This window comes from Anolis carolinensis, chromosome 1, assembly GCF_035594765.1.
Source record: "Anolis carolinensis isolate JA03-04 chromosome 1, rAnoCar3.1.pri, whole genome shotgun sequence".
Taxonomy (NCBI): Eukaryota; Metazoa; Chordata; class Lepidosauria; order Squamata; family Dactyloidae; genus Anolis; species Anolis carolinensis.
In genome coordinates this window covers 20327953-20400041 of record NC_085841.1, presented here as the reverse complement: position 1 = coordinate 20400041, position 72089 = coordinate 20327953, and the positions used below count along the sequence as shown (strand labels likewise).

At 41.1% G+C, this 72089-nt stretch overlaps 2 protein-coding genes across 6 annotated transcripts in view; one reads left to right on the top strand and one right to left on the bottom strand.

Annotated features, from left to right (window-relative positions):
• Nucleotides 1–22012: 22012 nt before the first annotated feature.
• On the top strand, nucleotides 22013–59848 carry bub1 (BUB1 mitotic checkpoint serine/threonine kinase). 3 transcript variants are annotated; one of them, XM_008122632.3, is made up of 23 exons: nucleotides 22013–22294; nucleotides 26640–26699; nucleotides 26787–26931; nucleotides 28795–28991; nucleotides 30480–30523; nucleotides 31435–31511; nucleotides 33400–33446; nucleotides 33943–34139; nucleotides 36008–36159; nucleotides 37603–38150; nucleotides 40725–40774; nucleotides 42570–42689; nucleotides 44421–44516; nucleotides 44968–45058; nucleotides 46444–46525; nucleotides 47604–47781; nucleotides 50056–50193; nucleotides 53113–53228; nucleotides 53495–53656; nucleotides 55449–55606; nucleotides 55713–55890; nucleotides 57757–57863; nucleotides 59476–59848. In XM_008122632.3, the coding sequence occupies exons 2-23, from the start codon at nucleotides 26641–26643 to the stop codon at nucleotides 59669–59671; spliced, it is 3138 nt and encodes a 1045-aa protein (XP_008120839.2). In that variant the 5' UTR covers nucleotides 22013–22294; nucleotide 26640; the 3' UTR covers nucleotides 59672–59848. The 3 variants fall into 3 exon arrangements, with proteins under 3 accessions (XP_008120839.2, XP_008120838.2, XP_008120840.2); XM_008122631.3 differs by lacking the exon at nucleotides 22013–22294 and adding an exon at nucleotides 23653–23780; XM_008122633.3 differs by lacking the exons at nucleotides 22013–22294; nucleotides 26640–26699; nucleotides 26787–26931 and adding an exon at nucleotides 23655–23780.
• A 2577-nt stretch (nucleotides 59849–62425) lies between these two features.
• The window catches only part of LOC100559498 (two pore calcium channel protein 1), a 37262-nt gene continuing 27598 nt past the window's right edge, over nucleotides 62426–72089 (bottom strand). For all 3 annotated transcript variants that reach the window (XM_062970669.1, XM_062970673.1, XM_062970674.1), the window contains 5 exons: nucleotides 71923–72089; nucleotides 70581–70671; nucleotides 67398–67511; nucleotides 64425–64546; nucleotides 62426–63019 (listed from right to left, as the gene is read on the bottom strand). The exon at nucleotides 71923–72089 is cut by the window's right edge and continues 53 nt beyond it. In XM_062970669.1, the coding sequence (XP_062826739.1) occupies nucleotides 62874–63019; nucleotides 64425–64546; nucleotides 67398–67511; nucleotides 70581–70671; nucleotides 71923–72089 (640 nt within the window). In that variant the 3' untranslated portion in view covers nucleotides 62426–62873. The remainder of the gene's footprint in view (nucleotides 63020–64424; nucleotides 64547–67397; nucleotides 67512–70580; nucleotides 70672–71922) is intronic.

The window sequence follows — 72089 nt, the reverse complement described above, 5'->3', positions numbered from 1 at the left end:
GTGAACTTCTTTGAGTAGGATGGAGAACAAATGCCCCCAGAAAAGAATATAAATCTATGAAATATAGATATAATTTGACCTCAAGTGTTGACATAAAACTCTGAACCAGTCCTTCCTGCAATCAAAAGCACTGTGGTTTTGTGTGACCTAGAACAGTGGTACCCAATCTGGTGATTGCAGGTGTGCTGGTCTATGAACCAAAATGCTTTTCCATTAAATTATGTGAACATGATAATGTTAATAAGGCATCAGTGTTGTACCAGTGAGCCTATGTGGTATAATGGATTGAGCACTGGATTATGGCTCCAGTGTACCAGGGTACAATACCCTGCTGAGCCATGAAAATCCAGAGAAAAGGGGAAAGAAAAATATAAGGAATTGAACCCCTCGAAAGGTTATGTAAGTTGGACAGTGAAGAAAGCTGATAGGAAGAAAATAAACTCATCTGAAATGTGCTGGAGAAATGATCTACTGATACCATGGACTGTTAAAAAGAAAAATTAGTGCATCCTAGAGCAAATCAAGTCCGAACTCTCCCTAGAAGCCAAGATAACTCATCTGAAGTTGTACTTTAGCCATATGGTGAGAAAGCAGGACTTAGTAGAAAAGATAACAATACTTGGTAAGACAGAAGGCAATAGGAGAAGAGGAAGACCACATTCCAGATGGATAGACTCAATCAGGAGGGCCATGGCCCTGAGCCTGCAAGACCCGAGTAGGGCTGTTGATGCTATAGTGCAGTGGTTCTCAACCTGTGGGTCCCCAGATGTTTTGGCCTTCAGCTCCTAGAAATTCTAACAGCTGGTAAACTGGCTGGGATTTCTGGGAGTTGTAGGCCAAAACACCTGGGACCCCACAGGTTGTGAACCACTTTGATAGTGACTTGGAGGTCTCTCGTTCATAGGGTGACCATAAATCAAAGTTAATTTGATGGCAATTAACAACAAATTTGTGCAGAATACAGCTCAAATTTGCGATAAAATTTCAAAAATGATTTGATACATCATAGGGAATAGCTGCTCCATTACCATCACTTCCAATTATCTGATAATAGAGGGCTTCCATATTGCTTCTTAGACAGAATTTCCTGAATACTGGGCAACTGAGACGTTGGAGTCTAGAAACTGCAGCCAGTCCATCACAACTGCAAACGTTTTGAGGAAGGATGGCAAGCATGCCTGGAGTGGGTGGATGAGGTTTTCCTGTTGCTTTGATTGCCTGACTGGCTGAGTTCATTTGCATGTATGTTTCATGCTTCTGTCTGTCAACCTCTACGTCTGTGATAATTGCTGGATGGACTCATGGCTACGTTATCAGAGTAACAAAGTGTTTATTGCTATCTGTTGTTCACGGATGCATGGTGACAAAGCGGTTTTCATCACTGGAAAATCTGATTGTTTAATACAAGTAAACAGATAACGGAATTCTATGCTAAAGGAAGGAAGGTAGGTAGATAGATTAAGGCTCAGAGTGCATCTACATTGTAGAATTAATGCAGTTGGACACCACTTTAACTGCCATGGCTCCATGCTATGGAATCATGGGAACTGTGGAAGATTGAATTTTGCAGATTTTATTATTCAGGGATTTGATTTAAATGATCTTAAGGATCTCTAGGTCTTCCAATGTGACTCTGTTGTCACCTTCTAATTCATATTTGTTCCATCTTTGCAGGGAGCCTGAACCTCTTATTCCATTGAACCTGGAGAGCAGACTGTGTCTCTGCTCCAAAGTGCCCACAGGCCAAACAATTACAGTTTTATGACCAATGGTACATCTACACCAGTGGTTCTCAACCTGTGGATCCCCAGGTGTTTTGGCCTACAACTCCCAAAAATCCCAGCCAGTTTACCAGCTGTTAGGATTTCTGGAAGTTGAAGGCCAAAACATCTGAGGACCCACAGGTTGAGAATCACTGCTCTACACCGTAGAACTGATGCAATTTGACAACACTTTAATAGCTGTGGTTCAATGCTATGGATTCATGGGAGGTGTGTTTCTACAAGGTCTTTAGCCCTCTCTGCCATAGAGTGCTGGTGCTTCACCAACCTAAAAATCTCAAGATTCCTTAGCACTGAGTCATGGCAGTTAAGGAGTGTCAAAATGCATTAGTTCTATAGTGTAGATGCATTCCACGTCGCAGAACACACTTCTCCAATGTATCTGGAGATGATAAGACTTATAGTCCAAGAAATGTGGAAATTCTGGGTCGAGGAGTGTTAAGACTGGACTGGAGTGGATCATGACGATAGATTTCTCTTGAAATCTCAATCAGTCAATGTCTGTGCAATAGTAAACTGAATTTGAATGTGTGTGGTGATAAGCTACAGTCAAAAAAGGAGAAGACCTGGTGTTTGTGTGGGAGATGAAACCTTGTGAGAGAGACAACACCTACACCTCAGGAAACCTTTCTTGGTTGTGTAGGAGGAGTTTCTGAAATGTGTTATCTTGAAAGAGCACTTCTGGGGATGCCTTTTGCGCCTTTTATCATGCAGATAACAGCTCATCATCTTTCAAACAGAAGCAAGGGATGGAAACAGTGACAACAGCTTTATGCCATTTAACAGAAAGACACCTGTATTTCTTTTCCTTTTTTTTGAAAAAAGTATTGCCTCTCCCTTTGCAAACAGCATGATGTTTATCCAGAGTGGATCCAAACACCAGATTTATCAGTTTGCGGAGAACAATGGTGTAAACTTAAAACTGAACACAAATTCCTCTCTAGTCAGCAGCCAATACATCACTTTCCAGTTTGACAAAATATCTTATTGCTGTACAGTATTTACAAGAATTTTCAAAGGACATTAATTTTTTATGTACCCCGAGCACTTCTTCAAACATTTGCTCTCTCTTGTTTACAACCTGATCAGCTCAGAATGGCTCAAAGCTACCCTGGGACATAACAAAAGGCACATTTTCTCGGTCTCTTCCTTCCCACTCCCCGTTTCGGTCTGCCTCATCTGTGTACCTGTGGTGAAAAACACACTTGGGCCACCCATCGTAAGTTACAAAATTCATGTCTTTTCCTGCACAAAGATTAATGTTCGCACAGGAAAAGGCAAGACATAAAGCAAACTTCAGAGGTTGCCTATCTCTTTATTTTCTGCATGATCACTCCCAGACAAAGAGGCACGGCCACCAGGCATTTATTTATTAAGTTTAGACCCTTTCCACTCTGAGGAACTCCCATATGGTTCCCAGGCACTCTTCTGTGTAAGGAAGGTATAGGGCCAAAGCTGTATAGATGTCAGGACCCAGGCTGCAGGGCACCAATAACCTTACACAGAGGCCAGAATCTATCTAATATCTTTATTGAAGGAGTATATAAAGTTAATAAAAACAAGTGTAGAAAATAGTCCAGAGTTAGACCTTTCAGGAAAGGTCAAAATTAGTCCCAAGAAACAATGTCCAATATGAAATATTAAGGTCCAAAGTTGTAATCCAATAACCGAAACACTCACTTTGCCAGGCAAAGTGAGGGGAGATGACAAGGTCCTTTAATCCATAAAACTTGAGCGTGGCTATGGAGTAACTTGAAACAAGGCTTGGTACAAGGTAGCAAGGAACGAGAAGCAAGGACAAGATCCGTGGAATTACTTGGCAAAAATCCGGGAGACAAGGCAAGGCTGAGTCCTGGAAAAACAAGGCTAAGTCCTAAGAAACAAGGCAAGATCCATGGAGGTAAACAAGGCTGAAACGGGAACGAAGGCTTGGAAACAGGAACGAGGCTTGGAAACAGGAACGAGGCTTGGAAACAGGAGTGCGCTGTCCACACACAACTTACTCCCGTTGCTGACGAATTGACTCCGCAAGATCCCTCCGGGAGCAAGGAACCTAAATAGGCCTTGTTTTCCCCACCAGAGAACACTTCTCTGGGGAACCAGAAACGAAAGTCAATCTCTGTGTCCAGATGTATGACTCCCTAAAATTTCTCATGGGAACAGGCTTAATCATCTGAATGCTTTGCTGCTATTCTCAAACTCCTGCGATTAGCCTGTTGCACTCCTTTCTGCTGGAGATAATAATTACGGCGCGAAAAAGGGGGAGAACTCGACTCCGGGCTTGTTTGGGAGATTTCTGGAAGACAAGCCTCCTGCAGGTGCAAAGGCTCAATTTCTGGCTGAAATGGTTCCCTTTCTGGCTGAAATGGTTCCTTTTCTGGCTGAAATGGTGGAAAACCCAAGTTCTCCTCTTCGTCAGTTACAACAGCACTAGGAATGGGACTACATGGCCCATGAGTCATCACACTATCCCCCTCCTCAAGCCCCCCCTCAAACTGGGACTCTCTCCCCGAGGCGCGAGGCCGCGGCTTGGCGGGATAGGTCTGATGGAAGCGGCGGGTTAAATCGGGGGCATGAACCGTGGAAGCGTCTTCCCAAGAGCGCTCTTCGGGGCCAAAACCCACCCAGTCAATGAGATATTGTAGGCGGCGGCGGTGAAAGCGAGAATCCAAAATGTCCTGAACCTCGAACTCTTCTTCTCCGTCCACCAAAACAGGGGCGGGGGCCGGCCGGTCTGCATCAGGGCGCACACCATCCGCCGGAAGAAGCAGGGAGCGATGGAACACTGGATGAATGCGCATAGAGCGCGGAAGTTGGAGTTTGAAAGTCACGGGGTTAAGTTGCGCCACCACTGGATAGGGACCAATGAAACGGGCATCTAGCTTCCGGCAGGGACGGTGGGAGGGCAAAAAGCGAGTGGACAGAAGAACCCGGTCTCCTACCTTGATTTCGGGGCCCGGCTGGCGATGTTTGTCCGCGTGGCGTTTATAATCCTCCTTGGCTTGGTCCAGTTGCTGGAGCAAAAGTTGTTGCACTGCTGTGAGTTCCTGCAGCCAGTCCTCTGCTGCGGGAACTTCTGAGGTTTCAATGACAGGAGGAAAGAAACGTGGATGGAAGCCATAGTTTGCAAAGAACGGGGTTTCCTTAATTGAAGCCTGGACCCCATTATTGTAGGCAAACTCCGACAGTGGTAACAGGGAAGCCCAATTGTCCTGTTGGTAGTTTACATAACAGCGAAGGTACTGTTCCAAAGTGGCATTGGTGCGCTCAGTTTGCCCATCTGTTTGAGGATGATGAGCCGAAGATAAACGAGAGTCTATGCCCAATAGTTTTTGTAGTGCCTTCCAGAAGCGAGAGGTGAATTGGGACCCACGGTCTGTGACCAAACTCTTGGGCAATCCATGTAATCTGAAAGCATGTTGGAGAAATAGATCTGCAGTCTCTTTGGCCGTGGGAAGGCCTTCACAGGGAATAAAATGGGCTAACTTGGTGAAAAGGTCCACCACCACTAGGATCGTGGTGAATCCACAGGAAGGTGGTAGATCAGTTATAAAATCCGCAGAGATTATTTCCCATGGGTGGGATGGAGTAGGGAGGGGATGTAGAAGCCCTGAGGGCTTTTCCCTTCTTGTCTTGGAGCGCTGGCATACTGGGCAGGTGTTGATATATTTTTCCACATCCTTGCGGATCTTGGGCCACCAGAAATCTCTTAGGATCAAATGCATAGTTTTGAATAGCCCGAAATGCCCTGCTGGCTTGCAGTCATGACACAAACGAAGTGCCTTTTCCCTGCCCGGTCCTGGGGGGATGTAAACATGATTTCTATAGCAAAGCAGCCCATCCTTAAGCGAAAAGGGGAAATGTAGTCCTTGGCGAAGTTGGTCCTGCGCCCAGGCATCTGCTTGCTGACTAGCCCTGATTTCTTGAGCACAAAGGGGCCCTGGAGTAGAGGGAGTTGATTTAATGGGAGTGGATTTGGTGTTCCCCACTGTGAGCGTGGCAAAGTTCTCGGGTTGTAGCAGCTGGGACTCAAAGGTCTCCTTGCGTCCTGCAGCGTATTCCGGTTTCCGTGACAGAGCATCTGCTTGCTTGGTCTGGGCTGGGGTTACATAATGAATTTGGAAGTTAAAACGTTCAAAGAATAAAGCCCAGCGTTGTTGTCTCTGATTTAGCTTGCGGGCAGTTCTTAGATGCTCTAGATTCCGATGATCAGTATGGACTTCAATGGGAAATTTGGCCCCTTCTAACCAATGTCTCCAAGTTTCAAAGGCTGCCTTTATGGCCAATAGTTCCTTTTCCCAAATGGTGTAGTTTCTCTCTGGTGCGGTCAATTGACGGGAATAAAAGGCACAAGGATGAAGATGATCTCCCACCGGTTGTAGGAGTACAGCCCCAATTGCCACATCGGAGGCGTCCGCCTGCACGACAAAAAGGGTTTCAGGATCTGGATGCTGAAGGATTGGCTGGGACGTGAATAATTTCTTTAGTTGCTGGAACCCTTTCTCTGCTTGATCTGTCCAGCGGAAGGGCTGTTTCCCACGGATGCAGCTGGTGATTGGGTCAGACCAGCGGGCAAAATCTGGAATGAACTTGCGGTAATAGTTCGCGAACCCCAAGAATCGTTGCACCTCCTTTTTGTTGGTTGGCGCCCGCCATTCCAATACTGCTGAAACCTTTGCCGGGTCCATGGAGAGCCCTAGTGGCGAGACGCGGTACCCCAGGAAATCTACCTCTTGTAGATCAAAAGCACATTTTTCCAGCTTGGCATAAAGTCCATGATCCCGCAATCGTTGTAACACCATTCTGACGTGGTTCTCATGTTCTGATTGATCTAGAAAACACCAAAAAATCGTCCAGGTAGATGATCAAGAACCGATCTAGATAATCCTGAAAGATGTCATTGACAAAATGCTGGAACGTTGCGGGAGCTCCACATAATCCATAATTCATAACTCGGGACTCGAATAATCCGAATTTAGTCTGGAAGGCGGTCTTCCACTCGTCCCCTTCTCTGATGCGAACTAGATTATACGCTCCCCGAAGATCCAGCTTGGTGTAGACCTTGGCTCCTCGAAGTCGGTCTAGTAGGTCCGAGATTAAGGGCAGGGGATAGCTGTTCCGCTTAGTGATATTGTTCAATGCTCTATAGTCCACCACCAAGCGTAATTCCCCTGACTTCTTTTTCACAAACATCACTGGGGAAGCGGCTGGGGATTGAGAGGGTCTGATGAATCCCTTGCGAAGGTTTGACTCTATGAACTCCCTGAGAGCTTCTTGCTCCGGTTCAGTCAGGGAGTAGAGATGTCCTCGCGGAATCGGGGCCCCCTCCACCAAGTCAATGGCACAGTCATAAGGTCTATGTGGGGGTAATCTCTCGGCCTCTTTTTCATTGAATACATCCCAATATTCTGAGTACTTCTTGGGCAAGGTGATAATGGGTTCAGTGTCTGTGGCATGGCAGATCTTGGCTACGAGGCAATGGTTTTGGCAATATTTTGAAGCAAACTGTAGTTCCCTGTTGGACCAGGAGATGCTTGGGTCGTGAAGTGTCAGCCATGGAATACCCAGAATCACAGGGAAATGGGGAACCTCGGTAACAAAGAAGGAAATCTCTTCCATATGTTCCCTTATCCACATTCTGGTGGGTTCCGACCACTGACTTACGGGACCCGTCTTGAGGGGGCGGCCATCGATGGCTTGCACCACACGGGCGTTCTTGAAGTCATGATATTGTAATCCCAGAGAGTCGGCATACTCTCTATCAATGAAATTGTTTGTGGCTCCTGAGTGTATCATGGCATGGACCATGACGGGTCCTTTTTTTACTGACCACAAGGTGACCACTAGAAGAAACAGGACCCCAGTTGGCGGCTCTTGAGTGGGTTTTTTGACCGGGTTGGCGAAGTGGCCCCCGTTTCCGCAGTACCAACAGAGATTTAGGCGTTGGCGGCGGGCCTTCTCGGCGGCGTCTAACCTGGGACGCACATTGCCCAACTGCATCGGCACCTCCTCGCTCCCTCTGGGGTATGGGGCTGGTGGCGGGGGTCTCCATACTGGACGCGGCTGAACGCCGGTGGGAGCGGGAGGTTTCACCCCAGCTCTACTGCTCTGGCCTCGGACCCATTGTTTTCTGTTGGCCAGCATGACTTCAGCCCGTAAACATTGATCAATGAGTGCTTCAAGAGAGTGGGGGGGATCCACTTTGGAAATTTCCTCCAACATCTCGATGTTGAGACCCTCCCGGAATTGTCCTCTGAGGGCTATATCATTCCATCCGGTGCTGTGGGCCAACACTCGGAACTCGGCTATGTACTGGGACAACGGTCTGTCCCCCTGAGAGAGGCGCCGGAGTTTATGGCCGGCTGCCTCCAAATTGTCTTCGATCCCCCAAGTCGCCTTAATGTGATCCAAGAAGTGTTGCGCTGATCTTAGATGCGGGGAAACTTGGTCGAACAGTGCCGTCGCCCAGTTGGCCGCTGGCCCGTCTAAAAGGCTGTAGATCCACGCCACTTTGATGTCTTCTTGGGGAAACTCGGCATTGCGGGCCTCTAGATAAGCCTGGCATTGACGACGGAAAACATGAACCTTAGAAGCTTCTCCAGAAAACTTGGTTGGCAATGCCAGGGCTGGGAGTCGGATTCCGCGTTCCTTCAACCCCTTTATTTCTCCCTCCTGCGCATTGAGTTTATCGCGGATGCGGTCCACTTCCTCCTTGTCGATGGTGTAGCTGAGTGGCTGGCCTCCCGGTCCGGCTCCGGTAGACATTCTGGCCTAGGTTAATTGGTGCTTAGGGTGGCGGAGTCAAACTGTCAGGACCCAGGCTGCAGGGCACCAATAACCTTACACAGAGGCCAGAATCTATCTAATATCTTTATTGAAGGAGTATATAAAGTTAATAAAAACAAGTGTAGAAAATAGTCCAGAGTTAGACCTTTCAGGAAAGGTCAAAATTAGTCCCAAGAAACAATGTCCAATATGAAATATTAAGGTCCAAAGTTGTAATCCAATAACCGAAACACTCACTTTGCCAGGCAAAGTGAGGGGAGATGACAAGGTCCTTTAATCCATAAAACTTGAGCGTGGCTATGGAGTAACTTGAAACAAGGCTTGGTACAAGGTAGCAAGGAACGAGAAGCAAGGACAAGATCCGTGGAATTACTTGGCAAAAATCCGGGAGACAAGGCAAGGCTGAGTCCTGGAAAAACAAGGCTAAGTCCTAAGAAACAAGGCAAGATCCGTGGAGGTAAACAAGGCTGAAACGGGAACGAAGGCTTGGAAACAGGAACGAGGCTTGGAAACAGGAACGAGGCTTGGAAACAGGAGTGCGCTGTCCACACACAACTTACTCCCGTTGCTGACGAATTGACTCCGCAAGATCCCTCCGGGAGCAAGGAACCTAAATAGGCCTTGTTTTCCCCACCAGAGAACACTTCTCTGGGGAACCAGAAACGAAAGTCAATCTCTGTGTCCAGATGTATGACTCCCTAAAATTTCTCATGGGAACAGGCTTAATCATCTGAATGCTTTGCTGCTATTCTCAAACTCCTGCGATTAGCCTGTTGCACTCCTTTCTGCTGGAGATAATAATTACGGCGCGAAAAAGGGGGAGAACTCGACTCCGGGCTTGTTTGGGAGATTTCTGGAAGACAAGCCTCCTGCAGGTGCAAAGGCTCAATTTCTGGCTGAAATGGTTCCCTTTCTGGCTGAAATGGTTCCTTTTCTGGCTGAAATGGTGGAAAACCCAAGTTCTCCTCTTCGTCAGTTACAACAGCACTAGGAATGGGACTACATGGCCCATGAGTCATCACAATAGATTCCATAACGGAATTAGATTAAAAGGACCTGCATCAATAGGAGTACAGTGTTTAGATCAAGGGGAGCAATGCTCCCACTTTATTCTGCTTTGGTCCGACCTCACCTGGAATAATAATGTGTTCAGTTCTGGGTGCCACAATTCAAGAAGGATGTTGGTAAGCTGGAACATGTCCAAAGAAGAGTGACCAAAATGATCAAAGATCTGGAAGTCCTGGTTCTGTCCTGGGTCCGGCTCTGTTCAACATCTTGATTAATGACTTAGATGAAGGGTTAGAAGGCATGATCATCAAGTTTGCAGACAACACCAAATTGGGAGGGATAGTCAATACTCCAAAAGACAGGAGCAGAATTCAAAATGATCTTAACAGATTGGAGAGATGGGCCAAAACTAACAAAATGAAGTTCAACAGGGACAAATGCAAGGTACTTCACTTCAGCAGAAAAAATGAAATGCAAAGATACAGAATCTGGCTTGACAGAAGTACGTGTGAAAAAGATCTTGGAGTCCTTGTGGACAACAAGTTAAACATGAGCCAACAATGTGATGCGGTGGCAAAAAAAAAAAAAGCCAATGGGTTTTTGGCCTGCATAAATAGGAGTACAGTAGAGTCTCACTTATCCAAGCCTCACTTATCTAAGCTTCTGGATTATCCAAGCCATTTTTGTAGCCAATGTTTTCAATATATCATGATATTTTGGTGCTAAATTCGTAAATACAGTAATTACTACATAGCATTAATGTGTAATGAACTACTTTTTTTGTCAATTTTGTTGTATAGCATGATGTTTTGGTGCTTAATTTGTAAAATCATAACCTAATTTGATGTTTAATAGGCTTTTCCTTAATCCCTCCTTATTATCCAAGATATTCGCTTATCCAAGCTTCTGCCAGCCCGTTTAGCTTGGATAAGTGAGACTCTACTGTATCTAGATCCAGGGAAGTCATGCCACCCCTCTATTCTGCCTCGGTCAGACCACACCTGGGCCCTTCCACACAGCCCTATATCCCAGAATATCAAGACAGAAAATCCCACAATATCTGCTATGAACTGGGTTAGCTGAGTCCACACTCAGACAATGTGGGATTTTCTGCCTTGATATTCTGGGATATAGGGCTGTGTGGAAGGGCCCCTGGAATACTGTGTCCAGTTCTGGGCACCGCAATTGAAGGGAGATGTTGACAAGCTGGAAAGTGTCCAGAGAAGGGAGACTAAACTGATCAAGGGCCTGGAGAACAAGCCCTATGAAGAACGGCTTAAAGAACTAGGCATGTTTAGCCTGTAGAAGAGAAGGCTGAGAGGAGACATGATAGCCATGTACAAATATGTGAGGGGAAGTCATAGGGAGGAGGGAGCAAGCTTCTTTTCTGCTGCCCTGGAGACTAGGACGCGGAACAATGGCTTCAAACTACAGGAAAGGAGCTTCCACTTGAACATTAGGAAGAACTTCCTCACTATGAGAGGAACTCTCTGCCTCGGAGTGTGGCAAAGGCGCCTTCTTTGGAGGCTTTTAAGCAGAGGCTGGATGGCCATCTGTCGGGGGTGTTTTGAATGCAATTTTCCTGCTTCTTGGCAGAGGGTTGGAATGGATGGCCCATGAGGTCTCTTCCAGCTCTATGATTTTATGATCCTATGAAGTCAAGACCTATGAAGAGTAGCTTAGGGAGCTGGGGATGTTTAGCTTGGAGAAGATAAGGCTGAGAGGGGACATGAGAGCCATGTTTAAATATTTGAAAGGACGTTGCATAGAAGAAGGGTCATGCTTGATTTCTACTACAGGGTAGTTGTGAAGATGACAATGGAGTGGGAAAAACAATATATGCCGCTGTGAGTAACTGGGTGGTGGATTGAAAATGCAATAGAATTATAGAATTGGAAAAGACCACAAGGGCCATCAACACCTCCAAAGGAGCCACTCACACCATAAAATTCTGTTTTACTCTATACATATAAAGAGTTCACAGGTACTTGTCAAATCATGTCAGGGGTATTAACATTTTCTTTTAATTTGCAATGTTAATGCATGTGTACACAGCGAGATAATCCCCTGTAAACAATAAAATACAGCACTCTCTTTGTGTAAGTAATGCACTATAACACAGTTTTAACTGCCATGGTTCAATGCCATGCAATCTTGGGGGTTATAGTTTTACAAGATCCTTAGCCTTAGCCTTCTCTGGCAAAGAGTTTTGGTGCCTCACTAAATTACAAATCCCAGATTCCATAGCATTGAACCCATGGCAGTTAAAGAGGTGTCAAACTGCCTTTGTAGACTAGAGCCAGCCTTGGTTAAGGAAAGCACAAAGTAAACTGTGTTTACATCAACACTTAAAAAGTTATATTTTAAAAAGCTCTCAAAGTAACCAGAATATCTTGAGATTCAAGAGTTTCCCAAAGTAACTTTTCTAAACTTTGGTTTAGATCTGGGTGCATGTACACTGTAGAATTAATGCAATTTGACAGCTTTAACTGTGATGCCTCATTGCTACAGAATAATGGGAGTTGTAGTTTGATGAGGCAGAGAAAAATAAAGGCCTTGGAACACTACAATTACAATGATTCCATAGAATTGAGCCACAGCAGTTAATGTGGTGTCAAACTGCATTAATTCCACAGTTTAGATGCATCCACAGATGTGCAAAATATAAATCACTTAACTCAGCTGTAAGGAAGGTTTCCTCTAGCTGATCAGCTTCACCAGTTAAATTTGGCAGACCCTACTGGGCATCCAGATGTTTCGTATCAGCGCTGAAGAACTTCCATGTGAAAAGGAGCTTTGACTACGAAATAGGCACACCTGATTGCATTAAAGAGTAATCTGAGATTAATTTGCCAGAAAATGTTGAGAAGCGCACCAGATGCAGTTCGCAGCTCCTATAAATCATATAGGCTTCAACTTAAAAGTAAAATAAAACAGTGACTGCAAATGAAAGAAGAACAGTGAAAGTAAAGCAACAGCAATACTTATTTTCCTTTAAAAACAAAACAAAACAAAAGAAAGACTGGATTTCACAGTAGCTGACAACACAAGATGGCTTTAAACAAAACAAATAAACCCCACATATATAGAAAGCATGCTGGTGTCTCACCAAACTACAACTCTAATTATTCCATAGCATTGTACATGGCAGTTAAAGTAGTATCTAACTGCAGTATTTTCTGTTGGTCATGGAGGCTCTGTGCGGGAAGTTTGGCCCAATTCTCTCATTGGTGTGGTTCAAGGGGCTCTTTGATTGTAGGGGAACTATAAATCCCAACAACTACAACTCCCAAATGTTAAGGTTTATTTTCCCCAAACTCCACCAGTGTTCACATTTGGGCATACTGGATATTCGTGCCAAGTTTGGTCCAGATCCATCATCCTTTGAGACCCCAATGCTCTCTGGACGTAGGTGAACTACAAGTCCAAAACTCAAGGGCAATGCCCACCAAACCCTTCCAGTATTTTCTGTTGGTCATGGGAGTTCTGTGTGCCAAGTTTGTTTCAGTTCCATCATTGGTGAAGTTCAGAATGCTTTGATTGTAGGTGAACTATAAATCCCAGCAACTACAACTCCCAAATGACAAAATCACACACACACACCCCCCACAACCCCACCAGTATTTAAATTTGAGTGTATCAGGTATTTGCACCAAATTTGGTCCAGAAAATGAAAATTCATCCTGCATATCAGATATTTACATTACGATTCATAACAGTTATGAAGTAGCAACTAAAATAATTTTATGGTTGGGGGTCACCACAACATGAGGAACTGTATTCAGGGGTCGCGGCATTAGGAAGGTTGAGAACCACTGATCTACAGTGTAGATGTATCCCAAGTTTGAAGGCAGACATCCGTCTCCACTCCCTACAGGGAGGATTTTTTTTACAAAATCCTATGATCTTGAGTGCATAGGGTTTCACCCCAGTTTATTTATATCAGCATGTTGTTACTAAAGGTATCAGCCTGAAGAAACCGGAGCCTGCAAAATTTACTCAAAGAGTACATCTCCAATGAGCTTGGTGGGATTTCCTTCTTCATACACATGCAGAGGCTCCTTGAGTAATTAACTGTTAGATTGTATAATTAACTGTTAGACGTTCAGCTGTTTTAAATCCGATGAACTGGCTTCTGGTTCTCACAAGCTTAAGCAATAATGAAGTTATACCTCTTAAAGGCTGTAACCTTAAACGTTGGGTGGAGCTGCCATTTTTTCAGCCTCGGCCAAGCTTCCTGCTAGCACTGCAGTGCAATGTAATTCAGAAACCAAGTGAGCATCTTTTTAAAAAGAGGAATGCATCCATTTCAATTAGAAACAAAGCATAAAGGAAGGATGCATCTACATTTGAACAGGGAGAATGGTTATATTTTTATTGTCATAGCAGTAATTGCGAGCCCCGCTTACGATAGTCACTAAAAGTTGCCCATATATGTAAAAGAGAGGTAAAGGTTTCCCCTGATGTTAAGTCCAGTTGTGTCCGACTCTGGGGGTTGGTGCTCATCCATTTCGGCTCCATTTCTAAGCTGAAGAGCCGGCGTTGTCCGTAGACACCTCCAAGGACATGTGGCCAGCATGACTGCATGGAACGCCGTTACCTTCCCGCTGGAACAGTACCTATTGATCTACTCACATTTGCATGTTTTCGAACTGCTAGGTTGGCAGAAGCTGGAGCTAACAGCGGGTGCTCACTCCGCTCCCCGGGTTTGAACCTGGGATCTTTCGGTCTGCAAGTTCAGCAGCTCAGCGCTTTAACACATTGAGCCACCGGAGGCTCATATATGTACACAGGAGCAAATCCTACTGTAAGTACAGTTCTCACTTATCCAACACTCGCTTATCCAACGTTCTGGAATATCCAACGTATTTTTGTAGTCAATGTTTTCAATACATCATGATATTTTGGTGCTAAATTAGTAAATACAGTAATTACTACATAGCATTACTGTGTATTGAACTACCTTTTCTGTCAAATTTGTTGTATTACATGATGTTTTGGTGCTTAATTTGTAAAACCATAACCTAATTTGATGTTTAATAGGCTTTTCCTTAATCTCTCCTTATTATCCAACATATTCACTTATCCAACTATCTGTCGGCCCGTTTACGTTGGATAAGTGAGACTCTACTGTATTTGCCCATTTACTTACACAGGAGTAAATCCTACCATAAGGAGCTGTCATTATATTTATACAGCAGCAAATCCTATTATAGTTAGCCATATTTTGTTTATATAGGTGTTGAATGTTTGCCTGTTATTTTGTTGGAAACCACTCTGAGTCCCCTCGGAGAGATAAAGTGGGATATACAGTAAATAAAGTATAATAATAATAATAATAATAATAATAATAATAATAATAATAATAATAATAATTGCACTGGCTGCCATGCCAAAAGATCTCAGCCGGCATTTGAAAACAATAAACATTCACAAAATCACAATCTGTCAACTGAAAAAGGCCACCTTACTGGGATCTGCATGCATCATTCGAAAACACATCACACAGTCCTAAACGCTTGGGAAGTGTTCGACTTGTGATTCTGTGATATGAAATCCAGCATATATATTTTGTTTGCTGTGTCATATTTTATCTTTGTGTCAATAATAATAATAATAATAATAATTTATTTATTTATATTCCACCCTATCTCCCCGTAGGGCCTCAGGGCAGATTCCAAACATAAAAGGCAGGCATTCAATGCCTGAACATAATAACAATACACCCATAATAACAAAAATTGACAACCCAACATATAAAAACAAATTATAACTTAACAACTAAAATTAAATGAAAAATGCAACCTGTTATATCAGATATGAAACAAAACATCAAACAGAAGCGTCAATTTCCCAGTTGCTTGGGGGCAAATAGATTGATCATTGCTCAAGATGTCTATTGAGCTGGTGGGGCAAACAGGGCACAGATACGGATGGCCACTATTGGTGGTATTATTATTATTATTATTATTATTATTATTATTATTATTATTATTATTATTATTATTTACTTAAATAGAAGTAAATCCTACAGATAGAGTTGTCCATATACTTAAATAGGAATAAATGCTACTGTACATGTTATCCGTATACATATATAAGAATACATTGTACCATAGGTATTCGGTAGGATATAAAGTTGTTCACACAGTATGGAATGTAGCCTGAAATTATAAACTATCCATAGAAATGAGTATGTTTAGGAGTGAACTTAAAAGATCAGAATTTTATTCATATGGGTCAGTTTTCATTAAATATTAAATTAAATTTTGAATATGACATTTGTTTACTGGTTGACTCATAAATGTATAGCAAAGGAAATGATACTTGTTCAGGCCTTGGTGGTGAGGTTCAATTTTTGTATGTTAATTATTTTGTATTCTGCTTGCACTGTATGCTGTTAACGTATGCAAATAAAAAATTATATTTTAAAAAAGAAAGCTGTGCTACACCAGTATATATACCTGGTGTTACCTGGTATGTTTTTATTCTGGCTCTTTCTTTCCTTCCTTATGTTTCCTCATACACCTTGCCTATCTCTTTTTTCTTCCTCCTCCTTTCCATCATATACCTCCCCCTTCTTTCTTTCTTTCTTTCTTTCTTTCTTTCTTTCTTTCTTTCTTTCTTTCTTTCTTTCTTTCTTTTCTGTCCCTCTTTTTTCATTCTGTTTTTGACTTATGTGTATGTTTATTACCAAGACATTGAATGTTTGCCTTTTTGGCTGGAAGCCGCTTGAGCCCCCTTGGGGAGATAGGACGGTTATAAATAAAATATTGTTGTTGTTATTGTTCCTTTTTCTCCCTCCTTCCTTTATTTTTCATCCCCCCCCCCCCACACACACACACACCTTTCCTTTTTCTTCCTTCATCAGGTTTGTTTTGAAAAGTCACAGTCTCTCAGCTTCAGGGCAAGGTGAAAACACACACATTTCAAAATTTTAAAAAACTTCATTCAATACTCTACTTTCTTATGGGGTTGATGTCCCATTTGTTGTGTTTCTTTGCCTCCTGGTGCGGACCATATTTTGTCTGCCAGTAGTTAACTAATCCTTTCCATCTATACACTGACTCTGGTGGTTGCATCTGAACACTACATATAGCATACATATAGGTAAACAGCTAATTCTTGCCTATTTATATACTGCCCTCTGCTGGTTACATCTGAGTGCTACATTTTAAAAAAATAGTTATTTCCCCAAAATGGGGAAGATTTTTTAGTTGAAACCCTGTCAGTATTTTAAGTTAGATATTGAAATGTGTGTGTGCCAAGTTTGCTGCCGACCTATCGAGCCATATAGGAGTCTTTGTGGATCAAACCAATCAACCAACACCTATGAATACTTTGATTTTTATATACAGATGAATAGAATGAATAAATCCCACTTTAAGAAATTGTTTATATACTTATATAGGAGTTTAATTTTTATTTCATGTCAAAAGCATTACATAAATAGATAAACTGATAAAATAAAGGGATAAAAAGCTGCTAAATTGTTTTAGACCAAAAACGGGCAACAGTGACTGCATTGTCTGTAGCTTGAAACAGTTCTTCCTCTGTGCATGTGGCAGGGCATTGTGGGCAAGCATACAGAAGCGGAGTTGTTTGTTCTGCGCCACAATCCCACAGGCAGAGAATTCTTCTAGGTAGTGCCATTTTGACAGGCTGTCTTTTGATCTGCCCACTCTGCTTCTGAGCCTGTTCACGGACTTCCAAGTTGCCCATTCTTGGTGGAAGACCCTTGTGGGGGTCCATCCAGTTGGAATTGCCTGATTTTGCTGCCCATAGGGATATTCTTGCTGTTGCTGGAGGAACATTTAGAGCAGTGGAGGTTCTCATGAAACTTTGCCTTGATTTAAGTCTACAGGTGGGAGGCTGATAGCCATACAGTGGGTGGCTTTCACAGTGTTCATGGGTTTAAGACATCCTGTGATAATTCTACATGTCTCATTCAGTGCTATATTCACCTGCTTTGCATGGGCAGATTTATGCCAGATGGGGCAGGCATACTCAGCAGCTGAGTAATACAAGGCCAGGACTGATGTTCTTATTAATTTTGGGTCTGTACCTGCACCACATGTGCTATTAGTAAGTTTCCGTAGAATGTTATTGCGTGCAGCTACTTTGTGCTTGGTGTTTGCAGGGTTTCCTAAATGTTAGCGTTCGATCTAAGGTGATGCCGAGATATTTAGGGTGGGAATAGTGTTCAAGCTGTTGGTCTTACCAGGTATAGTAGTAAATCCGATGTATGTCCATACACTTACATAGGAGTAAATTCTACTCTTAAGTAGTTGTTCATATACTTACACAAGAATAAATCCTACTAAATATAGTTGCCAATATAGTCATAAAAGAGTGCATCTTATTATAAATAACTGTCTATATCCTTATATAGAACTAAATCCTATATACAACCATATACTTATATAGCAGGACATCCTACTCTGAAGTAGTTACCCATATATACTGACATAGGAATACATCCATGCTTTTGAGAAGACATGTCAAGGTTGTTGTATGTCTTTCAGGCTTTTTTTTCCGTGTCAGGAGCAACCGGAGTGAGAGAATTGGCCGTCTGCAAGGACATTGCCCAGGGGACACCAAGATGTTTTTGTTGTCGACCGCGTTTTAGGGGATCGGGCCCTTAAGGAGAGACCCGATCCGGTCCTGAGAGAATGGACCTTGGCGAAGCCAAAAGGAGAATTACGAGCCGCAATACAACCTGAAGCCGAAATGAAGAAGGTCCGCCAAAGTTGAAGGAAAATCCGCCAAGGAGTCTTTATTGAGCAATTCAGCTGAAGAGGACTCTAGTAGCGATCATTCGGTCTACTAGGGTACCATACAATCAAAATAAAGCCATACTTATACAAAATTTCAGTCTGACAACCCTTTGAATTTCCCGCCCTGCTTCCCCGCCCATCTGATCGTTGATAGGCTAGAAGGTTGAACGAGGCGGGCTTTCGTTTCCCGCCTTGCTCCGTTGGCCCAATAGGAAGCTGCCTTTTGTCTCTACTCGGGCCAATCAGGAAAGAGAAGGCGGGAGTTATCGAAACAATGAGGTGACGGGACAGGAACTAGCGGATTAAGTCCTGCTAGACCGATTTCTAAAGGGTGCTTAATTTATTAATGGCAGCAATCAAGGGTGTCCGGGTTTCTGTCACGTATACAGATTTTAGATATGCCTTGGGGTGTCAGAGATGGAAGCAAAGATGGGTGGTGATGAGCCATATTGACAGGCTCTGCAGGGCGCCTTCCTGAGGTGTCCTGGTTTTTCCTTTGGGTGAGATATGACAATGTTTGCCTTGGGGCGAATCACCTTTAGGTCAGCAAACTCCAAATTCGGCGACTCAAGCCCTATATTGTCCATGCAATTTGAATTTGATTGGATTTAGCAGTGGCAGGTTATCCTTTTGTTTTTGGGAAAGGAAGCCTGGGTCATAGGAAATGGGATAAGTTCTGGGGTTCAGGTTGAGTTCAAAATATTTCCTATTTGATTTCATGATTTGACAATTATATGAAATAAAATGAAAAATAAAATAAAGTTGGAATATAAACCATGCTGGGAAAAATACATATTTTCCGGGGATCCCAAAGAGTACAAATACATATAGGCAGATAGATAGATTTCATGGAAATAAGGGAGAATTCATAAAAGTGAGTTACATTGCATAAAGGGGAATCATGAATGATATAAACAATTGAAAATACTTGATAAGAACGAAGTTCATAACATCTGGAGAACCCAGCGTGGAAATCCATAAAAGTGGAGTTTTAGCAGCATGATTTTACAATTCATGAAGTTGTTATCTCTTGCCTCAGGCTAAAAGGTCAAAAACCTTTTGTGCAGAGAGTCACAGTAAACTCCAGTAAAAAGTCTCAATCACCTTCTACTATAAATATATGGAATATAGAACAAAAAGTCTTGATTTTTGAACTATCTTTTACAAAGTCCTGGGGGGGGGGGGGGTGGTCACCTCGATCACATTTTGATGTTTTACCATCCTTGTGGGAGGCTTCTCTCATGTCCCCGCATGGAGCTGGAGCTGATAGAGGGAGCTCATCCGCGCTCTCCCCGGGTGGGATTCGAACCTGGCAGCCTTCAGGTCAGCAACCCAACCTTCAAGTCACAAGGCTTTTATCCCCTAGGCCATCGGAGGCTCCGTCTTTCGGGCTGTGTGGCCATGTTCCAGAAGTATTCTCTTCTGACTTTTCGCCCACATCTATGGCAGGCGAAACATCAGGAGAGAATACTTCTGGAACATGGCCACACAACCCGAAAGACATACAACCACCCTGTGATCCCGGCCATGAAAGCCTTCGACAACACATTAGACATGTCAAGGCTTGTTCCATAAGATGCTTCCAGTCTCCTTTCTGTTTTCAATGCAGCAGCCTAACAATTCTGCCTTCTTGGAACTTGCCATTAATTACCCAATTCTTCTTTTAAAAAATATAGCCTACAAAACAGAAGACAGAGCCAATTATTACCAACAGGCAATAAAAGACGTTGAACTCCACCCAGAGGGTGAATTTCTAGTAACTTTCCCATTCAAACAAATATGGTATTACTTTTAAAACTGTCTGTTTGCTACCCTCTTGTGGAAATAGCAAAAGTTTACAATGTGTAGTCGAAGGCTTTCATGGCTGGAATCACTGGGTTGCTGTGAGTTTTCCAGGCTTTATTTATTTATTGTGTCAGAAGCGAACCGAGGATACAGTTGTAACGTATTTGAAAATACAAAGTTTAAAACTTGGCATTATACTAAATGTCCTTTGAGCAGTAACTGACTACTTGGAGTGGCTCTGGTGTTCCTATTAGAAAGTCCTCATTGTGTATGTGGCAGGGCCCAGGCTGCATTGTAGCAGCTGGTCTGTGGTGTGCTCTTCTCCACACTCGCATGTTGTGGACTCCACTCTGTGGTCCAATTTCTTAAGGTTGGCTCTGCATCTCGTGGTGCCAGAGCAAAGTCTGTTTAGTGCCTTCCAAGTCGGCCAGTCTTCTGTGTGCCCAGGAGGGAGTCTCTCATCTGGCGTCAGCCACTGATTGAGGATCCAAGTTTTAGTCTGCCACTTTTGGACTCTCACTTGCTGAGGTGTTCCTGCAAGTATCTCTGTGGATCTTAGAAAACTGATTCTTGATTTAAGGCATGTGGATGCTGGCTGGTATCTGAACAGAGGACGAGCCGGAAATGTCAATGCTTTGGTCCTTGCATTATTGGCTACTTCCTGACGGGCATGAGTGAAGCCTTCCCTCAGGATTGTAACACATCCGGGCATCCTTTGGGCGTCTTTGTAGGCGGCCAATTCTCGCACTCCAGAAGCATCTTGAAGTATGCAACCTTTCTGGGATGAAGCACAGACCAGCGCCACATAGGAAATCAGCCTACACATATTGCCCTGCTTTTGGAAGATAGACCAGGCATGGGCAAACTCCAACCCCCCCCCCCCAAGTGTTTGGGTTTGTGGGGGTTGAAGTCCAAAACACCTGGAAGGCCCAAGTTTGCTTAGGCCTGGTGTAGATGCCCACCTTGCCAGCATTAAATCACATAATGTGCCTGGAGTTTACAGATGTAAAAAATCAGGTATGTGCTATGCTGTCGTTTATTTATTTAAGATGTATGTATGTATGTATGTTTGCCCATGCCTGAGACCCTCACTATATTCTTTCTTATTATTCATCTCCAGATTTCCCCACAGCACTCCTCCTTCAGTCTTTACATCCAAACCTTTCATTGCCACAACTTTTAGTATTCCATATATTTAGTATTCCCATGTATTCCATGTGGAGAAATACTGCACTGCCATAATGCTCTCACCAGGCACCTTTGCCTGGTTGCCCCATTCCACTCTCACAACAACATTGCAGTCTCGCTCTCTTTTATTTTGGCATTCACCCACCAAAGCTTTCAAAGATTCAGATCTGAGTCCCACAATTCCTCCACACACAGCTGCTGTGTTTCTTTTTGTGTCTAGATATCTAATATGAGATCCAATGTGTGGCCGTGGTGTTGTGTCCTGAATACAAGAAATGCAGGTTCAAATTCCCTGCCAAAGTTTGTGGATGGTTCGCTCTGTTGCTTCTCAGTCTCTTGGATCCTGTCTGACAGAATTGTGTTGCTACAAGGTCCTAGAAGCATGGAAGGGTGAGAAATGCAAAAGATAACAACTATACACAGAGCTACCGTTTCTGAAACTGGAGGCACCAGTAGGAGAGGCAGTGCAAAGTTTTGCATGTCTTATTGGTAGCAGGTCTATAAACAGTCAAGTTTCTGGCTTTTTTCCTTTCCTTTTTACTAGTTCTCTCTCTTTGGCCAGCTGCCTGTCTAAACAATTGCAGTGCTGATACATTATGAGACACCAGGTGCCCTCTCCTTCAGCTGATTTGGGGCTTTAAAGCTATGCTATGCTTTACTACAGCGGAGGTTGTAAATTCCCTGGAGTTGCCGAAAGAGGAGAGTGCTGCAGGAGATACAAGAACAATAGAGATTGCAGATTCAACCATTTCAAAGCTCCCTGCTTGGGTGGTGATGGCACGATCGTCAGCATAGATGAAACTCTCTGTCCCTTCTGGCATTGGCTGATCATTTGTGTAAATGTTAAACATTGATGGAGCAAGTACGCTCCCCTGAAGCAGGCCGTTCTTCTGTTTTTGTCATCTGCTTTTCTGGTCCTGGAATTGAAGAAAAAAGTTCCTGTTTTGGAGCAGATTTCCTATGAGGCGGGTGAGTTGGCAATCCTTTGTGATATTACAAGTTTTTCTCAGGAGAAAAGTTTTTCCGGGCTGTATGGCCATGTTCCAGAAGGCACTGCAGACAAACTCAACCAGAGGTCAGCCATAGCAGCGCACTTTATGATCCAACCTGGACACAGCATATCATTTGATAACACAGAAATGCCGGACCACTCTAAAAACTATCATGTCAGACTACACAGAGAAGCCATTGAAATCTACAAACATGTGGATAATTTTAACAGAAGGGAGGAAACCATGACAATGAACAAAATCTGGCTACCAATAATTTAAAAAACTTCTAAAATCAGGACAATAAATAAAGAACAACATTCAGAAAACAGAAGAATTCCAGAGAAGAAACAACCAGGGCCAGCTAACACCTCCCAACAAAGAATTCCCCCAGGCAGAAAGCAGCCAGGCTTTGAATCTGCAAGGCTATTAAATGCTAATGAAGGTAATCAACATTCACACTTGCCTCAGTTAAGAGTTCTTTCTCCCAACCTGGATTTTGCATAGATATATAAACTCCACTTGCCTAGTTTCCAACAGACCCCACAAGCTTTGAGGATGCCTGCCATAGATGTGGGCAAAACGTCAGGAGAGAATGTTTCTGGAACATGGCCATTCAACCCGGAAAACTCACGGCAATCCAAAGTTTACAGTGTCAAGAAAATTGAGAATGAGTAACAAACAGTCAAAATAAGCAGAAGTGGTGTTAACAATGCAACACATTAAATATTTTTTTCTGTAGAATTTAGTCAATTTAATGTGGGAGTTTGTTGATTGGTAAAATATTTTTAGTATGTGTGTAATATAAATATAAGATATACCTTTACTTAATATAAATATAAGATATAACAAATAAAAAATGTAAAAATTATAAAAATTACAATAAAAACGAATTTTAAAAATATTGAATATTTTCATAGCCATAAAAATCCCCAAAACAAAGCTTCATTTTGCCATTTTATATAAGGAGGAACACCATTTTATTATGCCATTGTATACATAATGGAATTTAAGCACCCAAGGATTTTGGTAGTTTTATCCTTCTCTGCCAAAGAGGACTACAATTTCCAGGATTCCTTAGCATTGAACTATGGCAGTTCAAAGTGGTGTCAAACTGCATTGATTCTAAAATGTAGATTTACCCTGGGAATTACTGGCGTGGCTTCTCTGCTCTGTATCATGCATATAGGGGAGCTCGCTTGGGAACCGGAAGTGAGGCATGCCTATGTTTTCTCTCTTATCTCTATGTTCTCTTCTTCAAGGCCCTTTTTGCTAGTGCTGTATCTTCGGTAACAATTTCCGTTCTCGAATTCGATTGGCTGGCTGTTTGGGGACATCAGCCAATCGGGAGAAGGCTTGGGCCGCAATTGCGGCTGCGCGGGGGAATTTGAATTTCTTCCCTGTGCGTTTCCTTCCTGGCAGTTAACATTCCTAATGGCCGAGATGGATCTCTCCGTGCGAGCGCAGTGAGTAAAGCAGAAGGGCCCTTCCACGGAGCTATATAACCCAGAATATCAAGGCAGAAAACCCCACAGTATCTGCTTTGAACTGGGTTATCAGAGTCCACTCTGCCATATATTCCAGTTCTAAGCAGATAATGTGGGAACGGGCCTTGGGCTCTCCAGGTGGTTTGGACTTTAACCTCCACAATTACTAACAGATGATAGGTAAACTTGGGTCCTCCAGGTGTTTTGGACTTCAATTCCAATTTCTAACAGCTGGTAGGCTGTTAGGAATTGTGGGGGTTGAAGTCCAAAACACCTGGAAGGCCCAAGTTTGCTCAGGCCTGGTGTAGATGCACACCTTGCCAGCATAAAATCACAGAATGTGCCTGGAGTTTACAGATGTAAAAAATCAGGTATGTGCTATGCTGCCTTTTATTTATTTAAGATGTATGTATGTATGTTGCAGTACCCCCTTCCTCATATATAATATTAAAATGCTACTGAATTAAAAATCAGTGGAAAGCATTGCTCATTCAACAGTTCTTTTTCCGGTACAGTAGAGTCTCACTTATCTAACACTCGCTTATCCAACGTTCCGGATTATCCAACGCATTTTTGTAGTCAATGTTTTCAATATATCGTGATATTTTGGTGCTAAATTCATAAACACAGTAATTACTACATAGCATTACTGCATATTGAACTACTTTTTCTGTCAAACTTGTTGTATAACATGATGTTTTAGTGCTTAATTTGTAAAATCATAACCTAATTTGATGTTTAATAGGCTTTTTCTTAATGCCTCCTTATTATCCCACATATTCGCTTATCCAACGTTTTGCTGGCCCGTTTATGTTGAATAAGTGAGACTCTACTGTAATTATTAGCACTGTTTGTTTACATAGCACCATCAATGTACACGCTTTCCTCGATTTACAAGCATCCAACTTGCAAGCGAAACCACTTCATCACATTAGAGTTTGGATCCACTTTAGGGAGGGGCCTTTAAACAGCTCAGCCAGATAGGTGCTGGGCCTCACAAAACTACAAACCCCAGAATTCTGCAGGAGGCAGAAACCGGATTTAAAGTGGATAAATGCTCAAGTGTGATGATGCCCATAGTTAAAGAGAGACAACAAGAAATGAAAAAATCATCCCTTAGGAAAGGAAATTCATTCCTGGAAGAGTTATTATAATGTGGAAAGGGTGTCCTCACTCAAGCTTTATTGCCAATCCCTGTTTCCACAACAAGCCAAATTTTTCAAAATCCAGTTATCACAGAGACAGAAAATGAGGTGAGATCTTTTGAACAGGGTCACAGACAGCAAAACAAATACCATAGGAGATAGATAGGTGGCTGGAGTTACACTTAAAAATTTGCCTGTTCTGACTTACATACAACTTAAACCTAAAAACAAATCTTATTTGTAACTTAGAGATTTCAAGTACAGTAGAGTCTCACTTATCCAAGCTAAACGGGCTGGCAGAAGCTTGGATAAGTGAATATCTTGGATAATAAGGAGGGATTAAGGAAATGCCTATTAAACATCAAATTAGGTTATGATTTTACAAATTAAGCACCAAAACATCATATTAGACAACAACTTTGACAGAAAAAGTAGTTCAATACGCAGTAATGTTATGTTGTAATTACTGTATTTACGAATTTAGCACCAAAATATCACAATATATTGAAAACATTGACGACAAAAATGGCTTGGATTATCCAGAGGCTTACAACATAACATTACTGCGTAAGTGAGGCTTGGATTAGTGAGACTCTACTGTACATAGCACTTTACAAATAAAACATCTGAAAACAGTGGACATCTACAGCATAACCCAGTATTTCTGCGGGCCCAGCACTCGTGGTTTCATTATTTGCTTCCAACTAAGTGCCATCTCTTTTCACATTTTCTAGTTGTACTGGCTGTTAGGGCTGTTAGGGATCGTGGGAGTTGAAGTCCAAAACACCTGGAGGGCCAAAGTTTACCCATGCCTGTGTAATAGTCAATTGCTTGCCTGCTGCTGGTCAGATGAAGCCCGAAAGCAGAACTTTTTAACCACATAATAGTCACAACCCCTTTTTTCAAGAGATAAAAAGTGTGACTTCTGTGATAAAATACAGTACACTTTTTTAACCTGCTTTTTTTGCGGGGCGGGGGGGGGGCTGTTATCTGGTGAGCAGACTTATTTACGTCCTCCTTTTCTTGTTTTGCCATTCATATACTTTAAGGGATTCTGGAGGCAGCTGCTATTTAACTTATATGAATGTGATTTATTTTATTGTATTTTATATTGTGTTCACTTTTATGTTTGCTTTTTGGCACTTTGTGCCGTCTGTAAGCTGTCCCGAGACCCTTTGGGGAGATGGTGGCGGTATATAAGAATAAAGTTATTTTTGTGTGCAGACACAGACACAGCTAGTACAATCGGTAGATTTCTATTCTTTTTCAGCTCAAATGATGTCACATTGTTTACTTGCAGGTACACTGCTGTAACCTGACATTAGTAATGTAACGGTTTTCCAGCTTTCATTCATTACACTCACATTCTTTTATTTAAAATAATTTTAACTGAATCAAAAATCCAATTATAATGAACAAGAAAAGCTATCAGTACAAATGGTTTTTTTGGAAAAAGAATACACTGAAAGAAAAGAAGCAAAACAAAAACTTTGTCATGCTCCAAATGCTTTAAAAAAATCTAGCTAGATAGAGGAGGAGGAAGAAAATGGTGGCTAGGACATCATAAACAGACTTAATAAGAAGGAGGTTCTTTGTCAGATGCTTTGTTAGCTAGAGTGTATCTATAATGTTAAAACCAACTGACATTTAGTAATCAATGTAAATAATAATAAGACTATGGTTTTTTTAATAGGATGTTTGAAGCTTATATACAGAACTACAAAGGCGATGACCCACTTGATCCTTGGTATAGGTTGGTCCTTTCTTTGACTTGAGTTCTTCAGTCAAGTTTCTGAATTTAACATGCGGACATACAGCCAATTAACTCCTCTTGATTTAGGTACTTTCAGTGGGTCGAAGGACTCTCAGAGGCAGAAGGAAAACAAAACTACCTGCCACGTTTACTGGAGCAGCTTGTGAGAACGTTTTTTAATGAGAAGAGATACTACGATGACACTAGATTCATCAACTGCTGTGTGAAATTTGTATGTACATGGAGTAGAAGCAACATTTAAAAAATATTTTAAAATATGCAGAGCAAAATAGACTGTTTTAAACATTTTTTGTGGCTAGATGCAAACTGTCTTGAATTATAGAATGTCGCTATAAATCTTTAATTCAAAATAAGACAGTGGAGCTTTCCTTTTGATTGCAATTTCTGAGAATAATTTGCTTTTTTATGTTAAGTGGGAGTCCAGTTAATCTAGTTAGCTGTTAATTGGTTCACATTTTAAAAAATGGAATACAAAATCAAAGTGTGGAGAGAGTATGCTGTTGACTCAAAAGTTATCCATCTCCATATGTACTCTACCACTTTTGTACATCTATCTATACACATAATAAAAATTGTATGTGTGTATGTGGCACAGGTGTTCACTCAAACAGCCTCCACAAATCGGCTATAGTTCTCAGTGCTGTGGAGCCACCAAGTCACTAATTCCAAGGATATTGCAGGTTACAGCGAGCACATCCCAGTGTTCCTTTCTCTTTTCATTTGCATGACCCCACCCCGCCTCTCCCTTAACCCTTTCCTCCTGTTGCCTATGACACACAGCAAACAGGAATTGATCAGCAACTGAACATACTGGAGAGGTTTGGGGAGAACTCACCATGATTTATAGGAGTTGTAGAGACTGGGATGTAGAGTTCACCTGCAATCTAAGAGCACTCTCAACCCCCACCAACGATGGACCTGGAACTAACTACACAGACCCGACACGGCCAAATTTGCATACTGGTGGGGTTTGGAGGTGATTGGCCTTGATATCCAGGAGTTATAGTTCACCAGTATTTAGAGAATACTGAACCCATCTGATGACAGATCTGGACCAAATCTGGCACACAAATTCAACATGGCCAACTGGGAATACTGGTGGACTTTGGAGGTGATTGACCTTTATCTCTGGGAGTTATAATTTACCTATATTCCCTGAGCCCTCTAAACCCTACCAGTGATGGATCTGGACCAAACCTGGCACACAGACCCAACACGATCAACTTTGTATAGTGGTGGGGTTTGGGAGTAATTGAATTTGGCATCTGGGAGTTACAATTCAGCCATATTCAGAAAACACTGAACCCGGCCAACATCAGATCTGGACCAAGCTTGGCACACAGACCCAACATGGCCAACTGAACAGTTTCAGGGGATTGCCTTGGGACTCTGGGAGTTGTATTCACCCTTATCCAGAGAACACTGAACTCAGCAGATAACGGATCTGGATCAAATTTGGCACACAGACTCAAGATGGCCAACTGTGAATACTGAGTTTTGAGAGTGTTGACCCAAGATTTTTGGGAATTGCAGTCCACCCACATGCTAATGCATTTTCTAATGAGAGCATTCATAAAAACAAAAGCAAAGACTGAGTTTTTCTCTAAGAAATAGTGTAATATATGACCAAACTGATATTATCTAACATCCAAAAACAAACAAGGCCCTTTTCAAATTACCCGAGCATCGCCAGATACCCAAGTTAGTTTAGAATAAAAGCAGGAAACCTCTGCTCCCTCATTGCTCTGATATAAACATCAACAGAGAACCATTAATTTTTTATCATACACGTCCCACTACCATTTGTACTATTAACACAAAAGTTCATGTGTACTGAGTCAGGCCATTGGATTGTCTTTGTTGCCTGTTTTGGCATCCTCAGTGTACAATATTCTTTCAAATGGTGCTGCTGCTTTATTTTTTCTACCTGTATTAAACCACTGTTACCATTATTTGTTATTCGGTCCATGCTTTGCTTTTTCAAAATGAAATTCAAGGCTGCTTACTTTTGAACTGGCTGATCTTCCCCATACTAGCGCATTAATGTATTTCTATCTTCTTGTATCTTCACTAGGCTAACATTATGAATGAGCCATGTCAGTTTTTTGACTATATTTATAGCCAAGGAATTGGCAGCAAGTCCTCTGCTTTATACATTGCTTGGGCCGAGCAACTCGCCATGCAAGGAACTGTGTCTCTTGCAAGCAGTGTTATTCAGAAGGGGATTCAGAATGGAGCACAGCCAGCTGAAAAACTGCAGCAGCAATACAGGTGTGTATACATATGTCACATAACTAACAGCTGATCTTGTGATCCCTGACTGCTTTGCCGGTAGTACATGTATGAAGAATGCATGACCCTCTGGTTATCATTGGATTGCTACTCCTGTGACCTCTAGTTAGCATTGTGAATGATAAGGAATAGTGAGGGTTATAATCCAAAAGTGGACCACTGCTCACCATTCCTGTAGGAGAGCATATGCATTGTAGATATAATAACTGATCCAACAATAGCACTCAATCAGTGTTTGTATAATTAGATGCAGTGCCATGTAGGTAAGGAAGGTAGTGATGAAAATAGGGTAGACGTACAATGATTATAAGGAGTTGTATTCAAATAATAGTTCTATAGTAACTTAAAAATATAGGTCTTGATTGCATTTTTGCAATCTATTTTTTATTGTTTTAGTCATTTGTATACCTCTTGTTTCCCAGAATTGGGACTCAATATACAAAAACATCGGGTGTGTATGTTATTTAAAAAATAACCCATAGAGCCAAATCATTTAAAATTAATTGAAAATATAAAGACATCAACAGAATTAAACATTATTAAAAGGACATTGAAGGCAATGTCTCAAAGCCCGGGAGAACAGTTTTCACTTGGAAAAGGTGGAAAGAGCGTAAAGAAGGAGTCAACCTAGTTTCCTGGGGGAGATTTCCAAAAATTTGTGAGCAGTTGGTGTTATGATGACTGGCAGACAAGGAGGGAATGCTATTCAGTGAGGCTTTTTAAAAACCTTGGAAGTATTATCTGGTATGCGTCAAACAGGAAACATAGAAGCTTTATATCAGTGATGAGCAGCCTATAAGTCTAGATCTGCATGTAGTCCTTGGCTGCTATTATGCAACTGGTGACTTAATCTCAAAAGGATTTTTCCCCCTTAAATGCTGCTTTGAATTTTTTTTCAGTGCTGCTTCTGTGTCTATTTTGACCAAGTTGTGGAATTTTCTAAGTAGTAGTCAAAAAGTAACTTTTCCAGGCCGTGCTTTTTAACAGTGGTGAGATTGATGGCTAAAGACTTGACAAGTTGAGTGTGTGTTTTGTTTGACTAGGTTGGTGGTGATAACTGGAGAGCATGTAGTAGTTTTGGACATGCAGTCATGACTCAGCTTTTTATAGGGTTTTAATCTGTTTGATTGATTGGTATGTGTTTTCATTGCTTTTATATTGAGATGGTTTATATTTTGATGAGATGTGTTTTATTGTTTACCTGTGCGGCACTGCATTTTTGCCAGATTTGTAAGCCGTATTGAGTCCCCTCTGGGGTCAAGAAAGGAGAGGTAGAAATGAAGTAAATAAATAAATAGATTTGATGTGACTATGTGGCTATGGACAGCATCAACTATGGTTTCTTAAGTTTTGTAACATGCTAGTTACTTTAGTTTTATTTCTATGAAACTTTCCATTTTGTTTCATACAGAAGTGTGTGACTTCCTTGCCTATATTTTTACTCACTGTCTGCTCTCTTCAACCTAGGCTTTTGCAGAGTCACTTGACGCATGGCCAAATTCCAAGCCACGGTGGGTCTAATTCTACACTGTAAATATGTTATAATTTAATATTGTGATTTTGTTTATATCAAACTATAGGTTTTCAAAATGTATTGAAATGTAAACTTAAAAGTACTGAAACAAGAGGTTTGGTCTGTTCTGGTTTAGTTTTCAACAGCCACACAGAGCTCTCAAATATGTTGGAGCAAACAGAGCTTTCTTCATGCCTAGGACATTTTCCATTTGGTGATGATATTGAGGAGACCTAGAGATCTATCCACATCTGCTCACATCTCTCTTCTCTCCTTTCTGTACTTCCAACAAAGCTAATAAACATGATGCTCCAGCAAAGAAAAAGGCTGACCAAGAAGCCTGTGATTGATTGAAGACTGCCTATTCTAACTTCGCGCTACCAGACTAATCTAGAAGTAGATCACAAAATGTTTCCTCTGTTGCCTAAACAGCATCAGGGCCTTTTGAAAGTACAGATTATTACAAGGAAGTACTGATAGGGGCAGGATTTTTTCTTCTTCTGGGAACTCTTTTAGTGTACCTTTCAGATCTATGCCATTAGATGATTATGCTTTGGCAATATCAGTGTTCTGTTGAAAACCACAATGTTTATGCTGATATTATTGTGCTTTTCTTCCATATAGGAGTGACATTTTGCTAGACAGAAGTTTCTCTTCTTTTTTGTTTTCAGTCTCCTAGCTTTTTTTTGTCTCTACATGCTGTAAAAGAACAAGAAAACAATCTACTTTTTTTTGAAATGTTGTAAGCTTTTTCTGTTTTACACTGAAAATCTGAATATAAAAATCTGAGATTATGCTTGATATAGGCTTATTTAGAATCTTGTTGAGGTGGGTTATGATGTTACCTCTGAATCAGTTGCTGCTTATATCAAGACCCTTATTTTCTTTTGTTGTTATATCTTTCTACAGTTGGTGCCTTGCAGCCGCTTGACCCTCAGCTGTCCGGTCAGATGCCTTCTAAAGCTGATCCAAACTACCAGAAACAGGTATCTGAAATAAATAGCTACTGGATAAAATTAATCACATAGAAATGAAGGATGGAACTGTCCTTTCTTCTTGATTAACAACTCAAATGTATGTTGTCGAAGGCTTTCATGGCCGGGATCACAGGGCTGTATGGCCATGTTCCAGAAGTATTCTCTTCTGACGTTTCGCCCACATCAATGGCAGGCATTCTCAGAGGTTGTGGGGTATATGGAGAAACAAAGCAAGGAACTTCCAGTAGTGGTGAAGATGGCGGACGCTGCAGAACGCTGAGGCTCTCCCAAATCTTGTCTGTTGGAGGCCAGTGTGAATGTTGTAATTATTCACCTCAATTAGCATTAAATGGCCTTCCCAGCTTCACCTCCTGGCCTGGGGGAATCCTTTGTTCAGAGTCGTTAGCTATCCCTGATAGGAGTGTTGCTCCTTATTTACTGTCCTGATTTTAGAGGGTTTTTTTTAATACTGGTAGCCAGATTTTGTTCATTTTCATGGTTTCCTCCTTTCTGTTGAAATTGTCCGTATGCTTGTGGATTTCAATGGCTTCTCTGAGTAGTCTGATTGTGATAGTTGTTGGAGTGGTCGAGCATTTCTGCATTCTCAAATAATATACTGTGTCCAGGTTGGTTCATCAAATGCTCTGCTATGGCTGACTTCTCTGGTTGAATCAGTCTGCAGTGCCTTTCATGTTCCTTGATTTGTGTCTGGGAGATGCTGCATTTGGTGGTCCCTATGTAAATTTGTCCACAGCTGCATGGTATACGGTAGACTCCTGCAGAGGTGAGAGGATCCCTTTTGTCCTTCGCTGACTGTAGCATTTGTTGGGTTTTCTTAGTGGGTCTGTAACTCAAATGTAAATAATAGTAGAACATTGCTTGAAAAGGTTTAAAAAATTATATGGTTTCTATAATCCTCTGGCTAGGAACTCAGGGATTCTGTGTTAAAATCCTCCCAAATAATAATATCCAAGCTCAGTGAAATGCAGGTTGTCTTTCATGCTGATGTGATTGTGATGGAAACCTTTCTTTTAGATCAAAATGTTCTTATTTTATGTTATAACATCATTAAAATGTAATATTTCACAAGGCTGTTTTATCTTACTGTAGGAATATATTGAGATCAGTCTTACCTAGAGCATTGTTAGAAGGATCATATATTTAAACTAAGTGTTGCGTCTTTAAAAGGGTTAAATTGTTTCAACTTTAACCTTAGTTTCCCCTGTCACTTTGGAGAAACGTGGGATATAAATAATAATATGTTTAATGATATAATAATTGTAACAATAGCAGCAAGTATTCTCCTGCAAACAAATGTAGTAGCTAAACACAAATCACAGCCTTCTGTCACTGATTCCTTGAATGCAGTGGTTCTCAACCTGTGGGTCTCCAGGTGTTTTGGCCTACAACTCCCAGAAATTTCAGCCAGTTTACCAGCTGTTATGGATTTCTAGGGGTTGAAGGCCAAAACATCTGGGGACCCACAGGTTGAGAACCACTGCTTTAATGTGTTGTCTGAATGTAGAAGGAGCTGGAACAAACCAGAGAAGTTACCAATGATTTGGGTAAGAGGAAGCACAGTGCCAACTTCTGCTGGATTTGGCTTTGACTAAACCAGGATGGGCAGTTGTGGCTCTCCAGCTATAATTGCATTGCAACAGCTATCATTTCTCCTGAGCATAACCAGTAGTGATGGATCATGGGAAGTGGAATCCAACTATAGTTGCTCATTCCCATACTAGACAAGTTATTAACAGAACGGTGAGTTGTTGAGCTGCTCCCTGCTATTGTCTAGTGTTCTCTTGATATATTTTGTCTCTCTTCACTTCTGGAAAGTTATTAATATCAGCCAGCCCTAGAAGAATCCTCAATCTGAATTTTCTCTCTTATATTCTAGAATCCATCCGAACCAGAGCCCATCACTTGCGTTGGACAAGAAAACATGTACGTAGTTGTTTTTAAAGGGATATTATGCTAAATCATGTGAAGCTAAAATGAGGATTTGAGCTTGGTTGTTCCTGTCTCTAGCTTTTTGAGGTGAATGGAATTTAGTGGATTCATGTTTTGTGGCAACTTGTTGTCTTGGGATGCTCAACTTGTGGCATTCTGTATGTTGCTCAGTTACAGCATTTTTTCTTGTGGGTGAGGCTAATAAGAGCTGCAGTCCAACAATAGAGAGCTATGGTTTGCCCATTTAAAAAAAATTAAAAAGGAAAAATCAGTAAAATAGAGCTTTTTTTTCTATATTACTTATTCTGTGAATCCATAGTGCTTTAGCACAAGTTGGGTATCCTGTATCCAATATTGGTGGGGCCAGAACAGTTTTGTATTTTTCAGATTTTGGAATATAAGTAATGTGGTATGTATTGTTATTTGTGAGGCTGGAGAGAGAGAGAAAACATCTGAAACTATAAATAAACTGCCATATTTTTCTATGCAGCTATCAACCTAGATATGTAACCACTATTTCAAAATCAGAAGTCTTACCAACACCATCATCCGGCCCCCCGCTTGAACAGAAGGCCATGTATGCGAAGGACCTTCTGTATTGTGAAGGCTCTGAACTGTGCTTTGAAGAAGTGAGAGCCAAAGCACATTTCAAAAGGGCAGAACGCCTGAAAAGGCAGAAGGAATGGGGTAAGTAAAAACTGCCCATGTCATCCTTTTGCAAACCTATGATCCCACCATGGGACATTTTTGACCAGTCCATGTGAAAATAAAATACTGTGTAGCTGGTAAGGTGCAACAAAGAGCAACCAAAATGAACAAAGAATCGAAATAATTCCTTTGGGATAGCTTAGAAAAAATATCTAGGTTAGAAAAAGCCAGTATATTGGGGTCACTTAAATAAAAAAGGCAAGTCCAGGAAGAGGTGAACAGTGAAAGCGAAAGAGACAGATGTCAAAGTATTATTAATATGGAGATTATGAGTAGGGATTTTTTCCTCCCCTTCTCTCATATGAAAAGCTGGATTCATCCATTGAATGGCCTGATAAAAATACAAATTATTAAAAATATAAGATTGCGCACATTAAAAAATGTTGAATAAAATTATCTTCAGGCTATATGCATAAGGTGTCAATGAAACATACTTGAACTGTATGTTTAGATTTGGGTCTGATCTCCATGATATTTTATTTTGTACATATATGTAAAGACATATATTACAAAAGCCAAAAACATTGAAATCCAAAACATTTCTTGTCACAGGTATTAAGGGTAAGAGATAGTAAAAGGTAAAGGTTTTCCCCTGAAATTAAGTCTAGTCGTGTCCGACTCTGGGGGTTGGTGCTCATCTCCATTTCTAAGCCGAAGAACCAGCGTTGGACGGTAGACACCTCCAAGTTCATGTAACCAGCCTGACTGGATGGAGCGCCATTACCTTCCCGCCAGAGCGGTACCTATCGATCTATTCACATTCGCATGTTTTTGAACTGCCAGGTTGGCAGAAGCTGGGGCTAACAGCAGGAGCTCACCCCGTTCCTCGAATTTGAACCTGCAACCTTTTGGTCAGCAAGTTCAGCGACTCAGCGGTTTTACCTGCTGCACCATTGAGGGCTCCTTTAAGATACTGGACCCATATTTAATAGTGCAGAATGTTCTGTAAGCCATTTAAATGTTGAGTTGCTACTGTTCAGGTTTGTTACCTTCAGGGACTTTCTCCCAACTAACTTTCCAATTTTTAACTAATTCACATTGTCTTTTTTTATCCAGCCATTATTGGATTTTAATCCATTTAATATGACACATGCCTGTCTTCAAAGATGCTAGACTCCTAATTTATTCTTCCTGGAGGCTTATCACTTGCTCTGTCATCACAGACACTTAAGCAAAAGCAATCAGTGCTGTGAAGTTCACCAATTCAATTACAATGTAGCATGGATTTGTCTTCTTTTTAAAAAAATGACTGGGGATTAGGAATTTGTGGTACTCCAATTGTCATTGAACTTAATCTTCCATCATTCTTAACTAATGGCATGATGGTAGCCAATGTTGGGAGGGTGAGAGCTGCAGTTGAGCAACAACTGAAAGTCTGTATATTTTTCTTCCTTGATTGAAGGGAGTCAAGACTCACAGTTGTGTGATTTACAAGGCTTATCACTTGCTGATTTTTCCACAACTTTTTGAATATGGTTATGACTCCTTCCTCATTTTGCATGCATATCCTATTTTTCTGAGACTTTTAGGTTCTTCAGTTTAACAGCTGAGTTACTTGTGTGCCGTTACATGAATACTTATAAATATCGCTTGTTCAAAGGGTTGACTTCTAACAAGGTCATGTTTTTCTTGACTACTGGTTTTCAAAAGGTGATCTCCACAGGTTCATGGAAATTCACATTTGCCAAACGGATATGACATCATTTTCCCTTTTCAATAAGATTATGATTGCCATTTATTTCTAAAAGGATATGCCCCCAGAGAGTGGATACAGGGACAATGAACTCAAAAGAAGTCATAGAAATATAAAAATGCTGATATACACAATTTTCATTTCATGTATTCAGAAGATGAAGAGAAAGAGTTTATGAAAAAGAAAGAAAATGAACTCCTTGAGCTGCAGAAGTTACAGCAGAAATTGGAGCAGCTCTCCCAGACATCATCCCAGCAAATGGCGCCAGTGCCATCTGTTCACCAGTCTTCTCGAAGCACTACAGTGGTATGTTTGTTTACACATATATCAGGAAATGTATTGGGATTCTTCCAGATCTATTTGTCTTCCTTGGTTTCGAGTCTCTGTGTGCACTAGACGATAACTGCCACCATCCTCTACAAAGGATTATTAGGCTTATAGTTTGATGCATGAGAAGGATGTCAGGTTGAGGGACACTTCGTAGTTGACATTATGTAATTTGGCTTGAAAAACAAACTGGTTGAAGACTACCCTTCTGTCCTACTGAGCAAGAGAGTCCCCATAGTAAAACCCACAAAGTGGTTTAATAGCAACATAAATACATTGTTTCTTCTGGTGGGAGGAAGCTTAAGCTGGAGATACAAGGAACAGAATGTGTAACTTTTTCCGTAATTTAACGTGCTTCTAATTTGAGCAATGGCTCCTTTATTGGTTTTAATTAAGCCAACATCATTTGAAGACTCTTTGTTTCCCCGTCATGACAATAAGAGATGAATGTGCTAGACTAGGATGACTTTTGCCAACCTGATGCCATCCACACTCTTTGTACTGCAATTTCTATAATCCCCAGCTGAGGTGGCCAATGCAGAAGAATAATTAGAGTTCCAGAACATCGGGGGGGGGGGGGGGGCTACATATTGGGTTTAAAGTGTGGGTTTAACCAAGAGTTAGTGAGGTGGAATTACAGCCACAATGTTTGCTTGAAAAGCAATGGAAATGAATAATAATAATAATAATAATAATAATAATAATAATAATAATAATAATAATTTTATTTCTAGACCACCTTCTTTCCCCAAAGGGACTCAAGATGGTTTACAGACGCAAAGCAAAAAGGCAAACATTCAATGCCTCAAATGAGTACAAACACATCAAAATAATACAAGATAATGCACCATAACAACAGTAAACTTACAAGAAATTAAGCAAATTCACAGAAAGCTAAAATCTGGAACTGATCAGCCAATACTCTCCTCATACTCCCTGCTCTCAATCAACAATATATCTATCCTGATCTCCAGTATATTCTATGTTCCTTTCAATTCTTTTTTACCTTAATATTACCTTAATTTTTCATTCCCATTTACCTTAACATCATGTATACCAGCAGTCTCCCTCCCGCTTGCTACTAAAGCTCAAGCTCCAATAATGGCTCATCACAGCCTCTCCTCTAAAGTTATTATTTGTATGCAAGTGTGGAAAGATATTTCCAGTCTAGCACTTGAGAGCTGAAAAAGCAGAGAGGGTAATAAGTCAGTGAAACACTTAGAAGGTCTGCTTGGACTTTTAAGATCTCCATGAAGGATTTTGTGCATGTAATAGGGATAATGATTTGATTTTTCAAATCCCGCTTTGCATATGTTTATCTATAATAAATCTATAATAAAATAGGTGACTTCCCTAGGCCAGAGATGTTTTAATAAACCAGTGCAAGATTGTGTTTTTCAAAATGTACTTTTCTTTTCTAAGGATAAAAATGGCCTGTCTACACAAAACAGCGCAGGTCAGTATTATCCAAGCTTGGCGGCACCTTCCTCGGGAAGATATTCAGAGAATTCTTTAAATTTCGGGAAGGAGCACCCACGTTTTGGAGATGTATCCATTTTACGGCCAAGTGAAAATCACAGTCAACAATCAGTCTTACATAAAGTAACAGAAGAAGGTGCTTCAGCTCTGACCCCTGCTGAAAATCGCCAACAACTATCAGGTTTTGGTGAGATTTTGGAAGGAGCTTATTCTGGTCTACAGCTTAATGGAAAAAGCCACCCACAACAGTCGTTTTTTGATGAGGTGTCAGCAGGATATCATTCAGTTCTGCACCCTCATGAAAATCCCCAGCACCGATCCATACTGGCTGCAGCATCGGCCTCACCAGGTGAAAGGGCTTCAACCAATGTTCAGCTTGGTCTTGAAGATTGTGAGAATAGTTTCCATAGACTCCAGGTCAGCTGTGACAGTTTGGTCCAGCCACTTCAGAAATGTTCGGTTGTCTCCCACAGTTTGCACCACAGTGAAGGGTAAGTTAAAAAAACTAAATGTCTGCGTGACTGTATTCTTTCATTCTTTTTTGCTGCAAGTCTTTACCCAAGCAACCCAAGAATGAATCGCCCATTTCCTGCACCCTTTTCTATTGAAAGCAGATGTGACCACAATGGCCCATCTGTTAATTACCCCATGGTATTAAACTCTGTATGGGAATGTTCAGAAACTACAGCAGGCCTGGGCAAACTTGGGCTCTCCAGGTGTTTTGGACTTCAACTCCTACAATTCCTAACAGCCAGTATGCTGTTAGGAATTGTAGGAGTTGAAGTCCAAAACACCTGGAGGGCCTACGTTTGGCCATGCCTGAGCTATAGCTAGTGCTGTGTAAGCCATCTAGTCTTCGTTTTGGCAAGAAGATGGAAAAAATGAAAGTAATGGTAATAGTAATGCAAAATGCATCAGTCAGTCTATTATCAAGTATGCATTTGAGAAGTCATGTAACACTGACCTTACAAGAATTGCCCTGGATTCCAGTTGGCTTCTGAATTCAATTCAGGGAGCAGGTTTTGACCTCGGAAGCCTAAATGGTTTTGATCTGGGATATCTAAAATATAGTCCGCTCTTCATGTTGAAGGGAGTTAGGGGCATAGAAACTCTGCAAAAGTGGAAAAATCGTGAATATCTCAACAACTAACAACACATTTTATTGATTAGCCCATCGGCCGTATCAAAACATTTAACACATAGACATACAACATACAACCAGAAATTAAAATAAACAGTTATTCAGAAATAACTTGAATAACAACAACATTAAACCCAAGTTTCTGCAACTAAGTTAAGTCTGGAGGGTTGGAAACATTCCATTATGTGGGTATTTTGAGTAAAAGAGTTTAGGTGCAGCAGGATAGGAAAATGGTCACTGTTAAACTTGGGCTTAACTTCCAAAGTTTTGACACACGGAAGGAGGTCCCTTGAGATGGCTATGTAGTCAATGGCACTCATTTTAGAGTCAGAAAGATATGTGAATACAGTTGGGTGATCGCCTTCCAGAGCACCATTTAGGATGAGGAGATTCAATCTTGATGTTCATTTAGCCAAACACAGCCCTGCAAAGTTTGTTTTTTTGATTTTTGGAATGCTGGGTTAGAAGTGGGACCTCATATTCAATGGTGGGAGAAAGGCCTTTGTGGCATTTGAAGAGTGTGGCATCATCAGGTCCCATTCTTGCGTTGAGGTCCCCACCCATGATTACAGAAACCTTTGGGTTCTGCATCATGAGGTCTGCAGCGTAATTTTCCAATTCCGACCATAGAGCTCTGGTTTGGGCTTTCTTCCTCGTTGGGGGCAAATAGAAGTTTATAGGCTGACCCCGTGCTGGTGCTGTAGCTGTCATAGGCCCACGGGCTCTATGGCTAATCATGAATATCTCAAAACTGCTCCTGCTTCAACAAATCAGCTGATGTGGAGGGCATTGTTGCCTGAGATTGGTGCTACTCTGTCCCCTGAAGCTGCACATACCGGATATAGGAATTACCATATGTACTTGAAGATAAGCTGAATTTTATAATGGGGTCAAGCCGGGCAGCAGGGCCTGGAGGCCATTGCTTGCAATATATGATATATTTCTCTCTCTTCCCCTCCCTCATCAGTGTGTTTTCTTTTCCAAAGCCTCTCTTGCTCTTAACTAGGAGAATGTTTTGAAAAGGGAAGAAGAAAAAATACATATCCATCCATTAATCTTATAAAAGCATTTTCCCCTGAAATATTTGTTAATCTCTCCTACAGATATATAGGCATTTCCCCCTGCAAGCCTTTGCAGTGCCTATGTACTTATATGTAGGTATCTATATACATTAATTTATATATGAATTTTCCCCTCCCATGTTTGCAAGTCTCTGCAAATCCTATATTGATATAATTATCTATATATAGAGAGAGAGATGTCGAGATAGGACTTGCAAATATTGCAGAGGAAATGCACACACACACACACACACACACACACAGGGATGTTTAGATATAAACATAGATATATAGGGCTTACAAATATTGGAAGGAAATGCACATATAGAAAAAGGATTTGCAAACATTTCCGGGGAAATGCATATGTGAAATTCATATATATAATTATAGATCTATATCAAGCTCTGCATTGTTTATATAGGCATTGAATGTTTGCCTGATACTACGTTGGAAGCTGGCCTGAGTCCCCATTGGGAGATAGGACAGGATACAAATGAAGTTTAAAAAAATATTATTATAAAGTTATTGTTGATACCATACTGTTTTTGTTGATCCTACTTTTCCATTTACGGAACTAGTTTACTGTTTTTCTTTGAAATATGGTAAATATTAAAAAAACATTTAACCGACTGATGCCTCAATTAATGTAATTTTATTGGTATCTATTCTTATTTTGAAATTTACCAGTAGCTGCTGCATTTCCCATCCTAGGTTTATACTCAAGTCAATAAGTTTTTCCAGTTTTTTTGTGGCAAAATTAGATGCCTCGGCTTATACTCAGTCGGCTTATACTTGAGTATATATGGTAGGCTCCTTTCGAATGAAACTGATACTGAAAAAAATATGCTGGCTTTTCTGTGCAGGTACTTGAACAACTCTCATCAGAAGCTGCAGCATTCCATGGAAATGAGAGGTAATAATGATCACCTTGACTGCTTTTGCAATGGTCTATGCATCCTGTAAGACAGCAGGAAATCAATCAATTCATAAAAATGGCTAATTTGATAAAATATTGCAGCCGTTTTTGTTCTCAAGATATTGGCTTGGATATCCAGTGCTGTTTAGACCCCTTTATAAATGTAACACCATCGGTCACAGGAGCATCAGATCATGAGCATCACTGCACAGTACTGTCAGCCAGTGATCTCTGATTGCTAAAAGTGCTATACTAGGAATGGGAAGACCTCAATTCAGATCCCTCCTATCCTTGAAGCAAACTTGAGCTTTCTTGTTTTTCTGCTTTGTTTTTGCTCCTTATAAAGTTTTTTGCTTAGTAAAACATAAAAAAGTAAAACATCTGACAATGTAAAACCAGGATTGTAACTTCCTTTCAATCATGCCTCAGATCTTCTCCTTTATAAAGCTGTAAAAACTGCCCAGAGTGAATACTTCAACAGAGAAAGGCTGTATTGGAAGGGAATCTGTTCTGGCATAGGTTTCTGTTGCTTTGCTGGAGAAGCTACGGAATTTCCTTCTCTATTTCTTTTATCTTAAAAATGTTATAGGAGAAGTCAGATAAGATCACATAAAGGCACGATTTGCTTTGCTAGCAGTTGTTTTGAAGTAACACGGGTCATACAAATTACAACCTACATGTGCCCTTCTCTTTGGAGATGGCAGTGGAATTTAATTTATTTTGTATCAAAAGCATTGCATAAATTAGTATAAAACTGATAAAAATAGAAGGAGCACAAGCAGCTAAATATCTTTTGACCAAAACGGGCAACAGCATCTGCATTGTCTGTCGCCTCAAACAATTCTTTCTCTGTATATGAGGCAGGACATTCCAGACAAGCATACAGATGAAGAATTGTCTGTTCTGCTCCACAGCCGCACAAGGTGGAGGATTCTTCTAGGAAGTGCCATTTTACCAGGTTGTCTTTTGATCTGCCCACTCCACTTCTGAGTCTGCTCAGGGAATTCCAAGTTGCCCTGGAGGCAGACTCGTAGGGGACCATCCAATTGGGATTTCCTGGTTTAGCTGCTGTTGCTAAGGGAACATTAGGAGTATTTCTTATGAAGCCTTTTCTTGATTTGAATCTACTGGGAGGAGGTTCTCATGAAGCTTTTTCTTGATTTGAATCTACTGGGAGGAGGCTGATAGCCATGCAGTGGGTGGCTTTCACAGTGTTCAGCCTTATTTCTCTCACAGCAACTTCCCGTCACACATCGGGAGGGGGGGGGGGGCAATACCAGCTAGCTTATAGATTCTATCAACAGGTGTAGGCTTGAGACATCCTGTGATTATTCTGCATGTTTCGTTCAATGCTGTGTTCACCTGCTTCACATGGGCAAACTTGTGCCAAACAGGGCAGGAATACTCGGCAGTTGAGTAAGACAAGGCCAGGGCTGATGTTCTTATTAATTTTGGGTCTGCACCCCATGCGCTGTCAGTAAGTTTCCACAGGATGCTGTTGTGTGCTACTTTGTGCTTGGTGTTAATGCAGTGTTTCCTATATGTTAGTGTGCGATCTAAGGTGATACCAAGATGTTTAGGATGGAAATGATGTTCAAGCTCTTGGCCTTCCCAGGTAACTTTCAATTTCCTGTTAGCTTCATGGTTCCGTAGGTGGAAAGCACACACTGTAGTGGAAAAAGAAGTGTTACACAGAACTTAAAGCTAAAGAAAAGTCTTTTGGGCTATCTTTCCCTTTTACTAAAGTAAAAGTTACTTAAAGCATTCTGAAGTAGCCTTTCTATCTTTTAAGCTCCAGGTAGTAGAGACTCTTCTGCTTTGTTTGAAAATCGTCAGGCCACTCCAAACACATCAAACCTGACACTGTCTAAAGTACAGCCATCTCCAACTGTTCATACAAAAGAAGCTCTGGGTAGGTATAAGGGTTCTTATTCAAAAGAACCCCCCGTGCAGATGGAACCCCCATCGTTCTGTTTTAAAGGGTTTGAAACATGCTCTGTATTATATACATGTGCCCTGCATTTAATATTAGTGCCTTAGAACATGGATAGGCTGGGAACTTGTGTAATTAGAGAAGTGAGAATTTCTCCTCCAAAAAAGAATGTATTATCTCTATTCCTTCTTTTTTAAAAATAATTTTTATTAAAGTTTCTGATATCACATTACAACAAACCATTTTACATAAAATCTAAAAAGAAAAGAGAAAGAAAAAAGAGAAAAAAACAAACAAACAAAAAACCAAACAAAACACCCAACACAGCGTCTGAAATACATAAAAACATAAAACAATATTAGTACTTCCATTCTTCCCTTATGGGGGCCTATTAATTTGCATTGTAATAATTTTAGTCCTGATTGCACTATCTCTATTCCTTCTTGATTGGCCTTGCATTGAATTGCTATGGAGGCTTCTATTCTGCTACTTAATTTCTTAAGCAGATTTTTTTAACCAGCGTGGCTTTCAGTGGAGAAAGACTTAATAAAACAATCTGGCATAATAAGCCCTGAGGTAAAATGCTCATTCTTGTACTCATTTTAAAGTTTAAGCCACTGGGAAGTTTTTGATGGGTGGATGAATTTTGGAAAAAATGGCAATCATAACCTTATTGAAAAGGAAAACCGATGTCATATCTGTTTGGCAACTGTGAATCTCCATGAACATCTGGAGACCACCTTTTGAAAACCACTAGTCAAAAAAAGGAATGACCTTGTTAGAAGTCAGTCCTTTGAACAAGTGATATTCACAAGCATTCGTGTAATGGCATACAGGTAACTCAGCCGTTAAACTGAAGAACCATAACTTTGAACTGCCAAGAACAAAGACATGCCACTACAAAAATATATTTGGCTAGCAGAATTTCAAAATGGTTTCTTTGAAGTTGAAATTGAAATTGCAGTTGCCCAAAACATACTCTCCCTTGAAATCTCTTTAGTATAAAATATGCATTCAGAGATTTAAAAAAGCAAAGTCTTACGTATTTAGAAAAATAACATATCTTGTTTACTCACAAACATCTTTATTAATTCACCATACAGGCACATTTCTTATTAAAGTTCAGCTATAGATAGGATGTAGTTTCTCTGTGTTGAGAACACAGGCTATCATTCTTAATCAATAGTCCAAAATATAATTGAACTAACTCCTTCTCAAAGCAAGCATATAGTAAACCGTTCCCCCATAAGTCCAAAAGGCATCTGCTTTCATTGAAGTCCAAAAGCAACTGATGTCATTGAAGTCCAAAAGCATGCTTGCTTTCATTGAAGCCCAAGCACATACTGATAACAAAGTGGAGTCTTGAGTCTGAACATGCTCAGTACAATCATGTCTGTATCCCCTCCCACACCAAAGAGGCACAATCATACTGGCAAATCAATATATGCATGCAATACAGGTTAGTAAATATATACGTTAACAAATAAATAGTGTAGGCTTGGAAGGTTGCTATTTCCAACAATGAGAGCTGATCTTGAAGGGTAAGATAAAACCCTGGGACTGATTCAGTGTAGAGTTGTGCACTACAACCTTTGGCACGGTACTAAAGCAGGCAACAGACATGTGAACTTAGCAAGCTGTATTCTTATTTTAGTGTGTTTAAGGCTTGCTTTTTTACTGCTCCTGCTTTATTTTATTTTGCCTTGCAAGGTTTCATCATGAATGTGTTCCATGCACCTTCCGTAAGAGACACCACTATGTTTTCAGAAGAGGACGAGGAATTTGAGGACTACTGTAGGAATAAAGGTATAACAAATGCTTGATACAGCAAGCTGGTGAATCCTCCTTTTCCAATCTACTTATTACCAGCATTCAGAAGTTGGAGAAGTTGTATTTTTCAATAGTAATTCCCAGGATCCTCCTGTCAGCTTGGCTAGTTCCAAAGTAGGAATAAACTTGAATTTCTAATGCCAAGTTGGAAAGATGAATCTTAATGAATCAATGGGCTTCTTAATCTATAGAGAAGATCTGTTAGGTAGTTTATTTGGTCCATTATTTTGCTTTAAAAAATCCAAAATGACAATATAGTAATCCCTTTTTTATATTTGGGAATTTATTGTGTAACTTTCTCATGTTGATGATGGAATTGGAGCCCCAATGTTTCATATTTTTAAGACTTTGGTATTCTCTCCCTCCTTATTTGGAAAAGCCTAACTTATATATATATTTCCCTTCATCTTTTCAAAATTCTTTTTAGGACCATGTGAGGTTCCAAATGTTAATAAGTCTACTGTGCCTGTTGTTCCTGATCCACCTGCTTTCACCATATTTGAAGATGAGAATGCAGAGTGAGTTGAAATAGCCTATGTGTGTGGATGAATGTCATGGCATTGTCTCAAAGAACCCAAGGGATGATATTTGGAGCCTTTTTGGTTGAGGAAAAGTGTAGAAACGTCTGAGTGGAATAAATATTTAGATTATCTTGTGCAGGTCAGTCAAAGGAGAATTGCCTTAGATTTAGATTTAAAACTACATTTGATTCAATAAATGTGTTGCCGAAGGCTTTCATGGCCGGAATCACTAGGTTGCTGTGAATTTTCCGGGCTGCATGGCCATGTTCCAGAAGCATTCTCTCCTGACGTTTCTCTTGCATCTATGGTGTCAAGCTTTACTTACTGACCTGATTTTAGAGTTTCAACAGAAAGGAAGAAACCATGAAAATGAACAAAATTTGGCTACCGGTATTTAAAAAACTCTAAAATAGGATAGTAAATAAAGAAACAACACTCAAAAAACAGGAGAATTCCAGACAGAAAACAATCAGGGCCAGCTAACACCTCCCAACAAAGGATTCTCCCAGACAGTAAGTAGCCAGTCCTTGAAACTGCAAGGCCATCAAATGCTAATCAAGGTGGCCAATTGTTACATCAACACTCCAACAGACAAGAGTTCTTTCTCCCACCCTGGACGTTATTCCACAGATATATAAACCCCTCTTGCCTAGTTTCCAACAGACCTCACAACCTCTGAGGATGCCTGCCATTGATGTGGGTGAAATGTCAGGAGAGAATGCTTCTGGAACATGGCCATACAGCCCGGAAAACTCACAGCAATCCGGTGATTCAGTAAATATTGGTGTTTCAGATACTTTGCATTCCCGTAGATCTTTTAAAGAAGAAATTATTTACTACAGCTCAGTGTTGATAAATGTAGCACAGGTAACACTCCCCTGTGTCTTGTGATAGGGATGTATTCAGTGATTGTCCCTTTCTGGTTAGATGTAATGCAACCTAGCAGTTTAGTTTTAGAAAAATCTTTGCTATTTGTCAATGAATGGGTACATTCAAATTATATTCCTGAGACAGTGGCCAATGTAGCCGAAACAGACGTTACGACAAGTCATGGTTCCAACAAACCAGAGTTTGCATGCCAACAACAAACCCTGCTTCAGATACAACAATTCAGGTTTTAGTAAGTGGCTTGAGGCATTCAACTGTAGTTAATCATCTCCCTCCCTACACACAGAAGGGAAAGTAGAAGGGGAGCATATAAGCCAACTCATTTGTAGTGATGTTTAATATAAGGTTAGATCATGTGAGTTGACCAATAGCCGTTTTCTCTTTTGCAACCTATTATAACATGCAAATCTGGCCTCCAGAAAACAGTTACCATTGTGAACTATTTGATCTCTGTGCAATTTGCTTTACCTGAAGACTGAAGTTCTCATTTCTAGAGTCCCACAACCATGTCCAAAGTCAACAGAAGTCAGAGTTTTGGGTGAACGTCCCATAGCAGACTGTGCAGCCAAACAAGCAGTAAGTATATGGCCTTTGTAGTGAAGATACTCACCAGTGGTTTCTTTGTTAGCTTATTTTTAAGGTTTATATTCTGTCTCCCAGTGTTGTACTCAAAACAAACTAATGTAGTATTAAGTTTTCATATGAGTTTCGGTCAGTACACTGTTGGGATCTAGTTGCTGATCTTGCTCTGCAGAACCAACTTGCAGTTTCTCAAGTCACTCCTGACACACACAAAAAGACTACCCATAGAAATTAGAACCAATCCCTGTAACGTTAAAATGTATTAAGAATAGCAACATAGCACACTATTTAAAAGTAATCAATTTCTAAAAGGATGTTGTAACAGAAAAAAAATCACAGTCATCCTGATAGTTAAACAAGTGTTAGAAATCTATTACCCCACTTTCAAGGGAAGACTTTCCAAATAACTGATAACTGGATGTAACAGGCTTTATGAACTTGTGTTATTTCATGCTGGGGCTAAGCTATCGTGAATGGGGTAAAAGAGATTATTTGGGATTTGGGTGAAGAACACGTATAATTTATAGTACTCCGATCATAAATGGAGGTCGTCTTTCTGCTACCTAGAGAGCCTACATTGATCAATACGTCAGAATAGAGGTTTTTTGGTAGCAATATCCTTATTACGTAAGTCCCACCTGAGAATTGTGAGATTGACTCCTTCTGTAAATGCCTTTAGATTAAAAAAATATTTTTTTTATTTCAGGGGTACTTTTGTTCCTTATGTTTTTTTTAGATATTTAAAGGATATTTTTGCACACTACCCTGGGAATCTGGAAGGGGGAAGGTATCAATTTTAATAACTAATTTTGTTGCAAGCAGAAGATTGGCAGTGGCTCCTAGTTGCTAAACAGTGCCACACACCTGTGTGCCTATGGCAAAAAAATAAGTCTTGTAAAATTAGCTTTTTAAACTGTGGCTTCAACTATCCGTCTGCCAAATTAACAGTGGCTGGGGATTCTGGAAGTTGTAGCCAAAACTAGCTTTTCAATATGAATTGAGGGATGAAATTCAGTTCTCTGCTTTGAATGGAAAGGTGGATACAATCCTGCGTGTATTTTGTTATCTTTAGGAGGTTATTCAGCCACCTGAGGGCATGACAGGTGACTTCACTGTTTGGGCGGGTCACTGCAATAAAACCCTGGCTCCCAGTCCAAACAGCTCCAAGGATTTTGCTCGTGCTGCTCATCTTGCCTCAACTCCATTCAGTGGAATTTCAGGACATACAGACAAAGTGACTCAGAGAAAAGGTACGGTCTTGCTTCAGTTAGGATGTCCAGCGGAATGTAGGAATGTAGTCTTCAAGGTTTCTAAGCTTAGAGTGGGAAACTGACAGTGGTTGCAGACTGCATCAGCCACTCAGAGAACCTTTTTGGACTGCATCTTGCTGGCCACACCCACCACTAGATTTTTTTTTCTAAAAAATATTTAGGCAGTCCCTGGGTTACAAGCATCCGACTTACAAGCAACTTTTTTCATATCAGGAGCGACTTGAGAAATGGCAAGTCGTTTCTGGTGTAAGAGAATTGGCCGTCTGCAAGGATGTTACCCAGAGGACACCTGGATGCTTTACCATCCTGTGGGAGGCTCCTCTCATTTCCCCACATAGGAAGCTGGAGCTGACAGATGGTAGCTCACCCCGGTCCCCGGATGTGAACCTCCGATCTTTTGGTCAGCAGTCCTGCCGACACAAGATTTAACCCATTGCACCACCAGGGGCTCAATACTTACAAACAACTCAGATAGGAACGGGGGATGAGGCAATAGGAAGTGAGAGAAATCTACCTCTCAGAAGGGAGATCCATTCCTGGAAGAGTTATCATGGGGAAAAGACATCTCCACTAAAGCTTTACCACCAATCCTTGTTTCCACAACAAGCCAAATTTTTCAAAATCCAATTAATCATAGAGACAGAAAGGGAGGTGAAATCAAAAGAAACATTACAGCGGTGTTAACCCTTCCCTATGCTACCCAAAGCATATATATAAAGACAGACAGACTGGAGTTACACTTAAGTTCTGACTTCCATACAAATCCAATTTAAGAACAAACATGCCAAATGTATCTTGTTCGTAACTTGGGGATTGCCTCTGTGTACACAAACACACACACTTATATATGTATAAGTTCCTTATGTCTGGTCACAATGGTGTTTTTTAAAAAATGGGTGCATGTGGCACCAAAGAATTTAGGGAGCCTTAAAGTTCTACATTTCCATATCTACCTGCCTGTTTTCAAAATTGTGGTAATACCCAGATTTTGTATACCATTTTATACTGTCACGGTTCCACCAATGGATTCTTGAGATTTTTAGTTTTGTGAGCTACTTAGGATTATATGTGGACACACGCGCTACAGCGGTTTGGAAGTGAATTATAAACAGCTACCAAATTCCAGGTTCTAGAGTTGCTAAAGGATGAAATAATAGCACTTTAAAGTGGTATTAAACTGCTGCAAAACTATATTGTGAACATGCCTGGTTTCTCTGTTGTTGTTTTTTCCTGTGAGCATTCAGAGAGTGGGTTGTTGGAAATAGCAACCTTCCAAGCCTCTCACTATTTGTTAATGTATATATTTTCTAATGTGTGTGTTGATTTGCCAGTTTGACTATACCTCCTTGGTGTGGGTGGGGTTATGTGATTGTACTAAACATGTTCAGACTCAGGACTCCATTTTGTATTCAGTTTGCATCAGACCTCGGTGGAGGTGGATGCATGCTGCTGTTAGGACTTCAATGTTATAAGCTGGCTTTGGACCTCAGTGGAGGTGGATGCATTGTATGCTTATGGACTTTAGTGAGTACATTATACTATGGACAATTGATTAAGAATGATACCCTGTGTACTCAACACAGAGAAGCTACATCCTATCTATAACTGAACCCTAATAAGAAATGTGCCTTTATGGTGAATTAATACAAGATGTTTGTGAGTAAACAATATGTTATTTTTCAAAAAAGACTTTGTTTTGTATCTCTGAGTGCATATTTTAAACTAAGAGGTTTCAAGAGAGTGTATATGTTTTGGGCAATCACAATTACAACTGCAACTTCAACGAAATAACCATCCTCTGCTAACCAAATATATTTTTGTAGTGACATATCTTGGTCCTTGGCAGAGCAAAGACATGGTTCTTCAGCTGAGTTACCTGTGTGCCATTACATGAATACTTGTGAATTTCACTTGTTCAAAGGGTTGACTTCTAACAAGGTCATGCTTTTTTTGACTAGTGGTTTTTCAAATGGTGGCCTCCACGTGTTTATGGAGATTCACATTTGCCAAACGGATATGACATCATATTTACTTTTCAAGAAGTTTATGATTGCCATTTATTTTCAAAAGGTTATTGACCCAGAGAGTGGGTGCAGTAGTTTCCAAAATGGGTTTCTTTAACTGTGAAGCTCTTTATGGCCAAGAGAGTCAAACTGCACATTATTTTGGTTTGCTTTTTCAGATGCTAAAAATGTGTCTTGTATTTCCCTGATTCTTGCCAAAGACTGAACTAGTTTCTCTTCTCTTATGAAGTAATTGAAAACCCTTGGGATGACAGCTTAACCCGCCAGCTGCTATCTGCATTGCCCAAACCCATAAATGCCTACTCCAATACTTTTGAATGGGGATCAAATGTTCCAGTTCTCAGACCGAAGACGAACGTGTGCTTGGGTAAGATTTGTATTAGGTGTTTACTGCTACTCCTTTTATAAGCCCTACCTTATTGTATGTTGTGGACAGTGACACTTCTGAAAATAGAGTCCAGTGTGTATTTGTGGTGCCCTTCTTGTTGCTGGGGCTCAGCATGGAACTTGTTTATGTTTAGACAAGCAAGGTGGATTTTTTAATTCTGCAGCAAAAGGCAGTAAATATTTTATTTGACACATATCACTACTTACTTTACACAAAACGGAAGTCATAATCAGTGATGTGGGTGTTGGCACAAAATTCACTTTTTATAAGCGAAGTTTTTTGGCTACTAAGATGTCTTTCAAAGTATACTGACAATGTCTGTGTTAGTCTCAGAGATCAGATGATGTGTAGGATAAGATATTTCATTTTGTGGGTGGTATTTTAGTGTCACTGGTTCTCTTAATTAATAGAAAGAATCAAAACATTCAGAATACATACATACAAAAGATGAAATCATGATGTAGAATTTAGTTTGTCTTGTTTATCTTCTTTTATTGTGAAGTAAACATTAGCCATTATTACGGTTGTGTAGTTCAAACGTAGATTGGGAAATATTTGACTGTGTTGTCGAATACTTTCATGGCCGGAATCACTGGATTGCTGTGAGGTTTACGGTCTGTACGTCCATGTTCCAGAAGCTTTCTCTCCTGACATTTCACCCACAACAGTGGCAGGCATCCTCAGAGGTTGTAAGGTCTGTTGGAAACTAGACAAGTGGGGGTTATATATCTGTGGAATGTCCAGGGTGGGAGAAAGAACTCTTGTCTGTTGGAGGCAAGTGTGAATGCTGAAATTGGCCACCTTGCTTAGCATTAAATAGCTTTGCAGCTTCAAAGCTTGGCTGCTTCCTGCCCGGGAGAATCCTTTGTTGGGAAGTGATTAGCTGGCCCTGATTCTTCAGCCTTCAATCGGACCATGTTGATGTTATCGCGTTACTTGTTAAAAGCTTGCGCACATAGCCTTGTTTTCACGGCCCTTCTGAACCCCAGAAGGGTTGGGGCTTGTTGGATATTTGTGGGGAGGGTGTTCCTGATATTTACTGTCCTGCTTTTTGATTTTATTAATACTGGTAGACAGATTTTGTTCATTTTCATGGTTTCCTCCTTTCTGTTGAAATTGGCCACATGCTTCAGTGACTTCTCTATGTAGTCTGACATGGTGGTTGTTAACATTGTTAAGAGTGGCTCAGCATTTCTGTGTTCTCAAATAATATTCTGTGTCCAGTTTGGTTCAACAAGTGCTCTGCTATAGCTGACTTCTCTGGTTGAATTAGACAATTTCAATCACCTCCCAACAAAGGATTCCCCCAGGCAGGAAGCAGCCAAGCCTTGAAGCTACAGGACTATTCAATGCTAATCAAGGTGATCAGTTGCAATATTCACACTTGCCTCAAGCAGACAAGAGTTCTTTCTCCCACCCTGGACATTATTTCACAGATATATAAACCCCAGTTGCCTAGTTTCCAACAAACCTCACAACCTCTGAGGATGCCTGCCATAGATGTGGGTGAAATGTCAGGAGAGAATGCTTCTGGAACATGGCCATACAGCCCGGAAAACTCACAGCAACCCAATATGTTTGACTATTAACAGGAGACAGATCCATGTATGACATTCTAGCCAAACAAAATACTAGAACTGTGATTCATGTGCAAGTTATCCAGAAAACTGAAATCCGAAATACAGTAGTCTCACTTATCCAACATAAACGGGCTGGCAGAACGTTGGACAAACAAATATGTTGGATAATAAGGAGGGATTAAGGAAAAGCCTATTAAACATCAAATTAGGTTATGATTTTACAAATTAAGCACCCAAACATCATGTTATGCAACAAATTTGACAGAAAAAGTAGTTCAATACGAAATAATGCTATGTAGTAATTACTGTATTTACGAATTTAGCACCAAAATATCACGATTTATTGAAAACATTGACTACAAAAATGCGTTGGATAATCCAGAACGTTGGATAAGCGAGTGTTAGATAAGTGAGACTCTACTGTACTTCACAATCTTCCACATGACACTTTTACTTTCTGATGGGTTGATATACACAAATTTTGTTTTGTGTGCAAATTTATTCGTAATGTATTGTATGAAGTGACTTCCAGTCTATGTGTATAAGGTATATATAAAATATTAATGAATTTTGTGTTTAGACTTGGGCCTCATTTCCAAGATATTCCATTATATATGTGTCTATATACAGGTATTCCAAAATAAACTGAAATCCCAAACACCTCTGGTCCCAAACATTTCTGAACAGATACTCATCCCCTATCCATCTTGGGAAGGGGCATTTTGTGATAAAATAGAGGAGGAACACTGAAGGTTTTATGCTTTAACCATTATAGTAGTTCCATTCAATCTCTAGGAATGCTTTTCAAAAATGGTAATTGTTAGCAACTCAGAAATGCAGCTTGTCCTTGATAAGGCTGAATACCTATGTTCACACACAAGTAAACACCATTGTAATAAACCTCAGCCTTTCATGCATGAGCAGGAATGAACTTGTAGAAAGTAGTATCCTTCCATATCCTCTCCATTCATTCTCCCATTTTTAAAAAACACATTCTTTCTTTTTTCTCATTGGGAGGCTTACTTACATCCCAAATTGACCCTGATTCAGCTACTATCTAAATACAAAGCCCTTTTGCTTTAAAAGTAAGTTCTGCTAACTAGTTATAACAGGAGCATCCCCCACCTTATCTGTAATCTCCATTGGGAATACAAATGAGATGGGATGATGTTTGGGCCTCTGTTTCACAGAATTCCTGAGGAAGGTACTGCAGAGGGATTGAACGTCAATATCATTTTCTATACTGTGTTAATGGACAGTCTTTGCTTCATCCTGAAACCTGTTCTGTGCATTTCTCATTATGTTGCCATTTATTCAGGTTCCATGCCCTGCCATGTTGACTATTTACTCGGGGAAGGAGCTTTTGCCCAAGTCTATCAAGCTTCTGTTCCTGATATGGACAACACAAAAAATAATTGTAAAGTAATACTGAAGGTAAGCGGATCTGGCTCCATCTGCCATGCTACAGCTAAAGGCACTTGGGCAGAAAATCAGAGAGTGGTTTCATTTGGGAGCTGGGATTCTGCCATTTCTTCTTTTCAGTCTTTTCTATAGTACGTTAGTCATGATTCCAATTTAACCTTGTTGATTTGTTGTTGTTTATTGCATTATATGGTGGGTTCTATAGCTGGAGGAGTGCTTCTTGTGTTGTAGCTAATGTGTGTGCAGTTATTTGCAAAATGAAACTGTTTGCTTTGTAGGTGCAGAAACCTGCAAGCCCCTGGGAATTCTACATAGCTACTCAGCTGACAGAGAGGCTGAAGCCAAGCCTGCGTCATCTGTTCATCCACTTCTATTCTGGTCATTTCTTCCGTAATGGAAGTATTTTAGTTGGGGAACTTTACAGTTTTGGAACTTTACTGGTAAGCATAATCTTGGCCTATGCGTCAGTAAAGCTTATCATGGACCACTCCTATAGGATCCTTCTGCTGCCTCTGTAATGTAATGGGCCTGGGCTTATATAGTTGACCTTTCCCCCAGTATTGTGTACTACTGTGGTGCTGCCACCTTAAAATAATTTCTAACCCTGCTTTAGGTAGACATGACATAGTACAAAAACTTTAGAATGTTTAGGAAATAAATTCCTTATTTTTAGATTTTAACATACTCATTTATTTGCCTTATTTTCTACCCTGCCTTCCTCTAACCGAGGGAACTCAAGGCGGCTTACATATGGCAACTGTTAGATGCCTTAAAATACATCTAATAATTAAATTAAACAATTAAATTAAAATTAATACATATTAAACATTTAAAACATTACATTCAATATTAAAATCACATTACATGTATTAAAGTGTTTCTACTGTTGCACATATTCTTGATGTATTAAAATGGCTAATAGTACTTTTTAACTGGCACTTAGAATAGTGCTCATTCAAGCAATATCCCATTTCCTTGCCATCATGTATCCCAATTTATTCACAACTGCTACCCTATTTTCTCAATTGTAAGACACCATCTATTGTAAGATAAACGCTAATTTCAATGCCACCACCACCAATAAAAATACATAAGATATGCCTGCAATTCTAAGATGCATCCCATTTTAGAGGTGTTTATATAGGAAAAGTATGTCTTAGAATGGAAGAAATACAGTATTTTAGTTGTCTACCCTTGCCTGAACACAGTAGTGCTTGGAGTTTGACAGCACTGATCTCTCATCTCAAAGTCCTTCCTGTAATACAGTAGCCATCTTTCTGGACCCTTACTCTTATTGGTTGTTTTTATTAAAAGCATTTATCTATTACCTCACAATCCACAGTGGCCCCTGAGGTAAACTGCTGAAAGGTCAGCGGTTCGAATCTGGGGAGCGGGTGGGGCTCCCGCTGTTAGCCCCAGCTTCTGCCAAACTAGCAGTGCGAAAACATGCAAATGTGAGTAAATGAATAGGTACCGCTCTGGTGGGAAATTAACAGCGCTCCATGCAGTCATGCCAACCACAGGACCTTGGAGGTGTCTACTTTCAGCACCGGCTCTTTGGCTTAGAAATGGAGATGAGCCCCCCCCCTCCAATTTAAACACAACTAGACTTAATGTCAGAGGAAAACCTTTGCCTTTACCTTACACAAATAAAACATTTTAAAGATAGACTAAAGCCATTTCTTAAAAATAATTTTAATACCACAGACCATTCAATTCAACCTGAACAGCAACTCCTGGTTTTAAGAACCAAACGCCAGGCAAAACAACACAGTTTGGACTGTTGACTTGAAACTCAAATGCAAGTGTTTTCAGCTCTTTTGAAAGGGATTGGCAATAGTCTTTACCTCTGTCTTTTAGTGCAGACCCTCTTTGGCTTTTACTTCTTTATGGAATTCAGTTCTTGCCTTGCTAAGATGTACACATTCTACAAATATACACATTAATGCTGCCATTTTTAGCCACAGCTTCTATTTGTTTTAGAGCAGGAATGGGCAAACTTCGGCCCCCCAGATGTTTTGGTCCAAACCACCTGGACGGCCGAAGGTTGCCCATGCCTGTTTTAGAGGTATTTGGACCTGAATTATATATGTACAGACTCCAGTGTATTTTTCTTCATGGTCTATGACTCACAGAAATTATCTATGCTTGTGTACATAAGATACCAGCCATGTATCTTCATCTGTCTAGTTGATGTGTTATGCACCTTCTCATTAACTCTCTTGATTTCAGAACACCATAAACATATACAGAAAACTGATGGAGAAGGTGATGCCCCAAGCGCTTGTCGTCTACTTCACTGTCAAAATCCTCCACATGGTAGAAGAGCTTCACAAATGTGGGATAATTCATGGAGACATTAAGCCTGACAACTTTATTTTTGGTGAAAGGCAAGTATTCAGTTTTTAGTTGTTAGCCCTTTTTTCCTTTTTTAAAAAATTTGACCTCTTGCACTGTTCTGTATTAATAACCATTCAACTCCTTTAAAACACAAAGGTTTTTTGACACCGACACGTGTGAAATCGATGGCACATCTCATGGCTTGTCAATTATTGATTTTGGCCAAAGCATAGACATGACCCTTTTCCCAGATGGAACAGTGTTCACTGGAAAGTGTGAAACATCTGGATTTCAGTGTATCGAAATGATGACTCACAAGCCATGGACTTACCAGGTACATGGATAATCTGTACGTCAGGAGGGGGCAAAGCAGGATTTATGGCCTTGATGTGGTATTGGGGGGGGGGGCACTCCCATTTTAAAACAAAGTTAATATTTCAATCTTTGTAAAAATTATATTGAATAAAGATTTGCCCAAGTGGTCTATAGACAACTGATGGTTCATAGAAAACAGCTTAGAGTATTTATACTTTTATCCTACCGTAGATTTTTTTTTCCAATGACTGAAGCATTTTAATCGTACAAGGACTTTGAAGAGGCTAATCAAACCCTAGCCTGCCATTGGGAATTTTTATGATACACTGCTAGATCAGTCTAGATTCCCCGCTCTTCAGATGAACACTTTAAAGAGAAAGCTATCTCAGCAACCTGACTTAGGATATGTGATTTAATTTCTTAATATTTTGATAGTAATGCCAGCAGAGAACAAGAAGTAGTATTAAAATAAGTGGTTTGTGTATATACTCAAGCATAAGCCAAGGCACTTAATTATGACCCGAGTATAAGCTGAGGCACCTAATTTTACCACAAAACCTGTGAATACTTACTGACTCGAGTATAAGACGAGGGTAGGAAATGCCACAGCTACTGGTAAATTTCAAAAATAAAAATAGACACCAATAAAATTACATTAATTGAGGTATCCGTAGGTTAAATGTTTTTGCATATTTAAATAAAACAGTAAGATAGTAATATAACAGTAAGCTAATAATAAGACTTTAATAAGATAAGACTGTCCAATTCTGATTGCCTATATACTCGAGTATAAGCCGACTCAAATATAAGGCAGCCAGGACCCTCACTCGAGCCTCGAACCCCAGGTTTCGGAAGTGGCCAGGGGAGCTTTGGCATAACTAAAACTTGTGTGCGAGTTGTGCCCGTACCTTGGGAAGTCAGACTTGGCCACGGTGGTCCATGCTCTTGTCACATGCCATATAGATTACTGCAATGTGCTCTACGTGGGGTTGCCTTTGAAGACTGTTCGGAAGCTTCAGTTGGTCCAACGGGCAGCAGTCAGGTTGCTCACCAGAGCAGCGTATGGGGAGCACACAACTCCCCTATTGCGCCAGCTCGTCTGGCTGCCAGTCTGCTACCAAGCACAATTCAAAGTGCTGGCTTTAGCCTATAAAACTCTATAAATGGTTCTGACCCAGCTTACCTGTCCGAATGTATCTTCCCCTATGAACTACCTCGGAGATTAAGATTGTCTGGGGAGGCCCTGCTCTCGGTCCCGCCTTCTTCGCAAGCTTGATTGATGGAGATGAGTGACAGGGCCTTCTCAGTGGTGGCCCCTCAGCTATGGAACTCCCTCACTAGTGACATTAGATCAGCCCCCTCCCTCCTAGCCTTCAGAAGTAAAAACCTAGCTCTGGAATCAGTCTTTCAGAGAATAGCACAGTGCAATAAGAGATTTGGAATATGTTTAAGGACTACAGAATGGCCTTAGACTACAATTTCTGAATGACGTCATTTTAATATAGAATGTAATGTTTTTAAATGTTTAATAGGTATTTTAATTCAGTTTATTTTAAGCTTAATGTTTATATGTGTTTAAGACATTGAATAATTGCTGTATGTAAGCTGCCTTGAGTCCCTTTTGGGGTAGAGAAAGTCGGGGTATTAATAGAGTAAATAAATAAATAAGCCGAGGGAGGAGGGTGTCAACCCCAAAAAGGGCTAAAAAAACTCTACTTGTACTCAAGTATATACAGTAATTTGATTTACTGGGGGGGGGGGGAGACAATTGTTAAGTGGGCTGCCAAGACTCCCATGAATTTTTAAGTAGCTGATGGGGGAAAAGCAGTTTGAGAACTACAGAGTAAGTCATTCTCCTCAAAACATCTTTTTTTCTTTTCTTTAGACAGACTATTTTGGCATTGCTGCGACAGTGTACTGCATGCTCTTTGGCACATATATGAAAGTGAGAAATGAACAAGGGATCTGGAAACCTGAGGGTGTCTTCAGGAGGTATGTCTCTCCCAGCCCATCTTGAATTTTCTGCCTCCTGGCAGTATTGACAAGTTGCCTACTGTAGAGCTCCTTGTGCATAGAAATCATTCATTTTTCACCTAGCATTGGTGAGATTTCCTCACTATCATTGGGTTGCTGTGAGTTTTCCAGAGGATGCTTCTGGAACATGGCCATACAACCCAGAAAACTCACAGCAACCCAATGGTTCCAGCCATGAAAGCCTTCAACAGCTCACTATCATTGCTGATTTACGTGAGCTAGGCGCATTGCCTAGAATGCATCAAATAAAATCATAGAGTTAGAAGAGATTACAGGAGCCACCCAGTTCATGTAGGAAGACAAAATTAAAGCACTCCTGACAAATGGCCATCCAGTCTGTTTGAAAATCTCCACAAAGGAAGAGACTCCACCACAGTCCAAGGCACTGTATTTAATTGTGGAATAGTTCTTAACATTAGGAGCTTTTTCTTAATGTTTAGGTGGAATTTTTTTCTGCAGTCAGACTCAATTTTTCCTTATTTTATTCCCTGGACATGACTTTCTTCATCTTCAATATGGCATCCTTTATTTAATATTTAATTACATATTTAAACATGGCTAAAATATTTCAAATATTTAAACATATGGTGGTGGCTCCTTCTTTGGAGGCTTTTAAACAGCGACTGGATGGCCATCTGTCAGGGGTGCTCTGAGGGCAATTTTCATGCTTCTTGGCAGGGGGTTGGACTGGATGACACACTAGGTCTCTTCCAACTTTGTTTCTATGATTCTCTCATGTCCCCTCTTCACCTTCTCTTCTTTTTAGCATGACTATTCAGTGGTGACAAACAAGCTCTCTTGCAATTTAAGTATCAGAACTGATACTTTTACTGAAATTCCACTTCTCTATTTCCAGTTGTGTTTTTCTGTGTGTTTTCAAGTAATTCCTGATTTGAGACCACCCTAACACAGGGTATTCTTGGCAAGATTTGTTCAAAGGGAGTTTTGCTATTGCCTTCCTTTGAAGCTGAGCAAATGGACACGGTTTTCCAGGCCAAGCAAGGATATAATAACAACAACAACAACTTTATTTTTGTATCCTGCCTCCATCTCCCTGAAGGGACTCAGGGTGGCTCACATGGGAACAAGCCCAACAACACAAGTTAAAACACGGATCAATTAAAAACATAATTACATAAGACAATAAAACACATCACCAGAATTAAAACCAGGACAATAATAACTAAACATTCGGGGGGGGGGATTGTGTAGAACTCTGAACAGGGCTCCTAGGAGGTGTAAGGGTCTCCACAGTCAGAATCTAACATTGAAACCATTATGCCATGCTGGATCTCTAAATTTCCAGTCAATTCCAAGATTTTCTACCATTGAACTTGACTGCTGTGAATTTATAGAGCAGAACAGATTCCTCTATAACAGTCATGGGCAAACTTGGGCCCACCAAGTGATTTGGGCTTCAACTCCTACAATTCCTAACAGCCAGTAAACTAAATTTGGGAGCAAAATCAGCAAGAGCACAGTGTATCATCCCCGTGAAAAAGCATCTGTTCTCTAAGAAGATTCCCATCCTTAAGCCATCAATGCTTACCATCTGTTCTTATTTCTGTAGGGTCCCCAATGCGGATGTTTGGACTGACCTCTTCTTCACTTTGTTGAACATCCAGGATTGCAGCCACTTGCCTCGCCTGGGAGACTTGCGGGCAAAACTAAGAGACTTATTTCTGACATTGTATGCCAACAAAATAATCGCTTTGCGGAATAGGCTTGCAGTGTTGCTTGTTGAAAATAAGCGTCTAAGGAAGTAAATCCTAAAACTCCTTGAATGGCTTTGATAAGGATGCCAGCAATAATTACTTGATGGTCTAACCTTGTCAACAAGGTTAGACTCTTACCTTTTAATAAAACCTTTGTATAGGTTGGTATTTGTGTTTTTTTTAAACATTAGTGTTTTAAAAAAATAAATGTATTTACATTGTTTGTAATTGCCTTGTTAGAATGCTATGTCACAGATATAGACTGGTTTGACGAAAACACCAACAGTTTTGAAACTGAAATATAGGGAGAGATGGGAAAGACTGAAAGCAAGTTCCAAGTGAACATATGGAGCAGAATTTGAAAAGTAGTATTAAAACAAGGTGAACATGAACACTTCCCCTGTTCCCTGCCAAATAAATTAATTTTATTTTAAAAATCAGATCAATTCTAGAAGCTTCCAAGATGCATAGTTCTCTGTAATGCAAGGCATATGTATATTCATTGACTACATAGAGAATACCCACAAGTTTCCCAGCAGGATTGTAGGTGACAACAACAGATTTAATACCCTACACTTTTCCCTACTACTTGCTCCTTCATCCACTTGATTGCCTTCAAATATTTTCCAATATATGGTGATCCTAAGGCAGTGGTTCTCAACCTTCCTAATGCTACGACCCCTTAATACACTTCCTCATGCTGTGGTGACCCCCAACCATAAAATTATTCTTGTTGCTACTTCATAACTATCATTTTGCTACTGTTATGAATCGTAATGTAAATATCCGATATGGAGGATGCATTTTCATTCACTGGACCAAATTTGGCACAAATATCTGATATGTCCAAATGTGAATACTGGTGGGGTTAGGGGGGGATTGAATTTGTAATTCGGAAATTGTAGTTGCTGGGATTTATAGTTCACCTACAATTAAATTGAGGAATTCACAGTGATTTAGCGGAGATGTAGTTCACCTAATCCGGAAAGCACTGTGAACACAAACAACGATGGATCTGGAACAAATTTGGCAGAAATACCTGATACGCCAAAATGTGAATACTGGTGGGGTGCCCTGAAGGGACTTATAGTTCACCTACAATTAAATTGAGGAACTCACAGTGATTTAGCGGAGATGTAGTTCACCTAATCCGGAAAGCACTGTGAACACAAACAACGATGGATCTGGAACAAATTTGGCAGAAATACCTGATATGCCCAAATGTGAATACTGGTGGGGTGCCCTGAAGGGACTCGCCAGTGCAAGCCTCCCTCCAGCCTTGCATGCTCTCCCTTGCCCGCGTATGTGCACCATGCTGCCATGTGCCCAGCATATCTGCTCTCCCATCCCCGCTTGGAGTCTTAGAAACAGCTCTCCCCTAGGCTGAGAGGCCAGATGAGAGGGCAGCCAAACACAGTAGGAGGAGGACTTTTGGTGGGAGGATTCGCCATCTGTTTTCAAAAAGGAAGATCTTGAGCATTCTCTGCCAAAGGGATTCCTAAGACCATCAGGCATTTGTGTTTTCTGATGGTCTTTGGCAACTCCCCTGCCCCAGGGGTTCTGACCCCCACGTTGAGAAACGCTGCCCTAAGGCAAAACAGGATGTACTTGACAAGATTGTTCAAAGAAAGGTTGTCTTCACCTTCCTCTAAGGCTGAGAATAGTGTAATTTGTCCAAGGTCACCCAGTGTGGCTGAGCTGGGATTTGAACCCTGGCCTCCAGAGTTGTAGTTCAATACTCAACAACTGTACCTCACTCACTCTTTGGTCACTACTTTGATTTATTTCTATTTTGGGGAATTGGAATGTTCTTGGTACAAACTGTATTATTTATCACTTTTATAAAACCTATTTATAATATATAAAAGGAGCCTCTGGTGGTGTAGTGGACTAAAGCCTCGTGACTTGAAGGTTGGGTTGCTGACCTGAAGGCTACCAGGTTCGAATCCCACCCAGGGAGAGAGCGGATGAGCTCCCTCTATCAGCTCCAGCTCCATGCGGGGACACGAAAGAAGCCTCCCACAAGGATGGTAAAAACATCAAAACATCCGGGTGTCCCCTGGGCAACGTCCTTGCAGACTGCCAATTCTCTCACTCCAGACACGACTCAAGTTGCTCCTGACACGGAATATATATATATATATATATATATATATATATATATGTGTGTGTGTGTGTGTGTGTGTGTGTGTGTGTGTGTGTGTGTGTGTGTGTGTGTGTGTGGTTAGAGATAGCATTTTACACTTCTCTACAAATAGACATACCTGGTCTTGCACAAATCATTTAAAGTATATAATTATTAACAGCAAGATGCTCTACAGGTATGGGCAAACTTTGGTCCTCCAGGTGTTTTGGACTTCAAGTCCCACAGTTGTTAGGAATTGCTGGAGTTGAAGTTCAAACCTGGAGGACCGAAGTGTGCCCATATCTGCTGTATAGTTAACAGCCTGCCCTGTCTCACATGGTAGGAGAGGGGTATCTTGAGATAATACCCAGTGAGGGGAAAATACTGCATTTCCACTAAATGCTGCTTGAGCACCATGGTATTCCTTCACTCTTAATACTTGAATCCATGCTGATCAGAACTTGAGTTTTCAGGCTTTCAGAGCATTATATAATATAGTTCTCCACTAAATGCATGAGAGAACCTGCACTGATATTTAAGCTTTTGACGTAGAGTAGTTTTAACCAAATCCATATCAGCTTGAACAAAAATGCAGTCTTTGTAAATGAAATAAGATGATCAACACATTTCCTCCATGGCTTTAAAAAATGTAGAAGCAACGTGGAAGAAGAGAGAACATCTCAGCCTTCAATCATTTATTAATGAATTTCCCTCTGCCCCTCTCTTGGTTGATAATGCACCCATGAGATCACCATCAAAGGTAGTAATAAGTGGGTTATAAAGTTAAATATTAAGACATTTTATAATACTTTTTATACAAGTTTAATACCATGTATTTAAATCTAGCATGCTAGGTTTCTATGAGAGTGTCAAGTATTTTAGGCACATTCAATGTGCTTTTCCCTTTAAAAATACCACATTTTTCACAATTTATACACTTAAAAAATACTGATGACTTTCATGGGTGGATGGAGGGATAGCAAGGATAGCAACACCAGTGACCAAGTTACAAGTGGCTGATGATCCTTGTGTGCCGCTCTGAACTTGGCAGTTCATGAGCAAAAGAGTTGTGAACAAGGAGACCATTGTACCAAAGAGTGTTTCTGGTTATTTCCTTTCATTCCCATGTTACGCAGCATTGTCAAAAACAGGGTTTTTGGGATAAGCATCATTTGGAGAAAGGTTTAAGATCTCGTCCAGTGAAGGCCCTTCTTCTTCTGGAGGTATCTCTGCTTCAAACATGCGTTGAAGTAAAGCATCCACCGTTCTGTATCCTAGGAACAAAAATTAAACAAGTAACATTTCTCTAGACAAAGAATTATAGTAATATTTTAGCCAAAGGTTCCTTGTAGAAGAACTGAGATGGAACGGAATTTGTTTTGCCGACTACAGAAGTAGATGCGTGTTACAGCTATCGGTTGTTAGCGGTAGCCACTTAGGGCTATCATTACTGCTCAATTGTGAAAACTCTAGAGTGGCATTAGTATATAGTAGGCTCTTGGCATCCATTGGGGTTTGGTTCCAGGTCCTCTTGTGGAACTGTAGAGCAGGCATGGGCAAAGTTGGGTGCTTCAGGTGTTTTGGACTTCAACTCCCATCATTCCTAATAGCCTCAGGCCCCTTCCTTTTCCCCCTCAGCCACTTAAGCGGCTGAGGGGGAAAAGGAAAGGACCTGAGGCTGTTAGGAATGATGGGAGTTGAAGCCCAAAACACCTGGAGAACCCAACTTTGCCCATGCCTGCTCTATAGTTAACTTCCTCCAATCAAGGGGCACAGAAACATCTAAAGAGAACACCTCTCTAGAAATCTCTAGATCTTCCAATGTGATTCTGTGTTCAACTTCCAGTAGAAGTTGATCATAGGGTTGTGCAGACATTCTTAAAAGAGATGCTTTTTCAAAAAATAAATAAATAGGGGTTTCTTTATTTGCAGTTTTTCATTTTCCTTGGCATCTTGTGCCCCTAACCCAGCAACTGTGAAGGACTGACAACAGCATAATAAAATTGCGTCCTTTCTAATCAAGCTTTGCTTTGGGGATTTTTTTTGTATGGAATATTTTCAAATATCTGAATGCAGAATCTGTTGCTATGGAAGATTGACTACATGTTTGTTACTGTGGGAGGATGAAACCATAGTAGTCGCCTAGTTGCAGGATGTGTTGAGACAAGAAATTGCAGAAGAACTCTGATGGATTTCCCATTTTTTCTTAATCTGCCCTTGACTTTATAACATTGCAGATACAGTATCCCAGAGCCTCAGAAAACCTTTTGATTGTTTCCCAGCTGAAAAGGAATGGCCACTGGATGTGGCATCATCAGGTATAGTTATCGGAACCCCCAGCGCCGCAATGGGTTAAACCAACAAATCAGTGGTTCAAATCCGGGGAGAGTAGGTGAGCTCCCTCTGTCAGCTCCAGCTCCTCATGCGGAAACCTGAGAAGCCACCCACAAGAATGGTAAAACATTAAACATCCAGGCGTCCCCTGGGCAACATCCTTGCAGATGGCCAATTCTCTCAACCAGAAGCGACTTGCAGTTTCTCAAGTTGCTCCTGACATGAAAAAAGGCATAGCTATGATAATAGAGATCCATTATTGCAATTATATCTGATAATGCCTGTTGTGTTAAATGATTTAGCCTGTTGTGTTGTTAAAAGAAGATTCTTAGACAATATACTTACTTTTGGAAGCAATTTTAAACATCAGTCCTTTAAGTTTTTTCTTTGTTGTTCCTTCTTCCCCTCCGAGATCATTTTCACTCGTTTCCATGTTGTCTAAAAGTTTACCGTTCAGCAGTTCATCCCTTTAAAAAACAAAATAGCAATTCCAACTTTCTCAGTGCATTTCTGTAAAAGTTAAGCAGATAGTTCCTTTCCAATTTTTTTAGCACTCTTACATTCCCCTTTTGGGACTCCTCAGCATCTCAAAACTGTTATAAAGTCTTGTGTGTGTAATACTGCACCTGTACTTAGAAACCTATAAGAAGCAAACATGTCAGACTACACAGAGATGCCATTGAGATCCACAAACATGTGGACAATTTCAACAGAAAAGAGGAAACCATGAAAATGAACAAAATCTGGCTACCAGTGTTAAAAAACTCTAAAATCATGACAGCTAATAAAGAGCAACACTCAAAAAACGGGAATTCCAGACAAGAAACAATAAGGGCCAGCTAGTCACCTCCCAACAAAGGATACCCCCAGGCAAGAAGCATCCCAACGTTAAAGCTGCAAGGCTATTCATAGCTAGTCAAAGTGGCCAATGTCAACATTCACACAGACAAGAGTTCTTTCTCCCACCCAGGACATTCCACTCGCCTAGTTTCCAACAGACATTACAACCTCTGAGGATGCCTGCCATAGATGTGGGTGAAATGTCAGGAGAGAATGCTTCTGGAACATGGCCATACAGCCCAGAAAACTCACAGCAACCAAGCAAACATACTCTTAAAAATGTCATAAACTTGTGCCTGTCTGCTACAAATAGTCCCATTTTCAGAAGTTTGAAGAGTTAATTTTTGTACTACAGTTTCCAGTACTTCCCGACCAACATGGCTGGGGATTCTGAGAGTTGTAATTTCAAGAAGCAATTGTTTTGCTTATGTGGGTCAAACATAGGACATGCTTCTAGTGTACTGCAAAACAGGAACTTTTAAACATATGGGACCTATTATGGTCCTGCATAGTTTCGTGGAACACATGTGGAATTCTGCTGCTTTAAGCCCACAAACGTTGAACAGATGTCTATATGTCTCTTGAGTGTTGATTGGATGGCTGTAATTTTGAACCATCGAATGAACAACTATCAGTACCAGATAAAGAGGGGTCTAAAGCTATCTATCTCCAAAATTGCTGCCGCAATTGGTTATTGGCAGAAAGGACTATACTGAATGGTCATGTCAATGAGTTGCCTTTTGAGGATCACAACAAACAATTTTCGACATACTGTAGTTTAGAAGCACACATAGTTCAGCCCCCTTATTTACAGTTTCATTTATTAACTTCTGAGGATGTATATGGGCCAGGAATACTGATTCGAGTCTAATGCGCCATTGAATCTAATGCACATCTTAATTTTCAAAACTCTAAAACCAAAAAAATTGCTGGTGAATGTAATGTGCAGTAGCAAAAAGTGCACTCTGTGATTTGGTCAAAAATGTGCTGCCTGCTTAGAACTCCTTCTTTAAAAACAAAAGTGTTAGAACAAAACTCACAGGTGCATCTATGCTGTAGAATGAATCCACTTTAACTGTTCTGGCTCAATTTTTTTCATATCAGGAGCGACTTGAGAAACTGCAAGTCACTTCTGATGTGAAAGAATTGGCCGTCTGCAAGGACGTTGCCCAGGGGATGCCCGGATGTTTTGATGTTTTTACTATCCTTATGGGAGCCTTCACTCATGTCCCCGCATGGAGCTGATAGAGGGAGCTCATCCACACTCCCCGGGTTGGATTCGAACCTGGCTCAATGTTATGAAATTATGTATTTTTACAAGGTCTTGATCTTTCTCTGCTAAAGAATGCTGATGCTTTAGGTAAAGGTAGGTAAAGGCTTTTCCCTGACATTAAGTCTAGTCGTGTTCGACTCTGGGCATTGGTGCTCAACTCCATTTCTAAGCTGAAGAGCCGGCATTGTCTGTAGACACCTCCAAGGTCATATGGCCGGCATGACTGCATGGAGCACCGTTAACTTCCCATCTGAGCAGTACTTATTGATCTACTCACATTTGCATATTTTCGAACTGCTAGGTTGGCAGAAGCTGGGGCTGACAGTGGGAGCTCACACTGCTCCCTGGATTTGAACCCTTGACCTTTCGGTCAGCAAGTTCAGCAGCTCAGTGGTTTAATCCACTACACCACCAGAGGCACCGGCGGCTGATGCTTTACCAAACTACAAATCCTAGGATTGCATAGCATTGGGCAATTTGAAGTGATGTTCCTCAAATAGGAGCTACAGGCATTCCTGAAGCTCAGCACTTAGATTACCATATTACACAAATCTAATTTGTACCCTAATTTTGCCAAGGTAATTAAGCCAAAAAAGGTGAGCATTACATTTGAGTAAATATGGTATGTCATCTCTAGGGATTTTCAAGGTCTTTCAGCCTACCTAGACTAGAAGTTCTTCATTTGATATGATACATGACTTCACACATTCATGCAAAGTCCTGAAATGTAACCTCAGAGGATATGGGGATTACATTTATTAAATACATGTATTAAAATTAACACCCGTAGTAGTTCTCCCCCTTTTCATTGGTGGTAGTGTAGGAGCCACGGTGGTGCAATGGGTTAAACCCATAGTCCGGTTGGACTGCTGGCCTGAAGGTTGGGTTGCTGATGTGAAGGTTGCTGGTTCAAATCCACGAGATGGGGTGAGCTCCCTTCTGTCAGCTCTAGCTTGTGGTGACATGAGAGAAACCTCCCAGAAGTATGGTAATACATCCAGGTGTCCCCTGTGCAACGTCTCTGTAGATGGCCAATACTCTCACACCAGAAGCAACTTGCAGTATGTTCTCAAGTCACTTCTGGCACAATTTTTAAAATTGGTGGTAATTACTCAGCTTATGCCCAGCAAGTTCACTGGACTATTGACATTAGTATATGCTTGTGGAATAAAAAATAGAAGATCTTTTGCTCTTAGATTACTCACTCTTGGATGCCAACACCAAGTTCTTGGATCTTCTTCTCAATGGCAGATTCAACTTCACTTTTTTCAAGGGAATATTCCACAAAGAAAGCTTCCAGGATAAATGCGATGAAGATACTAAATGCGACAAAACACCAAAGTTAGCACATAGAACACTGCATTTCACAGTCTTTGTCCTTAACAGGGCCGGCCCCACTATTGAGGCCCCTGACGCCGCCGCCTCGGGCGCAGGCCCGGGGGGGCGCCGTCAGGCTGGGCGGGAGGCGGGGCACCGCCCTGACGGTGCCCCGCCTCCCGCCCAGTGCGCCCTGGCCCGTCTGGCCTTTCCTAGCTGGCCAGACTGCAGCGGAGGTCCCTGCAGGCCGCAATCGCGGCCTGCAGGGACCTCCGCTGCAGTCTGGCCTGCTACAAAAGGCCAGACGGGCGAGCGGGAGTAGCGTGGGAGGCGGGGCCAGCTCTGACGCCGCTCCCCCCCCCCCCGCCCAGCGTGCCTTGGCCCTGCCTCCCACGCAGCGTGGGAGGCGGGGCCAAGGCACGCTGGGCGGGGGGGGGGAGCGGCCTCAGAGCTGGCCCCGCATCCCACGCTACCCCCGCTCGCCCGTCTGGCCTTTTGTAGCAGGCCAGACTTCAGCGGAGGTTCCTCCAGGCCGCAATCGCGGCCTGGAGGAACCTCCGCTGAAGTCTGGCCTGCTACAAAAGGCCAGACGGGCGAGCGGGGGTAGCGTGGGAGGCGGGGCCAGCTCTGGCCCCGCCCCCCGCCCAGCGTGCCCTGGCCCCGCCTCCCACGTTGCGTGGGAGGCAGGGCCAAGGCACGCTGGGCGGGGGGGGGGGGAGCGGCGTCAGAGCTGGCCCCGCCTCCCACGCTACCCCCGCTCGCCCGTCTGGCCATTTCTAGCAGGCCAGACTTCAGCGGAGGTTTCTCCAGGCCGCGATTGCGGCCTGGAGGAACCTCCGCTGAAGTCTGGCCTGCTACAAAAGGCCAGACGGGCGAGCGGGGGTAGCGTGGGAGGCGGGGCCAACTCTGGCCCCGCCCCCCCTGCCCAGCGTGCCCTGGCCCCGCCTCCCACGCTGCGTGGGAGGCGGGGCCAGGGCACGCTGGGCGGGGGCGGGGCCAACTCTGGCCCCGCCCCCCTCACTATTCGCCCTGGCCCCGCCTCCCACGCAGCGTGGGAGGCGGGGCCAGGGCACGCTGGGCGGGGCCATGGCGCCGGTGGCGGGGGCGCTTTTCAGCACCCCCGCTTCACATCAAAAAATATCTCCGGCCGGCCCTGGTCCTTAAATGTCATTACATCATGTGTTTTTGTTGGGAATCCATTGAGCGGTTAGACTAAAAAATAACCCTCTCTTGGGGTGATTCCTCAAAAATACAGTAGAGTGGTAGGAGCACACTTCATAAACAGCAGCAACTTACATGTGGTGAGCTAGGATAAGCCTTTGATCCTTAGGATGGCAAAGGATTGCAGAGTCTCAGTTATAAGTTCAAAATATTTACTGAGGTAAAATTGTAGATAGAAAAGGTTTTTGGAGCTAACTAGCTCTCTAGGCTAGCTTCTAAGGAAGGTAAGCAGGTAAAAATAACAAAATATCTAAATAGCTACATTTTTCCTTGAACCACAATCTAAACATTTTAGAAACTACCTAAAGGTTTATTTGACAAAACCATCCAGGGATAACTTATTTTTGCCATACTTCACATTTACAGTACTTCCATTTTGGTGGCCAAACTTAGCGATCTATGCTTTCTAAATATGCTTGAGGTTGCTGCTAAGGCGAACTAGAGTCAGCCCTCCATCCCCACGGTTTCTGCATCCATGGCTTCAATGCCTTAGTTTCAAAAGGCAAACCTTGGTTTTGCCATGTTATATAAGGGATACCATTTTCTTACACCACTGTATATAATGGGATTTGAGCATCCACAGATTTTGGTATCCATGGGAAATCCTGGAACAAAATCCCAGTGGATACCAAGGGCCCACTGTTTCTGCTTTCGCCTTTTGTTCCTGTTTCACTGTCCATACAACTACAGCAGGAGATTCTTGGTCAGCTGCTATTTACCTTGCATATTGTAAGCAGGCATACATGATTACAATACAATTGCTAAATTAGAATTACATTTTCCCAGGCAAGGCTTTATTACATTTACTGCAGTCACAACAATATAAACCAATCCCCAAAAGTCCCTATTTCTTCAGTCTTCTCTGCTTAAGACTAAAAAAATGCTGGATAAAGTAGTGAATATGGGTTAGATGGGTGAAAAATCTCACTTGCCATATTGATAGGGTGGAAAAAATAGGGCTGTGGTCAGGGTTGTTTTTGTGGGTCTATAGCAATATCTGCCAGTATATTTACATCTACATTTTATTGTGAATATTTAAATTGATTGTGTTGTCGAAGGCTTTCATGGCCGGGATCACAGGGTTGTTGTATGTCTTTCGGGCTGTGTGGCCATGTTCCAGAAGCATTCTCTCCTGACGTTTCGCCCACATCTATGGCAGGCATCCTCAGAGGTTGTGAGGTATGGATAAACTAAGTAAGGAAAGGAAAGAATATATATATCTGTGTAGAGTCTGGGTTGTGGCAAGGGTCCTTTGTCACTGGGAGCCAGCATTAATGTTTCAGTTAATCACCCTAATCAGCATTGGAGATGTTTTTTGTCTCTTGCCTGGGGGCATCCTTTGTCAGTCAAGCCCTCAGAGTTTTGGATCCCATCTACTGTTTTGATTTTGGAGTTTTGTAATACTGGTAGCCAGATTTTGTTCATTTTCATGGTTTCTTCCTTTCTGTTGAAATTGTCCACATGCTTGTGGATTTCAATGGCTTCTCTGTGTAGTCTGACATGATAGTTGTTGGAATGGTCCAGCATTTTTGTGTTCTCAAATAATATGCTGTGTCCAGGTTGGTTCATGATGAACCATACAACAACCCTTTAAATTGATTGTTTTTCAAGTTTTCTAGGAGACTCTGGAAGAAAGGCAGCACACAAATGCAGTCAATCTATCAATCAAAATGCAAACACTTCAATATAAGTAAATAAAAATCTACCCCGGGAAACTGCAAGTCATTTTAAGAGTAACATCACTCTGTCTTCAAGCTGACACGGAGATACAGTTTTGGAACATTAAAATGAACATAAATTATGAGTCCCAATTCTACACTTAACAAGGGCATAAGCAGCACCAGACTTACTTAATGATCATAATCACAATGACAATATGAAAGGTGATGAAGTACAGCTTTGCTGCCTGGTGAGTCACAAGGGCAAATCCACTGGCAATGAGTACAATGTTAAGGATTTTATCAAAGAGGTAAGCATCAGCCACCACCAGCCACGTGCACCAAGAAAATACTGTCCCAAGCTTTCAACTCCCATTATGTATCTTGGTAAAAAGGAACAATTTATTGCAGACGTCAAGTCAGTAGATCTGGAGGCTGAAAATATTATGCTGCCTTGGAGCATAAGACAAAATGGTCTCTCCCCTAATTCCATCTACAGAAAAAAATGGACTGACAGTTCAAAGCTTCTTTGAAAACTTGCTAGCAGTTAGTCTTTCCCAATACATTTGAAGGCAACAGGTTAATGTTAATATAGGGCAAACCATGACACACCCAACTCTGGTCTTCAGATCAGGACCTACCTGGAGATGTCCTAAAAATAGTCTTTAGAACTATGGCATTAAGGGATCTTCCCTATACTTACATCTTTAGTTTGCTTCCTAACACTGCAGCCTTATTGCCCTCAATGGGTGAAAATCTGTTCCATATCCTCATTTATGGCAGTCATCTGTTCCATATCCTAGAAGCATCTTTCAGGAATACACCTACTTTTGGAATAACACAGTGTTTGCATTGCCCAAAACATGGACAGTCTTAAATCTGAAAACCCTTAGCTTCCTTCCAAAACTACCAGTATTCTTTGAAAGCAATGCTAAACCACCTTCAGGTATTTCCTAAGAAAACCCTACAAAATTCATAAGCTGACACAATGACTTACATCCTCACTTTACCTTATTTAGATATTTATTTATTTTTTAAAATTACAATGATCAGAATCCTAGACTGGCCACTTAATTAAGGAGATATAATTAAATAGCATATCCTGGCCTGATTACCTTCCAGTCCACCTTAAGAGCCAGATACTGGATTGGATGAAGAAGATCTGCTCAACTGGAGATTGGAGGATGTATATTGTATTAAACTAGAGTACATGGGCCACAAATAATGTACCGTAAACGCTTCTGCCAGTGACTAACTAGGACTTGCAATAAAGGTCCTGCTTCTGATAGTTACAAGCCGTCTTGCTGGTAGGAGAGTGTGGAAATGTCACTCTTATGTATCTCATCACCAACTGATGGGCTTCTTTGCCTAATCTGACTATGGATCTTAAAGTGAATTAAGGGCTGCTGGCTGTTAATGTGAGCTTTGACTATCTGGGATTAGTAATGCAAACTGGATATAGATCTCTAACTCTAGGATACAGATCCACAACTGCAATATCAAAAACCAGCCAAGGTTTGGCAACAAAGGATATCATGCCATTGGTTGACAACTGTTAATTCCATGAGGACAATGAACGATGATGCAATGTTGTTGAAATTATTCTTGCAATACTTGGCACGAGCAAATGTACTATCTTTCAGAGCAGGATTTCCGCAGTACAGGGCATGCGGTGTGGTTGTATTTCCAGCAAAGAACTTG

What these genes read in the sequence shown, in the direction of transcription:
- bub1 (XM_008122631.3), top strand. Translation starts at nt 23,749, where the DNA reads ATGGCCGAGATGGATCTCTCCGTGCGAGCGCA. An exon ending in GAAAAGGCAGAAGGAATGGG is followed by an intron (nt 34,140 to 36,007) that starts GTAAGTAAAAAC and finishes TCATGTATTCAG; the next exon opens with AAGATGAAGAGAAAGAGTTT. An exon ending in GGACTACTGTAGGAATAAAG is followed by an intron (nt 44,517 to 44,967) that starts GTATAACAAATG and finishes AATTCTTTTTAG; the next exon opens with GACCATGTGAGGTTCCAAAT.